Source organism: Echeneis naucrates, chromosome 21, assembly GCF_900963305.1.
Source record: "Echeneis naucrates chromosome 21, fEcheNa1.1, whole genome shotgun sequence".
NCBI classification, from domain to species: Eukaryota; Metazoa; Chordata; class Actinopteri; order Carangiformes; family Echeneidae; genus Echeneis; species Echeneis naucrates.
In genome coordinates this window covers 4,738,732-4,799,679 of record NC_042531.1, presented here as the reverse complement: position 1 = coordinate 4,799,679, position 60,948 = coordinate 4,738,732, and the positions used below count along the sequence as shown (strand labels likewise).

At 41.8% G+C, this 60,948-nt stretch overlaps 5 protein-coding genes across 8 annotated transcripts; all 5 read left to right on the top strand.

Moving 5' to 3' along the window:
• The first annotated feature begins 1,013 nt into the window (after positions 1-1,013).
• LOC115062135 (cell surface A33 antigen-like) lies at positions 1,014-4,890 on the top strand. The gene is made up of 7 exons (XM_029530754.1): positions 1,014-1,065; positions 1,424-1,590; positions 2,303-2,516; positions 2,616-2,780; positions 2,895-3,011; positions 3,168-3,291; positions 4,209-4,890. Exons 1-7 carry the CDS (start codon positions 1,014-1,016, stop codon positions 4,888-4,890), a joined length of 1,521 nt encoding a protein of 506 aa, XP_029386614.1.
• Positions 4,891-6,094: 1,204 nt separating this feature from the next.
• ildr2 (immunoglobulin-like domain containing receptor 2) lies at positions 6,095-19,364 on the top strand. 4 transcript variants are annotated; one of them, XM_029530493.1, is made up of 10 exons: positions 6,095-6,230; positions 9,362-9,694; positions 10,474-10,593; positions 12,920-12,976; positions 14,908-15,054; positions 15,161-15,322; positions 15,635-15,748; positions 16,149-16,350; positions 17,023-17,686; positions 18,804-19,364. In XM_029530493.1, the coding sequence occupies exons 1-10, from the start codon at positions 6,188-6,190 to the stop codon at positions 18,837-18,839; spliced, it is 1,878 nt and encodes a 625-aa protein (XP_029386353.1). In that variant the 5' UTR covers positions 6,095-6,187; the 3' UTR covers positions 18,840-19,364. The 4 variants fall into 4 exon arrangements, with proteins under 4 accessions (XP_029386353.1, XP_029386354.1, XP_029386355.1 ...); XM_029530494.1 differs by lacking the exon at positions 12,920-12,976; XM_029530495.1 differs by lacking the exon at positions 15,635-15,748.
• A 1,467-nt stretch (positions 19,365-20,831) lies between these two features.
• Positions 20,832-27,832, top strand: ildr1b (immunoglobulin-like domain containing receptor 1b). The gene is made up of 8 exons (XM_029530497.1): positions 20,832-21,105; positions 23,054-23,224; positions 23,559-23,708; positions 23,920-24,039; positions 24,135-24,281; positions 24,868-24,993; positions 25,745-26,640; positions 27,016-27,832. The coding sequence occupies exons 1-8, from the start codon at positions 21,057-21,059 to the stop codon at positions 27,052-27,054; spliced, it is 1,698 nt and encodes a 565-aa protein (XP_029386357.1). The 5' UTR covers positions 20,832-21,056; the 3' UTR covers positions 27,055-27,832.
• Positions 27,833-28,893: 1,061 nt separating this feature from the next.
• Positions 28,894-38,696, top strand: me3 (malic enzyme 3, NADP(+)-dependent, mitochondrial). The gene is made up of 15 exons (XM_029530092.1): positions 28,894-29,052; positions 29,431-29,656; positions 32,566-32,699; positions 32,840-32,989; positions 33,283-33,358; positions 33,448-33,609; positions 33,813-33,916; positions 33,988-34,097; positions 34,961-35,058; positions 35,221-35,334; positions 35,446-35,551; positions 36,107-36,249; positions 36,473-36,646; positions 36,813-36,911; positions 37,030-38,696. Exons 2-15 carry the CDS (start codon positions 29,432-29,434, stop codon positions 37,189-37,191), a joined length of 1,857 nt encoding a protein of 618 aa, XP_029385952.1. The 5' UTR covers positions 28,894-29,052; position 29,431; the 3' UTR covers positions 37,192-38,696.
• A 1,854-nt stretch (positions 38,697-40,550) lies between these two features.
• On the top strand, positions 40,551-58,446 carry fhip1b (FHF complex subunit HOOK interacting protein 1B). Its single transcript, XM_029530502.1, has 12 exons — positions 40,551-40,868; positions 44,936-45,402; positions 47,064-47,468; positions 47,774-48,004; positions 50,697-50,942; positions 51,227-51,394; positions 52,348-52,427; positions 52,941-53,110; positions 53,466-54,860; positions 55,822-56,000; positions 56,440-56,602; positions 57,092-58,446. The coding sequence occupies exons 2-12, from the start codon at positions 45,274-45,276 to the stop codon at positions 57,400-57,402; spliced, it is 3,477 nt and encodes a 1,158-aa protein (XP_029386362.1). The 5' UTR covers positions 40,551-40,868; positions 44,936-45,273; the 3' UTR covers positions 57,403-58,446.
• Positions 58,447-60,948: the final 2,502 nt, after the last annotated feature.

Genomic DNA, 60,948 nt, shown 5'->3' with positions numbered 1-60,948 from the left:
AAGCTATGAGAAATAAGCTTCAACAGATAACAAAGGATGGGAACTGAAATGAAAAAGTGTTGGGTACGAGAACAAGCTATGGATAAAAAAACACAAGAATCACCAAGAGAGAAAACAGCAGCTGCTGCGGGGAAGCCAACTCAAAAACCCCTTCATCATAGAGTATTGAATATCCTCATTACAACATACAATTTTGGAAATGAATGTTGTAATGAGGCCACTGTCACCTCCGTCAGACAAAAACAAAGTAATGACTGGAAAAATGCCTATTTTATAAAACAAAATAAAAAATGAGGAGGTTGCACTGAAGTAAGTAAGTAACTCATTGCTGAACAGCCAAGACCTTGGTCTATAATGACATACCTTCATGTTTTGGAATTTAACTGACTTTTTATTTTCAAAATGAAAACCTGTTTTATCCTAATTCCCAAGAATCATTCAGAGACCAAAACAAAAAGGAATGAATGAAAGTTTGGAAAAGGTTTAGCAAAATGACCAACTTCTAATGTTGTAAGCAGCCATAAAGTGCTCAGTAGTGTGCTGGAACAGTATTTTACTGTATAGTCATTTATTATCTCTTTGTGCCCATAAGTGAAGATATACTTATGTGAAGATATACTGAAATATTGATAAACACTTATGTCTGCTTAAGGCCACGGTATATCTTGTGTGTTCTAAAAGGTGTATTAATTATTCATATTCTGCTTATGAATGAATAAATCTATCTTACAAGGATCAATTAACTGCCTGTGTTTGTCTGTCTGTATATATTAAATTGAACTTTCTTTATCACATTCACCTCTAAGAAGCAGGTTTAATCTAGACAATGGCAGTTTAATGATTGGCCCTCTGGTGACATGTGACCTGTAGCTGTTGACTTATTACCTGGAGGAGTCAACCTCTCTGTCCCTGGGACTTCACCGTGGCGGTTAGGCGGCAACTCTCTCTCTTGAACTAAGAGCATCAATTTCAGATTTCTTTGAATGGCTGCATGTTTTTATCCTCTTTCAGCCATGACAGCGCAGAGGCATCTTGGATGGGGAAAGATATTTCTGATACTCACAGGTAGGTTTGATATTTTTGTTCTTTCACTTCTACATTGAGAAAGCACCACACCTTAAAGTAGTCATTACTGGTGTTAATCATTAATCCAACGGTTCGCAACTCAACCGGAAGCAAGACTGGGTTTTGTCTGTGGAGAAAAACCATCTAGAACATGTGCGTGTATTCATTTATATTTATGTACGTGGTATTTAAAACCAGAAATATTTGCAGTTGGAGTGCGTCGGATTTAATAATGTACCTCACTTTTTACCCCATTTAGACGTTACGCAAAGAGATCAACTGCCTCTTAGTTTTGAAAATAGCTAATAAAGAGGTTAGGGATGAGACGGACTATATGTTGTTGTGTTTTTTGTCTCAGTGCTGACCTGCTGCAGGAGCTTGGACGTTTCTATTCCAAAGCAACTTTATGAGGTGGCTAGAGGAGGCGAAATCACCATGAGCTGTTCCTTCATCCCAGCCCTGACAGACTTCAAGACGCTGATCCTCACATGGGAGGCTTTCCCTGACAATCCTGATGCTGCAATGGTGAGACATTAAAGTGACTGCCTGCAAAAGTAGGATTGTAACTTTTTCCTATTTTTGTGTTATTGTAGTAAACTCGCCAAAGAAGAGCTCCACTGATTTTAGATCATTTTTCTTATCTTAACCAGTGGTGTGACGTAATAAACCTGTAAAAGAGCCACAGGTGAAAACTGGGAGGGTCAAATGGAAGACCTGCCTCTGAGCTTTGCTTGAGAGAAGCAATGCAACAAAACATTATCACTTGATTCATACCTTAACAATTTATCAACCTACAAAATGACTCAGCACAGTGTTGACCGACAGAATGAAAACTATATTATCGTTGTTTCTGTCAATAGTGGATTGGGTCCAAGAGGCAGTGTCGACTTATGATTAAGTCCCCTAACTTTATGAATTAACATTAGCATTAACCTACACTGATCCGACGTGTAGATTTTTAACGTGTCATATTTTCTCATCAAGGCTGTGACATTGTCACTTCCTGAAGTGGACAAAAGACACTTCCTGAAATAGGCAATGATTCACAGCAGCGACTAATACTTTCTGTCCAATAAATGGTATTGTCTCTGCTCATGTTTTATTTAATCAACCTTTGGCATGACAATGATTATTTTGACTGCTGAATGTTGAGCTGGCATTGTCATGAAATTATTTTATTGCACTCTGCTGAGCAGGTATCGTCGTAAAATATGCAGTTTGTTTTTAATTTCTTTAGGAAAGTGTGGCTACATACATTATGAACAATCCAGTTGACATTGCACCTGACTATGAAGGCCGAACAACTTTAGAGGTTAACCTTAACAGTAAGATGAGCACACTGCGCTTGACAAAGGTGACCATGCAGGACAACCGCCGCTACCAGTGCAGCGTCATTATCCCGAATGACATTGATGGAACTACAGCTGCCACCACTTCCCTTTTGGTCCTGGGTGAGAATTACGTGTCATATTCATACTTTGTGTCTCAAAATTGTTCACTTTTCTTGCAAGGAAATGATTTCTTATATTACACTGTTTGCTTTCCTTCAGTGGCTCCCTCTGTGCCGAGCTGCAGAATTGAGGGAACAGCAGAGTACTGGCACAACATCAGTCTCATCTGTATGTCTGAGGAAGGATCCCCAAAACCCACCTACAATTGGATGACCTACAGTGTTGAAAACGTTCACAGAGAATTTCCACCTAAGACAGCTATAAGTACGGATTATAACACACATTATTCAAAGTGCATATCGGTCTTCGCTACCGCTGCAAACAGTGCAAATCATCATGAAAGCATGGTTTAGTCTAACTATTGTCATTATGTTGCAGATGATGGCGTTGTATCCCTTTACAATATTTCAAAAGAGATGTCGGGGTTCTACATTTGCACATCAACAAATCGAGTCGGTTCTGCCAGCTGCAACATGACCTTAGCTGTGATGCCTGGTAAGTCTTATTACCTTCTGTCCTTTTGTGTGTTGCCTATTCCAGCAAGGAGGCTCTGACGAACTGATATAATATGAATGGATACACGCTACCATCTATACTACCTTGGAATAAGTATTGTGAGGAAACCCCATGTCTTTATTCCCTTCTCCCCAGGTAGTATAAATACGGGGTCCATTGCAGGTATAGCTATTGGAGTCATCGCAGGTCTTCTGGTTCTGGGAATTATCATCTTCTGTTGCTGCCGGAAAAAGGGCAAAAAGGACAAGTATGCTGAGGGGTATGTACTGTATTTCCTGTACACCGATCAGCCATGACAGTGTGACCAGTGACAGTTGCTGTGGATAACATTAGGAAACAGTGTTACAGTGGCACCCGACCGTGGGTGGGATGTTTTAGGAGTGTAAGGGTAAGGAGGAGGTGGGCCACTTTGGGACAAACTGTGACGGGTATGAGACTGGGTCAGACCATCAACTCTTATGGGGTGTCTCTGATTTCCAGTACCTACCAAAAACTTGCTGAACCCTGGTCCAGTGGCGAAAGAAAGGGTCAAGGGGAAGCAAAGGCTGGCCAATGTGGTCTGATCCAACAGAAGAGCTGGTTCAGACAGAACAGTATCAGGGTACCTTTGCTGCCTCCTGTTTACCTCCAAAAGTGCCTACAATGAGCATGAGAGCATCAGAACCGGACGACAGTACAATGGAAGAAGGTGGCCTGGTCTGATGAATCCTTTCTTTCTCTACCACCTACCAAAACCTATCCTTACAGACTAAGTACAACCCTTCGTGGAAAGGGTGATCCCTAATGGCAGAATAGGACTCTCCACCAAAGTGCAACAATACTTCATGAATGTTTTGAGGAACAACAACGAGTTCAAGGTTGTTATTGGCCTCCAAATTCCCCAGATCTAAGTCCAAACCAGCTTTTTTGGGACCTGCTGGACAAACAAGTCCGATCCATAGAGGCCCCACCTTGCAACTTTTCAAGGACAGTATCTGCTACGAACGCCTTCGTCCAGATAACACAGCTCACTTCAGAGGTCTGGAGGAGTCCAGGCCTCGATTATTCAGGCCTCTTATGGCAGCAATAGAGGGATCTAAGGAGGTGGCCGTGATGTGATGGCTGAGCTGTGTAAATCACCACCAATAATTGGTTTTGTTGGCGTTTTGATTAAAAGTATCCCTGTTTGTCTCTTAGGGCTCCCAATGATGTGCAGTTTTACGACAAAGATGCTCCAGAAACCGGAGAGAACTACTTAGATGACAAGTTGGACAACGAGACAGTGCAGCACTATCAGCATGAAGATAAAGCTGCTATTCCTGAGAACTACCAAAAAGAAGGACCGCCTGGACACAAGATGGAGGACGATCAGCAAAGTTACAACAGCAGTAAGGACAGGAATTATGGTAAGGGCAGTGACATTGACTCTCACCGTGACCAAGACATCAAGTATGATCACAAGGTCCGTGATCACCTTGACGATCAGCGTTATCGCCATGGTGGAAGTCGTGAACACCTTGATGACCAACGCGGTCGCAATGGTGGAAGTCGTGAGCATCTTGACGACCAACGCGGTCGCTATGGAGGAAGCCGTGAACATCTTGATGGCCAACGCGGTCGCTATGGTGGAAGTCGTGAACATCTTGACGACCAACGCGGTCGTTATGTTGGAAGTCGTGAACATCTTGACGACCAACGTGGTCGTTATGGTGGAAGTCGTGAACATCTTGAGGACCAACGCGGTCGCTATGGTGGTAGTCGTGAACATCTTGACGACCAACGTGGTCGTTATGGTGGAAGTCGTGAACATCTTGACGACCAACGTGGTCGCTATGGTGGAAGTCGTGATCGCCTTGATGACGAACACAACCGTTACTAACATTGATAATTTTGCGTTGACAGCTCTTTAAAAGGTCTTTTGCTCCTTTTTGTGATTCAGAAATATTTCAGTGTGTTAACGGATCGGGAAGAGCCTCATCGCATCATACACGTGACGCAAAATGCCATAAATTCTAATGCTAAAGCCAATATTCAAATAACAGGCCAGGTTTATCTTCTTCCTACTCCGGTTTACTTCCCTCCATCAACACTTCCTGATGCTTTTCCACATTAAAGGCTTCCCTATGAAGGGAATCCACAGCATCTTTAACTGAGGCCTCACATAGATGTTTGGGGAAAAAGGTATTTCTCATTATAACAGGAAATATGGTTGGTGTTTTCATAAACCAAAATGAACCTGGCATACCTAAAAAACAAAAATGAATTGATTGTGTAATGCATCATTGGAGGTACTTTATGTCTGCACATCACAGTCTGGCAGCATCAGTCAAACTGGGTTGACCTGTTTCTGCATCGGAGCCGCTTTGTTGCTTCAAGTGTTGACAGCAGCTTCGTGTTTGTAATTGAAATAAATCTCATATAGGTAAAGAACAAAATGTAATTCCTGATCAGCTGTGTTGTTTTTACTGCAGTCAGACATCATCTATGTTGTTTTCTGAGCATTCTTATAATTTTGCCATCTTAACTGTGTACAATATCTTAATTATTTTTTTTATCTTCATCTTTAGTTTTAAGTGCCTGTTAAGTTCTTAGATTATAATAAAAAAATAAGGATGTGCCTCTGTGTCTTAGTGTGCAGTAAAGCTTTGATGTTTTCGATTTAGGGGACAGTTTATACTGAAATCAATTTTACTTGACTTGTGCATTTGTGCATTTTTTATTACATTTTTTTGTGTTACAGTTGATTCCATTTGAATGTAAGATTAGCATTTTTCATAAAAAAAAAGTCAAATAAAATTTCAATAAAGAAAGTGTGTTTTAAAGAATTCATTCATCATTCATCTGCAATAGAATTTCCCCAAAACTCACAACATTGTCCTAATAGATGATGAAAAATAATCATAAATAAATAATACATTAAACTTATTATCATGTAAATAATGCTTATAAATATCCATAAATACATTTAGATAAGCTAAAAAAAAAATCCTGTGTGGTGTAGTGTGTGTTGTCCGGACACAGGAAGTTGTGAGTCTGTGGGCTGTGTTGTGTGTTGCCTGAAGTGGAACGGTCCCGTTAGTCAGTCCGTCTGCAGCAGCCGCAGTCAGCGGACGGCCAGATGAGCAACATGCGGACAAGCTGCACTTTACCTTTTTAAAACGGAGAAAACGGCGCCTATGATGGACTTTTACCGGCTGGCTGTTTTCCTCGGAGCGTCGAGTAAGTGTTTCATTCGCTTCTCTAAAATATTCTCTGCGACAGCAGCGCAACAGGTCGATCCGCAGCGAAGTTACTGCTGATCCAAACGAGCCCTTCACACCACAGAGTGACATAAAAGCCCCCCAAGAAGGAGAAGAAGAGTTGAGTTTGTAAAAATGAGGAATGAGTTGATGTTTTGCCTCCTTTTTTCTTAACATGTAATTACACATTTGTGTCATCATTTCTGCTTTGTGGATCAATGCTGGTAATCCCTCTGAGGTGTGTAGTGTGTGTTGGCCATTATTGGGATGCCTGTGCTTTATAGTGGAAGGTCTGTGTTCCTCTCCTCAGATATAATAATATTTCCTTTGGAGCTTTCCTGTTGCAGGCCTGTCTGCACAGGAAACCGCTCTGCTTTACTCAATAAAAGTGTGTATTTGAGAATACAGTGGTCAATTTTGGGGCTTTACTTTTATAGATCGGCTCGTTTAGAGCAGGAATTTTCTGTCAATCAACAGGAAAGTCATTTATTTTGACAAGGTATGGATCGTTTTAGTTATTTCCTGCTCTCTGCTTCTGTGAAGATTTCATTTTGGCTCATTTCAGTTCAGGCTTTTGAATACATCATCTGTGTTTGTAGACTTAAAATTGCAGGTTAAGTGAGGATGAGATTATAATTGTGAGTTGCAGACCTGAGAAGGTGTCACTAAGCTGACACTAGTTTCTGAAAATATACATTAACAGCCACGCACCCTGACAGTAACTCCAGGTTTCACTAAGACGTTATTCACTCTTATCTGTGTTCTTGTTGAGCTAATGAGTCAATCTGCAGGAATGCACAATGCACCAAAGGCAGGAAATGTGAAAGCTTTGGAGAGGAAACTTCTGATCGCGTTCAGGAAACATGCAGCTGCGGAGCGTTGACCTGGAATACATTCGTGTCCACACACTGGTCTAAAAAGTAAACTAATCTCCAAATGAGACCTTTAGTCCGCGCACAGGTGGAGGAGCAGAGTGCGTGCTCTCCCTGCAACTTCTTGTTCATTAACCTACAGTGAGTCACGCAAACAATAGTTAACAGTGACTGAGAGGTGATGCATCCAGCAGTATCTGTGTTTGCTTCTCCTCCTCTCACCTCAGACTGAGGCATTCATGCTGTAACGGTTTGGTTTAAATCTCTTGCTGATAATTGGTCAGTTCCCGACCAGCTGGATGAGGCCAGACATTCCCATTGGCTGAGAGTGCCCAGATCCTCAAGTGGGACAGGAGGAAGGGGGCAAACAATGGACTGGTCCATAAAAAAAGAAACAAAGGGACGGACATTTGTTGGCAGGAATTTAGAGCTTGGTTACTCCTTCTTCTCTTATCCTGTCAAATCGTTTAGAAATTGCCTTAGTCAGCGTCTGAAGCCTTTTTGTCTTGTTTGTGCTTTCTAAGTGTTTGAGATAAATTAAAAGCTAATGAGGCTCATGTCACTGGGCCCAGTGTGTCAGGCTGATGCAGCCAATTCATCAGTCAATACGGAGAAATGTAATCAGCAGCTGAACTGACAATATTTCATAGACTGAGCAGTTAATCCATGAATCCAGTGAAACATCGACTGTTCTTACCATCAATAATAATGTTGATGTTTTGATGTTGAGACATTTTTATTGGGACTCACTTATCAAAAGAGGTGGCATTTTTTTCTGTCTTGATGTATTAATGTATTTTAAAACAGTCTGACACTGGAAATGAAAGTTAGCTGTTGGAAATAAAAAGACGGACTCGAAGGAAGCAAAGAAGAGACCCATTTTAGATAAACAGGTTAAAGGCACACTGTATGCTGCTCTTACTGGTCCAGAGGAGAGGTGGGCTGGAGGACTTGGTTTTGCTTTGATTTCCTGTCTTCTGGGAAATGTTTAGAGCGAGTTCCTGCCCCACCTAGAGCTAATATGAGGAGAAGTGTCTGAGCTCCATCCCTTCCTTCTGTGATGACGACCCCCTGCCTCTCCACAGGCCTCCCAGCCCCCAACACACTCTGGAATTTGACCTTCCTGACCCCGGAGGAGCCCCCACGCACCTAATCTCTGCTGCTGTCTTTTCTCCTCTGCTGATATGACACAAATGACTGCATCGCCCCTCATTATGGATGATCTCTGCAAACAAACAAGACACAGCTGTCAACATCTTCATTTCCCTTTTCTGCTCTCGAAGCTGTTGTTTGTCTGCTCAGTTGACTCACCTGAAGCTAATGCAGTCTGATACTTCGGTCCTGTAATATTTTGCCAGCAGGGGCAGATCAAGGCTGTCCAAACTCTTTTGAATGCGCACCAGATGTGAGAATACCTGGGAGACAGCTGCTTCCTGTATCAAAATCCCCTCATCAAAAGGCTCACCATCATCACAAGTCTTTCATAATAGCGTCAGTCTTGAAGGCAACAGTTTTGGCTTTGGGTGAAAATAAATTAAATTCTCAGTGACAACTGTGGCCATGAATGCAACTTAGCAGCAGAGTCTGTTGCCTGCTAATGATCCATATTTGATCTAATGTGACATCTTCAGATTGTAGATGGTCCTCCCAGTGAGAGCTGAACAGGAAAATGCTCATACCTGTGGCATTAACCAGTATCGTGTGGCCTGAGGGCCAGACTTGGAATAGGAACACAACAGCACCACAAACTGAAACCACATTTTTCAAGTCGATCTTTGCACATTTGCCGTGAAACTGCTGTTGCGCCTGCTGGCTGAGAAAAGAAACCTACCTGGTGCTTACCATCCTGACTGCGTGAATGCAGGTCGAAGTGTTACCATCCTCCGTGACACCGCAGCAGGAAAACACCTCATAGAACCTCATATTGGCTTCAGCTCAAGTCATTATGGCACAGATGACGTAAAAGCCATCACATCAGAAAGGGATCACTCATAATTGCCAGGCAGGACGGAGTATGGCAACCAAAAACTGGTGACGTGACTGCACAGTGCGTTATCATTGCATTAAACACTTGAAGTCCTGAAAGCTGGAACCTTGTCAGCTTTACAAGCGCAGGATTTATTCCTACTGGATTTGTTTTACGGAATAGTGAAATTTGAAGAGTTAGACTTGAGAAATAATGTTTTTTTCTGTTTCACTTATCACTGTTTTCTTTCCCTGTTTGCTTCGTCTGTGTCAGTGTGCGTGTGTGATGGCATCCACGTCACAGTGGGGCCAAAGAAGCAGCACTTTGCCATGCTGTTCCAGTCCGTGGTGCTCCCGTGCCAGTACCGAACAACCTCCACGCAGACCCCCGTGGTGCAGTGGTGGTACAAGTCCTACTGCCGAGACCGCACGCGGGAGTCCTTCAACCTGCCGGAGGCTCTGGGCATCAAGGCGTCCGAGCTGGGAGCCAAGTCCCACCTGGAGTGCTCTGACAGCAGCCGCACGGTGCGGGTCGTGGCCTCGGCGCAGGGAGCCTCCATGACGCTGGCTGAGCACTACAAAGGCAGAGACATCACCATCATGAACAGTAATGTGCTCCTTCTCATCTTCTCTCAGAAAAACAGAACCTTAATGAGAAACAGTTCGTGCAGCTGTTTGACCGCTGCGCCCTGAAATTCATCCCTGAGCAGGAATCAGAGCTGAGGGCGCTTTGTATTTCCTGTTCTCTAAATAAACTTCTTTTGTTTTTGTCCTACAATAGAGCAGGCATCACACACTCATGTGGTCACCACCTCCTGCTTTCACTCCCATGCATTTATGCACTGACTCCTTTTAAACCTCGAGCCTTATCAACACCAAACACCCGTCTTCTAACCAAATGCATTATTGGAACAAACCACGTTCAACAATACACTTAAAAAAATACACACGTGACAAAATAAATTAATCGTTTGTCATCACTTAGTTCTTTCATACTTTTTTTCTGGTTGTTTACATGGAAATATTCTGGATTTAGTTTCTACGGGTTATTACTAGTGCTGAAGTCACTGACTGTGGAGCTGCTTCACAGCAGATGGGTGATTGGGTTTGATTCTGAGGCCGCTTTTATTCCAGAAAAATGGTGCGCATTTCCCGGTTTCGTCTTCTTGACTGTTCTTAAAGCGGAAAGAGACTTCCAAAAGGCCACATCAAGGTCACATCACCAGAAACTCTCCACCGAGCACCATACAGGAGCCACATAGGACAGAAAAAAAATAGTGTTTCAATCTACTCCAAGAGCAACTCTCTGCCCAGGATTTCTGAATGAACAAATAGAGTGATTAAACACTCACAGTGTGTGTGACCTTGTGTCTCGTCTGTGTGCAGAAGCTGACCTGAGGATTGGCGAGCTTCAGTGGGGCGACAGCGGAGTTTACTTCTGTAAAGTCATCATTGCTGATGACCTGGAGGGGCCCAACGAAGGCCAACTGGAGCTACTCGTGCTGGGTAAGGCTGCACTTTTCCTTGTTTAGACGTTTTGTTTGTTTGCACACTCAGCTCGGCGCAGTGTCCTGCTGTCGGTCGGTCAGCTTTGTGACGACTGCATTCCAAAGTGTCCGTACAACAGCTCCCATGGAGACGGCCGAATGGTGCTTTCCTCTTCACATGGTCTTGATCCTCCATGACTGACTCCATTGTTTCGCCACTTTAAAGGACTTGGCCGCAGTGTGCTTTAGGTACATCCCAGAACAGTTGGACACTGTTGTTGTCTGGGAGAGCACATATTCAGCTGCGTAACATCGCATGTTTGGGTGTGTTATATTGGTTATATTGGTTATATGGTGAGTTTGTATCGATGAACAGCTGATGATGATTCAGGTGCTGAAGGTCAGAGATTCCCCATCTCCTCTTAGTGAAACCTGAAGGAGCAAGTCCGCTCAGTGAGGGAGAAAATGTGGAGACCATTGTTGCCAAAGCCACTCCTTAAGCCGTTACCATAGTTACCATGTTCAGGGGAGTCGGGAGGGTTGATGGTTGCCGTTGGTGACGACATGGAGAGAGAGAGAGAGAGAGAGAGAGAGAGAGAGAGAGAGAGAGAGAGCCTGAAGTCTGACAACAATGTGACTTAAATGTTATCCAAAATGTGTTTTGTCCTGTTCCAGTATCAAAGTGTCATTCATACAGCTCTGCTCCGCTAATCTGATTATAACAAGCTCACAGGAGCGAAGAGGACGGGGGGAGGGTTAAACTTGTGAGAATAACAAGACCGTTCCGTGTTTTTGGTGCCAGATTTGATTTCATTTACATTGGCGTTAGAAAGTGCGTACAGCAACTTCAAATCAGCATATCCTGAAGTTTTCACTTCAGATCTGTCAAGCGTCCGGTTAGCTTTGATCAGTTCAGCACAGACTGGAAACAGGGAGAAAGTCAGCCTGCTTACATCAGAAAGTAATGGAATAATTCCAGTAATAAAAATGTTATATATATATATATATTTTTTTTTTTTTTTTTTTTTAATCTAATTCATACTGTAATTCCACTGCACATTACTGGTCAACCTGCGTTACAAAACAGCATTCAAGAACCAACTTGTGCTGTTTCTTCTTTCAACTTCTCACTGATCTCTTATATAATTTTATTTCTTGGATTTATTTTTCACCCCCTCAATTCTATTGCTTTTTTTTTTTTTTTTTGGTTTTGTTTGTGTTTTTTGCAAAGCTTTCACCCGCACTGCTCCATTACTCATTCTCCAGCCTTGCATGATCTCCCTGGGCCTTTCCCCGTCTCCCTCCTTCCTCTCAGGTTACTTCGTGTGTCTGATGGTATGTAGCTGAGTGTGCCAGGCCAGCGTAGCAAGAATGCTTATTTTATCAGGGAAGGGCTGATTTTCTCACCACGCCACAGAAACAGCACACTCAGCACATTCTGGGGCCGGTGAGTTTCTCTCTCGCTGTAGAGTCACACAGGTCAGATAGTAACCAGTGTTTAACTTAATTACAGTCTTTTGCCACCTTGTGATAAACACACAGCAGACACATGAGCACCTGCAGCGGATGTGTCAGTCTCAAGAAATTGTTTGTTTTTTCCCTTCCAGCTATCTTAATTTTTTGTTTCCTGCATGTCGACCTCTTTATCTTTGATTTGATGCACAAAAGAGGCATTGTCTCACAACTATGCAACTTTTGTGAGCTTTTTTTGTGGAGCGTCCATGGCAAATTGTTGCCCTAGAATCTCTATGTGCCCCAGTTTTCATTCATCCTCACACGCTGGTCGCTATAGAGTTATTTGTGCGGCATTTTAATGTGGCTTGTCAGGATGCTAACAATTACAAATTTGTGCTAAACTCAAACGAGGCTGCTGAGGATTTCAATGAAGTTTCAAACAGATAAGAATTATGCCAAAGACAGAAATTGATACGTGACAGAAGTCCTGAGGGAGACATGAAAATGAGAAGCAAATTTTGAGATGTCCCATCTGCTGGTTGTTCAGAAAAAAAAAAAAAAAATCACCATTATGGCTCTGGACTTTGGAGCTCCAAAGTTTTTACGTATTCATCCATGAATGTCTGCACAAGATGGACTGGACAGCAAACAACTGTTTGGTGAGACGGTTCATTTTATTTTAAAGGAAAGACCATACATATGATGGATAGTGATGGATAGTAGACATTTAATATTCATGAATTAAACATGGATGCGTTGTGTTTGCTGATGATGTAAAAAGTTTGCCCTTTCATCGCGGCATCACCGTCAGTCGTCCCCTCTGCTGCCTTTTGACTCTTGCTTCCTGCTTCCTCTGCGGGCCTTCACCTGTGCTCTCCCTCTCTCTGCAGGCAGGACAGGTGAGCGGGACGATATCCTACCTGAGTTTGATGTGGCGTTTATGCCAGGTACGGCACCTTACCTGCACTTTCATCTCACTGCCTGGCATCTTCCGGCTTCCCTAATGCTGCCTGATGTTTAATTCTAACCGAACAATCGAAACTCTCTTTGACTAACAACTGGGCAATCAGAGACTGTTGACGCTGAACTTTAATTCAACGTTTGTGACCGTCACACTGACAAAGCGCCACCTGAATGTAAAGTAAAACTCAGAGTCTTATCCTTGTTAGCTCTGGTCATGATTTGAATTCCACAGGGAGCGTTGCCTTCACATACTGAGGGATTTTGAGTGGATTTTGCTGTTGGGCACACCCAGAGGAAGTGTGTAGTTAGAGTCGGGATGCTTATGATGTGCAGATGGATAAGAGTCACTTGGACTTCTCTGGAGATCCCCCGATGTTTCCTTTTATAGCGCTCTGAGGTTTATGATAATTGTTCAGGAAGACACAGAAATAACATGGTTTTAAAAGAAGACTGGAATTAATGATGGTGTTGTTTTTTTAAAGCTGGGTTCTAGCTGTGAGGACATAATACACAAAAAAGCCACTTTCAGTATTGGCAAATATCAGGAGTGGACAGTAACCTAAATTTAAAGTAAATTTACTGTAGTACTGTACTTAAGCACAGTTTTTGAGTATCTTTTGGGGGATACTTTTACTTTCACTTCACTACATTTTATGGACAAATATTGTACCTTTTACTTCACTACATTTCTATTGATGCCCTCGTTACTTGCTAGTTTTGAGCTAGTGTAACATTACTCGTTCATTGTTTTTATTGGTAATGTTTTTTTGTAACGGCAGCTGTAGCCGCTGTAAGCTTTACAGTCAGTGTGATGAAACTCATGGAAATACTGTGTTGTGATGTTGAAGGAAGTAAAGAGCTGAATAAAGCCGGTCCATGTGTTCAGCCTGGACTGCTAGTTACCATGGTTACCAGCGTCAATGGGCCAAGCTAAGATGAAACAGAGTTAGCTTTATAGCTAGCTACACTAGCATACGCTGAGCTAGCTACATTGTGGAGCTGCGACTCTGATTCACTAATTCTGGCCTCCATTTCTGCCGTCATCCTGAATCTATGACGAGAAGTACGATAATGAACTAGACATGGAACACACAGGAAGTCTATTTATCAATGTGAACAGCAGAGACCTCCGAATCCGGTCCTGGATTTTTCCTGATTCAAATGAGTGACTCCTGATCCGACTTCAGCATCCCTCCAGAGACCGGTTCTTGTAGGGCCTCTTTAACTGAAGGTGTTTTTGAGCAGAATCAAATCAGTGTATTGTATAATGAAAATAAAGCTACTTTCCTTTCCTGTATGTCCTGAGGTATTTTTTTTAATATACTTAAGTAATTTTTTAAGCAAATACTTTTGTACTTTTACTTAAGTAATATTTTGACAAAGCTACTTTTACTTGTATTGGAGTAATACAAGGAGAATCTGTACTTTGACTCAGGTAGTGAAATTGTCTGCTCTGTCCACCTCTGGCAAATATTCAGCTTAAAAAAAAGTTCAACACCTGGAGAGAACAAAATCTTCAGGGTCTGCTAAGTAAACCTTCAGTGTCAGTTATTAATAAACACATTTAACTGGTATATGTTTGTGGGAGCCAAGTTTACATTTTCAGAAATATTTTAAATATATGTTGTTTTTTTTCATATCTTATTCTGACGTTTGTTGAAGCCTTGTGTTTTGACACTATGACATTTATAGTGATGTCACCTTGTTTCTCTCGTCAGAGGGAACAACACTGTGTCATTTTTGAATTATCCCTTAAAGGTCTGTTTTGGCTTTTCACTGACCTCCAGTGGTTTAGCTTGTCAGTACACCGTGATACGATTTAAATTGAGTTTAAAGCTCCTGTTTGGCTTTGGATTTTGTTGTATAGTTTCTTTTTTATTTCACGTGTGAATATTTTGGTGTGTGTCTTATCTAGAGTGGGCGTTTGTGGGCTCTGTCGTCCTGGGCAGCGTCATTTTCCTGCTGTTGTTGGGGATCTGTTGGTGTCAGTGCTGTCCTCACTCCTGCTGCTGCTACGTCCGCTGCTGCTGCTGCCCCGACACCTGCTGCTGCCCCCGACACTGTGAGTGACAGAAACAAAACGCCACTCTTCACTTCATTTGCATTCAAAATCGCCTTTCCCTGCGATGTGTATGTGAGCTTCACTCTTTTGGTGGTCTCCCGTACAGTGTATGAGGCAGGGAAGATGGCAAAGAGCGGACAAGCTGCCCAGGTTCCTGTTTATCCCTACTACATCCCTGCTGTCCCTACTGTGGTCCCTCTCGCCCCCTCTAGCCTTGTGGACCCTAAAATTTCCTCTTTACCCTCCTTGGAGAATAACTTGGCTGGAGGTGAGTGTCAGAAGGTCAGAAGGTACAAAGATGTTCGCCTATTTAACTTGACTAATTCATTTCATCTGTCACCCCTCATCCTCAAGTCTGCCTCCCATCTAACAGAACAGAAAACATTTGTTTGTTGTTTAAACATATTTGAGTTTGGGTATTACACTATACATATATATATATATACATATATATATACGTTGATATATGTATACATATATATGTGTATATATATATATATATGTATATATGCATGTGTTGCATGATTACTGTATGTCGCTATCTGTGTCTGGGTGTGTGTTTGTGTGTGTGCATCCGCAGTGCACAGTGGTTATCGACTGAAAGCCAGTCCAGACAAGGACTCAATGAAAGTCCTGTACTACATAGAGAAGGAGCTGGCTCAGCTTCCCTCTGCCAAGATGGCTGCTCTCAAACGTAAGCCTGGACAGATTAGGGCAGTTTTTGTCGTTCGTGTGTCAGTGTGTGCGCACGTGTCGTGTGGGTTTCTGTTCTTGCATATGTGTGTGTGTCTAATAGTTTTTCTTTTTTTTTTTTGGCATGATTTGTCTGGTTTCCATTTAATCCTGACATTTGCTCATAATCACCTTCATCACCATTTGACACACATGAAACATGTCTGTCCTCAGTCAGTTGTGGTCACCTGTAATCAGTTCCTGATTAGATAATACTGCCAAGTTTTTACCCAAGACGCCTACACACTTGACCTTTGACCCAAACACATCTTTTTCTGAAATGTGTCACTTTAACATTTCGTAAAATGCTGCATTTCAGTGAAAAAATATAAAACATTTGATTGCTGTATGTGTCATCACAGCCAGTAGCCTTTCAGAGCTGAGCTCGCTGCACGACGGAGGGACGACCGACTTCAGACACACGTACCAGACGGTCCAGATGAAGGCTCTCCCGCCAATCGCAGATCTCGATGACCAATCGGTGGTGAGAGCAGCTCCGCCTGCACAGAGCCGGAGGCCCAGACGGGACAGAGGACACCTCTCAGACGATGAACTAGACAGACGGTAAATACTTTATGTCTGTTTGACATGAACATCTGGAAAAGGTTCAGCTGTTTAATGGACCATAAGATCAGCAGTCAGGATGCACAAAGTGGCAGTTTGTGGCAGCGGATCCCATTTCAGTCGCTTGAACATGTGACTTTCCAATTAGATGGATTTATGTTCAAAATTTTCCCCATCAGCTTCTATGTCAGTGATGCACGGTGCTACATGTCCAATAAATCTATTGCTACGGCATCTCACTGAAACTAAATCATGGGTACAAGACAAATTTCTGAAACTGATCTGGACTAATGTCATCACTGGTCCCAAATCCCTGACGCTCCAAATACACGCAAACTGGCGTTTTCCTCTTCTGGTCCAAATACCACACAGTATCAAATCAACAGTGAAACTGCCAACACACTGCTCACCATCTCTGCTGCTGATGAGATACTCCCCAAATATTTTTGTGTGTGCTCATCACACACTCCCAGCAGCTCCCTGTTACACAATCATCCCCTTCTGTTCATTCAGACACCCGTCAATAACTGAGCCCCTTCATTTTCCTTAAATGGGGCATCTCTGTGTTCACGTGACTAAAAATGTTTTCATTGTTCTTTTGAGTCTCATTTTTAACTGTCACATTTGTCATTTGATTGTAAATCAGATTTTGTGTTCATTTCCCTTCTGTAGGTGGAACCCCCGGTCGGAGCACCTGAAGAGGAAGACGTTGAGCAGAAGGGGACGCACTGGCTCCCTGGATGAGCTGGAGGAATTTGCCCGCTCTTATGACTCCCGTGGCCGACGAGCTGAGCCTCCAGACCACTTCTACGACCGGGATTACAGCCCCCCCAGGCGTTTCTATAGAGACAACGATGACGACTGGGAGCGCCGCAGCCCCTCACCTTTACTGCAAAAGAGAAGGGACACGTGGGACAGCGATCGCCCCTCTCGGCCGCCGCAAAGCCGAGGATACGACGACGCCTTCCTCAACAGCGTGCTGGAGAGCAAGGCGAGGGGGCAGGGCAGGGACAGGGGTGCTGAGAGGATGGACGTGGACAGTGACACCCCCTCCAAAAGCAGCTCAAGAGGAAAGGGTAGCAATAGCTACTACAGCCGGTCGCCAAGCAACCGTCCAGAGGAGGATGACCCTTTGCCCCCCTACTCTGAGCTGGAGGCGGAGCGGCACCGCAGGGCCGAACTGACCACCGACCGGTACCGCACCGCAGAACCACACAGGTCTGATCGATACAGGACCACTGAACCAGCCGCGAGGCCTTTCTCTTACACCCGCCCACACGGAGTGTCCCATACACTACAGGGGGGCCGAGAGGACAGGGACAGGAACCGAAACCTGGTGAGTTACTTGTAGGAGGAACAAAGTCCTCCTTCCTCCTCGGTCCTTCAGGACAGGATTCTCTAAATCCTGTAAAAATTGTCAGGATAAGGCTGCTGGTATTCTAGACTTCTCATGTCGTCAACAAATCCCAGGAACTGACCCAAACCAAGAATAACGTATTCAAAGGCTGACTTTACTTTATTTGCTCCATATTTATTCACGGCATGAATAATATAATCTAATGTAATATAGACACTCAAACATATTTTGAACATTGACGGCTAAAAAAAAAGGGTGTCAAAAGGAATAGCTCACAAAATGTAATATTTTTATTCAGTTTTACTGCAAATTCTTCACCAACTGGTAGGCTGATGATCCACAGCCCACAAGTTAAAGTAAACCGCTCTAATCCACCGAATATGTATTAATCCAAGGCTAAGACAGTCTCCAACAAAAGCACAAACTTTTGGTTTGAACTCCTTTGGTGTTTAAAAAAAAAAGTGACCCTTTAAGGATAAAAGGAGTAAGCTTGTTGAAAAGATGGAAATATGAGACGTTGTGTTATCCAAGAAAGTTGAACTGAGGGCAACTGGACTTGGTCGGAAATATTTCACCTCTTGTTGTGAGGTTTAAGCGTTTACAACTGATTGTGCGACTGCAACGTTCAGCTGAAGTGAATCGTTGTTGCTGAGAAGACAGAATGGGATTTGTTGACGGTAAGAATACAGCAGAACAGCGACAGCCTTATACTTTAGTGTTGTTACATGTTTTACAGTATTATGTACATAATCTGATTGTCTCTTGTGCAATTTCCATACAAGGTCTTAACACTGAATCATTCTAACTTTTCTTCATGATTTTATACAAGTAGCTGTAACATGTTTTATATAAATCTGCAATGAATGAAAGAGAGTGATTGAAACTATTGAATCGAATCTGCCCATGCTTGCTTGGCTTATTAAATATCCCAAAAAAGCACATGTGCAATCAGCATTTCAGTCGATATTAACACATTTGAAGCTGCATGATTTCTGTTGATTTAGCTTTGTAACCCGAGACATCCGGCTGGACTAACCCTGCATGTGCACCAATACTAAAGTCTCTAACGTGTGGCTCTCGGTGTTTCCCTCGACAGAGCACCGCACTGAGCAGGGACTCTCTCATAGTGTGACAAAGTTTCCCGCCTCCACCTGCACGGCACTGCTAGCCCGTACAGTTTAAGCCGTCCCGTGACTGCGCAGGAGGGGGGGAGGGGGGGGGTAAGTGGTCTGCCATCGGCCACGTGAAGTCTTACTCATCTCACTGAAATAACTGCATGTTAGTGGATGGAAAAGGAAGCAGCACGTTCAGGCCTTTGTGTATTTCTGCTCCATGAACTACACCTGTGTGGCCTACAAATGGCTCATGAGTCTGTTGACTGGACTTACTTTACACCAGTGCCAAGATGTGTGTGTTTTTTTTATTATTATTATTATTTGCCAATTTCAGAAATAGTTTTTTGTATATTAAGCAGATCACCCCAGTTTTTCTCTTCCTACAGTCTTCATACTCAGTACACTGCAACTCTCAGGTTCACTTTGTATTTGTGTTTTTGTCTGGTGTTGATGTTGTACTGTATGCAAGTGCTGTAGCTTGAATTTGTTCTGCAGATTTTTTCATTGCACTGCTTCGATACTTTTTGAATAAAGAAAACTGCGCTGAAGTCTTGTCTGTCTGACGTGAATACATTTCAATGACACATGCGGCTGAAATGACTCATCATTAGCAGATAAGTCGCTGCATTTCATTCTCTGTCATGTGAATCAGCTATCAGGAGGAGGTTTATTGAAAACAGCCAAATATTTAGTTGGTGAAAAACAACCCTCGATGGTTTTAATATTTATTTGAAGTGTAGAATTGAATTTTGATATTTCCTGATGGTTTTATATTTATTTCTCTCCATTGTGAAGAACAAAACTAATGTAAGTATGTGAACATGATTACAGTTCAATTAATTTGATAAGATTGTCTTTGATATAAAAATATAGTTGTCCATCACAGAGTTCGATCTTCAGGTGGCTGTTGTGTGATAAAGTGTACGATAATACGTGTGTATCTTGGACAAAGTCTTAGTTATTTTTATCGTTGCTTATCAAATATACACAGTTGAATAAACACTAAGGCTTTTGTGAAACTTCCACATCGACACAATCAGCACGTTACCACTGTGTGCTGTGCAAGTTTGTGTTGTCCTGCAGATGTTTATGGAGGGGTAGTAGTTTACAAAGTATTATAAGTATAACTGGATGAAAATGAGCCAAATGGTGCAACATCTCTGGAAGTTGGAAACAGAAAAAGAAAGGTGAGGGAAAGTTCTCCACTCTTTCTGGAGACTCACAACTCAAACTTTAAAAAGTGACACAGATGCTTTTCGTCCATGCAGCATTTTTGTTTTTGTTTTTTTTTACAGCACTTCAGGCAGCTGAGATCAGCACTTGAGTTCAGCTCAGGCGGGCTTGTTTTGTGTCAACAATGAGGCTCGGTGGGGTCTGAGTCCTGGACAGGGTCCAGACCGGGGATGTAAACGCGCTCTCACAAAGAGCTCCAACTCTGAGATTGGACTTTACACTCGGGCTGTTTGTCACAGACGAGACGCACTTCAACTGCACTCCATTTCCATTCACATTGATAAGTTTCACCCCCCCTGTAATGTCAGCGCTTTACTGAGGCCCAGACCAACCTGAAGGTTAATCCTGTGGGCGGTACATTCACATGAAACGTGTATACATCTGCCATGAAAACAGCATTTGAGTGAACTCACCGCAACAGCAAGGAGGTGGATGAAATATTTACTAATTAATAATGTTTTTATTTTGATTCATTTCTCTTAAACTATCACTGCACAGAGCTGTGAGGTAGAGGAAAAAATAAAACAAACTGTGCTTTATCAAACTAAATCTATGGATGAAACTTTAACATGCAGCATTTCACTGTCTGTAAGTCTTTTTCATATGAAACTTATTCTCCAGCGAAGTAAAAACACTTTTCTTATAATTAAATTCATGCCACACCTTCACGTTTGTAGACAAAGTTGCTGAGATTGTTTCTGGTCAGGTGAAAATGACGGATTTGGAGAAAAGACATCCCGCTCTCTGCTCCCTCCTCCATGTTGTACCTGTCCGAGGGGGCGGAGTCAGTGATGTCACCTGGAGCCGGAGGGGCTCCGACACGGACGGGAACCGGCTGCTGGTTTTTGGTCTGTCCCGGTCGGTACCGATCCACATGCGGCTTTAGGAGAACAGCCGGCTTCGTCGGCCTTTTCGGGGTTGTGGGCGGATTGTGAGTCGGCCATAAAACAAAAAAAAAAAAAAAAGCGGGACGCTTCCGCGGAAGGAAAAAGATCGACGCGATGGGAAATGTGATACTGACGGTGCTGCTGCTGGTTCACCTGCCGACAGGTGAGTCTGAACACAAAGTACGATCTCCGCTTCATGGCCGTTTTCTTTTTATTTAACATATCTGCCGCTTTGTGTTTGCTGGAAATGTCCGAAGAAGCCTCCAAAGCAAACAGTCGAAACTCGTTTTTTTTTTTTTTTTTTGTGTCAAAGTTAATTATCGACACGGAACAAACAGCTCGAGGCCGAGTCACGTGACCACACGGCATTAGTCCTGTTCACGTTTATTTTGGATCACCTGGATCATTCCCTTAAATAGTTCAATAGGATTTTCTTTTTCATGCCAAAGCTGATAACTAACTAACTAACTAAATAAATAAATAAAGATAAAAGCGTAGGCCTGTTGAGTATTTGTAGATATCTGGACCAGCACCGGACCCACAAAGGTCTGACAAAAGTTCATTCCTCTAAACGGTGTGGAAAACTTTCCTTCTTAAATTTTATTAGTGGGATAATATTTGTGTAATAGCTCACATGTGTGTTAAATAACGTTTGAGTTACATAATTAACTGAAGTCTGACAATATTTCAAAACAACCATTAAGAGGCCCCGCTGAAATGAAAATCATTAATCAGATTAACCAGATAATTAATTTGTTGACTCAGTTTTTGTTGTTATTTTTTAAACCAAACCCCCCAAAAAACGCCCAAAAAGAGAAAAGCAGTTTAAGAGTTTGACACAAGTAAATTCACACTTTTCTTGAGTTTTTAATAAATGATCAAATTGGAGAATTGCCTGTTGATTTAACTGATTAAATAACTGATTATTCCACAGCGCAATGCTCAACGTAATTCATATTCAAGGCACTTTGGTTGAGATTTAAAATGGCCTAATTATAATTTTTCATAATTTAATACACCATGCATGTTGAATGATCTGCTCATGAACACGGATGTTAACCAGCTCCATTGATTCCTTTAAGTTTAATAATCTCCATTACACACAGTTCTCTGTGACCCGATGAACATCTAAACTCTTGGAGAGCTCTCTTGGACTTAAGTCTGAGATTTTAATTTTTGTTGTGGCAGGGATCACATTAGCGGATGCTTGTTTTGACACCAGACTGGATTTCAGATTTCAATTAGCTTTAGTTGATGCCAGTAGGTGAAGAGTTCACGTACTTTTTTCTTCCTACACAGTGTGAATGTTTGAATGGTGAAAAACAATTCAATGATTTGTGCTTTTAGTTTAAATGATTGTTAGTTAATAGATGTAATATAGATAATGACATGGCCTGACATTTTAGGTCCTATTCGCACTTAATTCAACAAGTTTAAAACTTCCTGTTGCAGCTGTATATTCATTCTGTTCATGGCTGCTTTATCATTTCAATTCTCCCTTGAGATTAAAATTTCTCATAGTTACTGATCAAGTATTGTATTATACTGTCAGAAGTTAACTAGTTCTTTTCAGTAAGTCAGAATATCATGTTGAGAACCAGCGATCTCAGGTTTTGGACCTGGCTGTAGATAATTCATAATAATTATTATTTGAGCACATTCTTATGATAGATCCAGCTTCTCAAACATCCTCTAAATGATTAAACTGAGCTCCTTTAGGATTGGAACTTTTGGACAGGCAGAGTAAAGCAATTTGTACATATCAACTCAAGCGTTGGCAAATTGTCGTTTTTGCCTCACTTCCAATGAATGAATTGGCCTTAAATACTTGAACAGTTGATCAATTGAGACCTTAGAAAACACTTTTCTCAGTTGCCTGTCATCAGCTTGTTTTCTCTCTCTCTCTAATTATGACTGACGGGCGTTTTCTAATGAAATAGTACACCTGTTGTGCACAGGGGAAGAGTAAACTTTTAACCTGTCTGGTCAGATTCTTTTCCGAAGAGCCGACCTTTAACAAAAACACGCAGCAGTGTTTTTGTTTGTAAAGTTACACTGAGAGTCGTGTGTCGTGTAGAGTGTTATTTCACGTTTTCTCCTCTTTGGATCAGAGCTTCTGTCCATCCAGGTGATCGTTCCCGAGACAGAAAGGCGAACCACTCTGTTTGCCTCAGTGATTCTGCGCTGTGATTATACAACCTCAGCACCTGCTCAGGATGTCCTGCTCACCTGGAGATACAAGTCCTTCTGTAAAGACCCAGTGCTGGAGTACTACTCCACAGGTGAGACTGCAGGGGTGCTTTAATGGGCCATAATGTAGCAAACTTTAAACCATTTATTTTAATGAAATGAAATGAAAATGTCTGGTTACATTAGTGATTGCTGTGTAAAAATGGTCCAGATTCAGCAGTGTAATCATAGAAGTTTTTAGACTCTATTTTATATAAAAATATGCCACCATAAAGAAAATATCCTAAAGCGTCAGCAAGAAACATTTGTATGTGCTGTTATTATTAACTAACATATATATATAGCCGTCTTGAGTCAAACTGACTCTGATATGAAAGAAAAGCTACAATGAATTGAACCCTTTTTGCTCTTTTCCTGTTTCTGAAGGATTTCAAGCTGCTCTGCAGCTGGGTCAGGACCCCTCCAATGACTGCCCCGACCGCCAGCGCACAGTCCGCACAGTGATCCAGAAGAGAGGCCTCAATGAGCCCATACTGGGTGCAGATTACAGAGAACGCAAAATTACCATTCAAAACAGTGAGTTTGATCCTTAATCCATAATAACAGCGCTGGTATTCCTGATTTCTTCAGCAGAACTGGAGAAGCTTCAGAGCCGGCAGATACAGATACCCAAAATACAAGATACACGTCTATCTATGAAGAGTTTTTCTTTCACGTTGCATTTTGTATGAAAAACCGTGCGTGTCGCTGTTTTGTTTGACTTCCACCTCACACTGTCGGTCAACAGAGGCTGACCTGGTCATCAATGAGGTGATGTGGTGGGATAATGGTGTGTATTTCTGCGCCGTCGATGCTGCCGGCGACACGACAGGAGACTCCGATCGTGAAGTCAAGCTCATTGTGTATCGTACGTCTCTCCAGCCGATAAGATGATTTGGTTTAAAAAGCAGACGTTTGGAGTGCAACAGTCAAAGTCAGTGACCGTGTTTCTCTTTGTTCCAGATTGGCTGACAGTCCTGCTTATCATCCTCGGTGCCCTGCTGCTTATCATGCTTTTGTGCATATGTTGCTGTCAGTGCTGCCCGCAGAAGTGCTGCTGCTACGTCCGCTGTCCGTGTTGTCCGCAGACATGCTGCTGCCCAGAAGAAGGTAGAGAGGCAAATTTACCCGAGCCAGTCAGGAGCCACACGTCTAAATACAGTGGAGGAAGAATTATTGTTTTATTTTTTTTTTATTAAAGTAACTTCGAGATGTCGCTTGAGTAGAAGTATGGATGTGTTACAGACTGTGTGTGCTGAAACTTTGCTGTTCAGTAGAATACGTACCAGTATAGTTATCGTTATCGTCTAAGCCTAACCCTAATGTTAGAGCAGTTCTGATGTTAACTTCTTTATATGCAAATGAGTCAAGTAATCTAAACAACACATCATGTTTTATGAGCAAATGAAAGGTTTTGCATTTTTGTTGTTGAAATGGACAGGTATCAGTGATTTGAATTTTAAATTAGCTATAAACCAGAAGTGCTCAAACAAACTATTTATATATGAAAGTAATTCTAGTTCTAAGTATCTTACTTGAGTAAAAGCTCTAGGTCGTTCATATCATTTTTCATTGATCCTAATGTTGTTGTGGTTTTTATTAGTCCTGCTAAAATCCTACAACTCACAAGTTCAAGCCCAAAAAGCAACATTTAGCCAGTCAACCACCGCTCTTGTCTTCTCTGCTGTGATTTCAGTTGTGATGCAGCACAGGAGGCTGCGGGAGGCTCAGAAGGCTATGGCTCCCTGGATGAATGGCCAACCCATCTACGCTCCCATCAGCTCCAATGCCTCCTCCAAGGGCGTCCCCATACTGTACTCAGGTGAGGGAGACAAAAGCACAATAACAACTCTTGTGATCCTTTGTTGCATGCTTGCTCATATTCAAGGGTGTGTTGTTTGAGTTGGTTTCATGAGCGGGTGGAAAGGTGCTGTCTTTGATGTTTAGCTCTCATAGTTATGTCACCTAAAGGGTAAAACTCTGGGCTAAAAAAAAGAGCCAAACCTTATCTTTAGATCTTTTTTATTTACTAGTCATCTGGATTCATTTCATGTAAAAGACATTTTTGTCATTAATCAAAAATATAGAAGAATATTAGAGATTAATCCCCTTTTCTAGATTTAAGCACCACAAAACAGCAGATACACAAACGCGTGACTGACAAACATGATTTACACTTTTAGAAGTGTAAATACTGGGAACAGGTAGCCACAAACACAATGCCAAATGAGAGCTAATGTTTCTCATCATCTGTCAAGAATCAATTCAATTCACAGAATCTTCTTTTGGTGACAAGGTGATATGTTTGACTTCCATTGATCCAACGTGCAGCTTTCTTGAGAGAATTGTCAATAAACTAGTTTCATAAATAAAACTGCAAAACCAATCAAATGAGCTTTTGACAGGAAAACAATAAATAGATGGACAGCTGAGGCTCCTCCAGTTACAGTTAGATAGAATTAGTTATAATCCTTGTTTTTCCTGTCCCCTGGTGGCCATTAAACGTGGGGTTAAAGGTCATCTCTCCAGCTTATTTCATAAACTCTGAACATTTTCTTTACTTTTTTTTCCAGGTTCCTTGTCAGAATATCCCACCAAAGAAAACTTTGCCATGGCTCCCATGCAGCTGTCTCCTATGGTCCTGCAGCAGCAGCCCCCTCCTCCTCCACACCATATGAACGGCAGCGTGCATGGCAACACTCAAGGCCATAACCAGATGCTGGACTACCTGGAGAACCAGGTTCGGGGGTTGGATGTGGCACCCCAAATGGCGCCACCTGCAGTCCAGAATATACATCCGTTACAACTGCAGCCTCAAATTCAGCCCCAACTGGCTCCTCCAGCAGTTCCCTACACACCCGGACCCCCAAGTATGCTTTCCGCTTTGGATGAAATGGGGGTGAGAGGCGTGGAGAGAAGGGTGATCACTCTGCCTCCGATCATCCAACGTGTGGCCAGCTTTTCCTCTCGGAGGGGGCCTGGAGGTGGAGGTGCAGCCCGGAGTGCCCCCAGAATCTCTAGTCAGTCCAGTGGGAGTACAAATCGCTCTGGAGGAGGTGCCTCCCAGGACAGTCGTAGGTACAGAGACAGAGCTGTCCCACCTTCCCGGCGGGAAGTCATGTTTGATTACAGCGATGACTCCAACTCAGACAACAGGCGAGGAAGAGCGCCATACAGCGGCTCGAGAAATGAGGGAGGAGGCTCCGGAGGGAGGCGATCGGGTGGATCCAGACCTCAAAACCGAAGTCGCAATGGTCTGATGGAGGAGCTCCGCAGCAAAGCGTCTCGGAGGGAGAGAAGCTATTCCCCTCCTGAGCGTCACAACGGATCCTGGAGCTCAGACGAAGAGTACAGCAGGAGACCTACTGGAGGGAAGGGGAACGGCTGGCCAGAGAAGCCCCCCAGCTACTTCTCCATTGACATCGGGGCTGGAAACAGCAACGGCCGGAGGAACCAGAACCGCCTTTCTGTAAGAAACCACATACACAGACAGTGACAAACAGAACCTAAAACTCTGAACTGGACATCTGCTCCAAGCGATTCTATGTGTGTCGCTGCTGAGACTTCTGTCCTTCATCACTTTTTAACCATATTAGTAGCATTTAAACAATAAGGTTGACATTTGTGGGTTTCCTGAAATGTCTTAAAAGCTATTAGATGATTTGCCCTGAAATGTGGTGAAGACCATCATGGTCCCCTCAGGGGAAACTTTAATAACGTTAGACATTTCTTAACCTTTCTTGTAGCACCATCATCAGGTCAATAATTGATGTTGTCCAATACTTTGGGTTGTGATCACTTTTATCTCCCTCTTTAATTTAACTTTGTCACTTTTCTCTTGCAGGATAGAAGCTCCCGTAGTGGACCCAGTGTAGTCATCTAAAGCATTTCCATTTTTCAAAGTTTAATTTAATTTTTTATTTTATTTTTTTTACATTTTCCTAAATGTTTCCAGAATGGTGAAAATGAAGATAAATTGCAGGTAACTTCTGTTGCCTGTTCCATCAACATGGAAGGACATTTTTTTTGCTGTACTCTAAACCTTTTGTATGGAAAAATATTTCATTTGAAGGAGTTCTTCGTAAGGCAACAATTTTTATGTATAAATGAAAACTGCTCAGTTGTGGCTGTACGCTTCAAATGAGGTGCAGCTATATTAAGTCTGGTTTTCTCGTTATCAAGGTGATTAATATGACTTTTATTCTAGTTGCATTAATTGTAATTTGTATTTCTTTTCATCTGGTGATGGATAAAATTATCCTTTTTAGTGCTTGTGCAGTAAACGTCAAACAGTTTGAAGTACGTTTTTATCTTTATTTATCTCTCTCAGTCAGAACATGCCATGTGTGCTTTTGTAGACAGATGCAGTGTATTTGCTTTTTTATATAGAATTTCCTATTTTTGCTGAATTTCTTGTACTACTTAAAGTAATTTTTTTCTTAATCCATAAGATATTAGACTAACAGCTTTGGAAAGTACACTGCAAGTACAAATGTAGAACAATGGACAGAGTCAGGGGAGACTTGTGAAGGTTTGCTGTATGCTTTGAATGAAGACCAAAATATTGGCATATAAATACAATTATGATTTTCTGGAATGTCCATTAAGCATGAATAGACATGCCATGACATGTTTTTAATAAACCTTTTTAGATACAGCTACCAACGGAGTGGGTCATTTTCTTATGTTTTATTTTAAAGATATTAAAATGTACATATGTGGGCCTTGTGGTTTTACTCATTAATATTTTATACATGTCAAATAATATTAACATCAGGAGCTTTGAGCATGTCTCTCTCCACCTTGTTACATGTAGTGGTAATAAATAACCACTTATATTTACTCAAGGGTTCAATGTAAGTAGTTTTGGGGTACTTCTTCTCTGCCGAAGTATAATGTACTTTTACCCCCATATCTGTTGAACAATTGTAGTTACTTGTTACTTTAAAGTCCAAGATTTTACCCCACAAAAAATGTTTGTCATAAAATATGCTGCATTGTGATATGACTACTACTACTACTCAACAATATCGAAACATTAAATCAGCTCCACCTCAACCAAACACTACATTAAAGCAGAACTTGTGAAAAAAAAAACAGGACAGTAATGATGATACAGTAATATGACTAACAGGCTGCGTAAAGAATACTTTCATGAACTTCAGGTGTTTTTCTGACGACACAGTGTACTTTTACTTGACACTACTTTAACTTAAATTTTAAAGAATGAATGAATGAATTTCTCTTGGCAGGTTTTATAGTTATAGACCTGTTACTCCAAATAAATGATGCACTGTTAACTATCATAAGAGGCCTGTCTGATCTTTAGTTTTAGGCTTTTATTGTCCTATTCCAGTGACTCTGACTGGGAGAAGCTGGTCAATCCAGCAGAGGGAGCTACAAACTGTAATGCATTTATGGACAGAGGTCCAGAGATCTTCTGTGCATGACTAAGATTTAAACTATGTTTTTTTTTCTCTAAGCTGGATGTTATGGAACAATGTTAATCCATGGAAATCTCACCATAGCAACAATGGCACACAGTGCATGATGATTTAAGAGAAGTGTTGTTGTGTTAGTGAAGGTTTGTGTTTACGTTGTAGGAACCGGAAGTGGGCCGGGTGTGGGGGGGGGGGGGGGGCGTGGTCTCCAGATGCTGCTCTGTGATTGGCTGCCCCGTCGCTCTGAAGGGCTGGGGCTGGCCGGCGGAAGTGAAGACGCCGAAGTGAAGGGCTGCCGGACCAGCTGTTTCCCAACGATCCTCCGCAACATCCACACAGCTACAGCCGAGCAGCACCTCAGGGAGCATCTCCTGTGAAGGTCCAAGTCCGGTTCGGCAGCTTCACCTCACGTCCTGGGTTTTTTTTTTTATTTATCTCAGGTAAAACGGCACCGACGTCTCTTTAGCGTCTAAGCTAGCTAGCGTTAGCCGCGACCGTTGCTGCATAAAGAAAACAGTGAATTGTGATAAAAACCCGCCGGCTGAGAATTACACTTATCTGCTGTCGTGATGCCTCACACGGCAGCAAATAAGTGTGAGGACGCTGAACACATCGGCTGGAGATTTAAAGTCCACAATCCTACTGTGTCTGCGTTGTTGTAGTGTTTTCATCAGTGTAATGAATGGCTGCAGGTTGTTTACCGGAGGACAGACCTGCTGACTGAGCGGTATGCTCGGCACGTCTCCGGGTCGAGCTAGGACTTAAAAACAGCCCTGCCACCTAAACCCCAAAATATCGTGTTGGTTGTGTTTTTGCAGCATGAACTCCCTCTCGGGAAGAGCCGCCCTGGGTCTGTGCAGGCGGACGGTAGCTGGCGGGGTGAGGGTCTTCACCGGGCCCGCCGGGCCCCCAGCGGGGATCCCGGCGGCAGACAGGGCCTCTCTCCGGGCTGTGCGGCTCTGCCACTCCGGGACGAACCGCAAGGTCAGCGTCAGCACCAAGAAGCGGGGCTATGACATCACCAGAAACCCGCACCTCAACAAGGTGAGCCCTGCCGTTTCCTCACAGCCACCAAAACAAATGATTTTTCTTAAAACTCAAAATATCAAGGCCATTAAGGACATGAGGTGCCGTCAGTTTGTCACATATGAATATAATGCAGTAGACATAAGGCCTGTCCGTTTTTCTATCAAGGCTGTATCTCTATAATGATTATCCACATTTCTGCTTTATCTACCGACTGCTTCCTTGATTGAATAATTATCTTCTGCTCTATAAAATGTTATGACAGTTCACAAGGTGTGTTATCTTTTGTCTAACAGACAGCAACACCCAAAAATATGCACTTAATCATCATAATGGACTGAGATTCACATTTCACCACTGCAGTTATTCACATTTTGTCAGGTTTACTTAATTTTTGTGCACAATCCTGCATCAAAATACGTATGAAAAGTATTAATAATAACCACTAGGAAAAAAATAATTACACAGTCATACTAACTGTATATGTATGTATAGAAAGTGGGCTAATTCATGCCTTCTTTAACAAATATGCTCACCTGAACCTGCACCGCATTCACATGACTGTGTCTACATACAACACAACGCCCACATCCTATAGTGGTGGAACATATATAAACATGGAATACCATACAAGTGCCATATTTACACATTAGGAGTGCTATGTGGATGTCACAGCTCCTATCTGCATTGAGATAGTCTCCCTTTGGATTCCTCCAGCATTATTGGACCACTCTGCCTCCTCTCAGTCTCAAGAAAGCACAAGAAATATCATCACGTAGCCTGAAGGGGAATTGGTGGCCTACTATGATTATCCTGCTTTTATAGTTCATATTCTTTGAGACATCCTGATGTCATTGAATGACAAATAGTACTGCAACACCACGGAATGTCCTGCTTTCAAAGTCACCGCATGGAAATAATAGTATTTTTGAAGTTAGACAGACAACATGTTTCTCCTCAAGATCAGGCTGCAGCCTTGACGGCGCTAGAGCTGATCTAAAAATGAACATCCACCATGTGACTCACCAGGGGTTTTACAGAAGGGTTCCAAAGTCTGCTTAAACAGGGAATTCTTTTTTTCCCTGCATGGCTGTTCTGCGAGGATAGATAGTGAAGCTTCAGCTGGTTTTACTGCTTTGATTTAGGCTGATAGAAGGTCAGCCACAGTTCCTTCCCTGATGTATAGTCAGCAGTTACATGCTGTCTCACAGGTCAGTTTTGTGCATGCAATCAGAAAACAGAGCCATAGTCTTTAGCAAAAGTTAAACATAATTGTTTTGTTTTGTGTATTCTTCGTTTTATGAAATTCACTGCTGTTAAACAACTCTTAGCTGTGGTCTCATGTGGCTTTTATAACGTTTGTGTGATAGTACCCCCTCTGTTTTCATTATATTTTGCTCTGTATATTATATAATGCATCCCGGTACCTATATTTGCACAACCAGAACACAAGCTGTCATTCTCTCCCAAATTACACACTGATTGCAATAACTTGTGTACAGACTATAAAAGAGCTCATAATTAAATAATTAATTTTGTCATAACACAGTAAATCAGGATAAGGTTTGACCTGGGCTCATTTGGAAAGTTTATCTCATACTTTGACTCCATTCCTTGTGTATTGAAGTAGCTTGTAGTCCATAAATCCTGGTTAGTGGCACTTAAATTTGATGCTTCTTTACCTGCTCACTCTAATAGGTTTAGGTTAATCCTGTTAACTCAGTAATGTTAGTGTTAGTAGATCTACTGTGCACAGGCTCAGGGGTGCCTGAAGACCATAGCCTCTGTGTCAGTTGACTCTTAGTCTTGTAAGAAAGTTACACAACTGACACACAATTATAAAATACAAACACAAAAGAACTACAAAAGGAAAAGACAATGATAAAAAAAAAAACTATAATTGTTTGAAGGCGACCCAACACAACTAATGCAAAAATGACACAAATGGCTAGAAAGAGATTTGAAATGGGACAAGGCCTTTTACATGTGAGTGCTCCGGGGCCTGTTGCTTTAAAATCCACCTGTTGTATGTGTGAACAGTTTTCCATCCACATTGATGGCTTTTACTTGATCTTTTTTTAAATGTCCTCCACGTTGACTTTGTCTTGTGTCTGGTATTTTAGGCATGTGTGTATCGACATATCTCCTCTGAATGGCTTCTGTGAAACAGACCATGTGCTCTACAGGGTATTGTTGTTTGCAGCTACAGTAAGAGTTGCTATAAAGTATGCAACTTAAAGCTGTGCAGTGTCGTTCAGCTGTTCATCAGAACTCTTGAATGGGAGGCGTCACAGGCGAATGTGATGATATTCTGAGTGTACGCTGTGGTTGCTGTTGGTAACCAAACAATAAATGGAGTATCACATTTCACACCCGACTCCACTGGTATGAATAATTTACCTGGAGAATGGGTGTGTTCACAAAAACACAGCAACACACTGAAACCAACATACTCCCATTTAGGTCAGTGTTTCCGCTGACATGCAACAATCAAGGAAACAGAGAGAGTGATAAAGCAGAGAGGAAGAAAGAAGCTGAGCTGACTGGGGAGTGAGGTCAGGCTCCCACACTATTGGGCAGAATAAATAGATTAAACCTCCCCTCTAATCACTGCCAATGACAAGACAAGAGCAGAGATGTTATCCATAGTCAGACAGCATGCCTGAGTAAAAGTATATCTTATTCACTGCCCTCACTTATGTTCACACTGTAAGACTTTTCAGAGTGGCCTTTCACCACCACTGTTTCCATTTGGATTAGAGACATGCATAATTTTGAGGGAAAGACCAAGCAGACCACTCCATTTTGTTGTAGTTGTGAGTCACACCGTGATGACTAACACATGAGTCACTGTGGTTTGGGTTGTATGACTTCTTATTTGGTTTGTAGACTTCATGTTGCGTAACCTCATTCCTTCCACCATGCAGGGAATGGCATTCACCCTGGAAGAGCGCTTACAACTGGGCATCCATGGCCTGCTGCCCCCCTGTTTCCTCTCACAGGATGTGCAAGTCCTGCGTGTCATGAAGAGCTATGAAACACGCACCAATACCCTCGACAAGTAAGAGCGCAGGCTGAAGAAAGTACGCTGATGTCTTGTTCGATACATTCACACTGCAGCAGCAGATTAAGTTAAATGAGCACTTAAACAGTCCCCGTGGAAAAATGTTTGTTTGAGCGACTTCTCTCTGCCTGTCTCAGGTACATCCTGTTGATGGCGCTACAGGACAGGAACGAGAAGCTGTTCTACCATTTGTTGACATCCGACATTGAGGAGTTCATGCCCATCGTGTACACCCCCACCGTTGGCTTGGCTTGCCAACAGTACGGACTCGCCTTCAGGAGACCACGGTGAGAATTTACAGAGGACCTTTTGTTGAGCCGTTACCTAATTCACACCTGTTCAAATGTCCTTTTCACAAGCAAAGGATGACACTTTTCATATTTTGAGCCATTAAAAAACATTTTTTTTATCAGAAAAAATATTTCAACAATGTATTTTTAAAAAAGTATAAAAAGTGCTCTCAATAAAACTCTGCAGGTTTGTCAGAAATTTTGTTTCATCAAAGGAATCAAATCTTTAATCACAGCTCTGCAGTGCTGCCACTATTAACATTTCATTAATACAAATGACTTGATTACAGAGGACTCTTCATTACTATTCATGATAGAGGCCACGTCGCCACCATGCTCAACTCCTGGCCGGAAGAAAACATAAAGGTGTGTGTACAGACACATGCTGCAGTTTGTCCCAGTGTCCCAGACAAGTTGATAGTGCATCATTACAATGGTGATGTGTGTCTGTGTAGGCTATTGTGGTGACAGATGGGGAGCGTATCCTCGGCCTGGGTGACCTGGGCAGCTATGGGATGGGGATACCTGTTGGGAAACTGGCTCTCTACACGGCCTGCGGAGGTGTTCAGCCACAGCAGTGTCTCCCAGTGCTGCTGGATGTTGGCACAGACAACCAGGTGATCTTCAGACGGGGTGTTATCAGTGTTTATGAGCTGTAGCAGCACTTTGTTATCTGTCTCTCTTCAGCCGTCCTCGAGTCCGTATCTGATAAGTTTAGAAAACTACAGATTACTTGTGTGGTCACTGGAGATTCACAGACATGATCAGAGCTTAACGGCTCCCATTCTTTTACTGATTAAGTGTAATATTTTTGGTCCAGACGCTGCTCGATGATCCCCTGTACATTGGACTCAAGCACAAGAGAATCAGAGGGAAGGAGTATGATGACCTGATTGACGAGTTTATGCAGGCTGTGACGGACAAGTGAGTGGAAACATGAATGAACAGAAAATGTGAACGTGATTGGTGTCTGACTGTTCACTGTCACATCGAAGGTACGGGATGAACTGTCTGATTCAGTTTGAGGATTTCGCCAACAGCAACGCCTTTCGCATCCTTAACAAATACAGGAATCGATACTGTACCTTCAACGACGACATCCAAGGTACAACACCACTTTCAGGACCTTTTTACTCTAATGTCTTTAGCCATCAAGCAACCAGTGTATGTATATAGTAATTGGTCATCTGTTTCCCAGAATTTCCACCAATCACAGGAGGAAGATTTAAAAATAGGCCACATTCAAATGGGATAGTTGGTTGATAAAGTTGTTTCCAGATTTAACCACTCTAACACCAAGTATAAACCATATGTGACTCCCAAGTCATATTTTTTTTTTTTTTTTATTAAAAGCTGCATCTTGCTGGTATGGAGTTGATGATTAAACTTTAATAGTACAGGTCAGTACAGTACAGTCAAGTTTGCTGCTATTTTTATTCTTTTATCTATTTATTTTTTTGGGGGTGGAAAGATAGCTGAAACTGATGGGGGCAGCATTGTGGTTAGAGCGGTTAGAGAGGCCTTTCTATGTGGAGTTTGCATGTTCTCCCCGTGCCTGCATGGGTTTCCTCCAGGTAGTCCGGCTTCTTCTCAAAGACATGCGTTTCGGTTCACTATTGCAGCTCTAAGTTGGAGTTACTCTAAATAAGATGCAGTATATGTATGTATGAATGAATAAATAAATGAATGAATGAATGATGAACTGAAACTTAAAAATTCACTTAAATGCAGAATTATGAAACCTGCACTTTCTGTCAGATTTTGTGATGTAAATCAGTGTCTGCCTGACCACAAGGGGTCACTAGATAGATTTTGAACGTAGTAATGGAGGGAAAAATCTGAGTGGATTTCTGGCCTCCGCTAAAAGAATTTGCCACTTTAGATGGTCCTAAACTAATTCTGCGTCATTCTAAATGACAGTCCTATCATATATATCCTGCTATTTAATTGAATTTCTTTTTCTTTCAGGCACTGCCTCAGTAGCTGTTGCTGGAGTCTTAGCAGCTTTGAAGATCACCAAGAATAAGCTGTCTGACCACACTTTTGTGTTCCAGGGAGCAGGCGAGGTGAGAAGATCTAATAATCAGGATTTTGCTGTGTTTCAAAATGAAATTAAATGGACTTAATCGCAGAGAGAGTGTATTTTAGATTCAAAGCTAGCTGAGGTAGGAAACTCTTTGACTTTTTTTTTTTATTATTATTATTTTTTTTTTTCTTTTCCCTCCCAGGCTGCTCTGGGTATTGCTCATCTCCTTATAATGGCCATGGCCAAAGAGGGGTTAACTAAAGAAGAGGCAGCCAAAAGGATCTGGATGGTGGACTCGAAGGGTCTCATTGTGAAGGTAATGTGGACCTCTCGCTTCTTAGTCCTCTCAGATAATTCCTTGTTTGTGAATCACCAAACTGCTCCATGTGTAGTTTAAATAAAAGGTAGTTTTTTTTTTTTTTTTTAGGGACGGAGCCACCTGAACCACGAGAAGGAAGAGTTTGCTCATGAGCACCCACACCTGAAAACTCTGGAGGAGGTTGTGCACACCCTCAAACCCACGGCTATTATAGGTGAGCTTACCTGAATGTGAGGTGTGTACGAGAAGTGGGCCATAGCACTAAATATCCTGAGGTATCCCTCAACAGACGTTTTCACTGTCATATCTAAAACCCTTTTGTAACCTGCATTGTTTCTCTCACCCGTTTATGGTATTACCTGGCCAAGTTGAGGAAAAACAGAGAAACCTGTTAAAGGTGAATTTCTTTCCATCCAACTCAACAAAATAACAACTCGGTAATCTGCTATAAATCAACTAATTCCCCCGGTTTATTTAATTTAATTGAATATCTCCAAGTTTACAGCGCTTGTTAGAACTGTTATTTTCAGATTCAAAATCATAACATGTGGTTCAATTTAACATCATCTGTGTTTTGAGACTGAAGAAGAAATCATGAGAAAGTTATTAATGTTCAGGTTAGATATTATAATTTTAAATCGATCTTGATAATAATTATCCCACGTGATCTGAATCCCACAAATGTCGCCATTGTTCACATCATCTCATCAGCGCTTGTTAAAGTTAACACATTTCTTTTGGATCAATTCTCTTTCTGTTCTGTGTGAAGGAGTGGCTGCTATTGGAGGAGCATTTACTGAGAAGATTATCAAAGACATGGCGTCCTTCAACGAAAGGCCGATCATCTTTGCCCTGAGTAATCCTACCAGCAAGGCAGAGTGCACAGCAGAGCAGTGCTACAAACTCACTGAGGTAATGTGCTGATTACAGATATATGTTTCTCGTTGGTTTAAAATTCAGTAGAGATACTGAATAATTATGTAGTTGACGGACATGGCCAGAATTGGTTTAGTTGGATCAAATACCAGCTTCGCATAACTGAACACCACTGTCAGGTCAGTTAAGTTAGATTTAACTGACCTGACACTTTAAGTCACCATGATCTCGCTCTCTTCCTCATCTCATCTGTGATCAGGGTCGTGGTATTTTTGCCAGCGGAAGCCCGTTTGACAAGGTGACGCTGGCTGATGGACGCACCTTCTACCCCGGGCAGGGAAACAACGCCTACGTCTTCCCTGGGGTGGCGTTGGGTGTGATAGCCTGCAGGGTGCGGCACATATCTGACGACATCTTCCTCACCACAGCAGAGGTACAGTAGTTCAGTCACTTACTTACTTACTTACTTATTTATTTATTGATTGATTGATTGATTGATTGATTGATTGCAACAGCATTGTAATGAACTTCCTGATCACATCTATTATGAGAAACAGTTTCTGCTTCAAATCAAAGAAATTTTATGCTGTCACTCTCAGGCGATAGCTGACATGGTGACAGAAGAGCACTTGGCTGAGGGAAGACTTTATCCTCCTCTGAGCACCATAAGAGAGGTGTCCTTCAAGATCGCAGTGAAGGTAGGTGTACGTTCAACCACAGTGCCAGTCTCACATTCAAAGTATAATGATATAATGTGCATTATCACTCCTGACGTACAGTATACACTCTTCCTTACCACCTCTGCTTCTCTGCCAGGTTGTCAACTATGCATATAAACACAACATTGCTTCACTGTACCCAGAGCCTAAAGACAAGGAGGCATTTGTGCTGTCCCATGTCTACAGTCCTGAATATGACTCCTTCATTCTGGACACATACAACTGGCCACAGGAGGCTATGAATGTCCAAGATGTGTGATCCTGACTTCCTTATTAATGTGTAAACTTAAAGGGGATCTATTATGCTTTTCCTAAATTTCCGTCATTTATATGAAGTTGAATGTCATATTAAACATGGCCAAAGCTCAACTAATGAGGTAAAAGTCATCAGACAAAAGCTCAGAGATACTCTGAACACTGATTTTCTGACATCAGTTCATCGTGGATGTCTTTGTACAGCCACAGCTCGTCCTCCCAGAACAGCACACTTGAAGTGAGACACTAAGGAGATGATGACTAACATTTCCTTGAGAGATGTCCTGCTGCAGATGTCTGATGTTGTTCACTGTACAGACAGATGCTACTTTCATTATTTTTAGTGAGTTAGTGGCACAGTTTGCTTCAGTAAGCTTGGGGAGATGCTAAGAAGCACTGGGTGTGCTGCCCCTCAGATGTTCAGCCAATTAGAGGAAAGTGTGAAGACGTCAAGTCATTCAAAGTTACTCCAGAGTAATCCCAGAATAAAACTAGAGCCAGAAATAATCATAGTAGGTCCCCTTTAATCTGCTGCCTCAACATCGCATCTAAGTTCTGCACAGAGAGTCTGCCAATAAGTCTCGCATTTCTATTTTTTTTTTCTTAAAAAACAATTCTTCAAATTTCAGTATGTCCCAGGTTTGTTCAGTTCAACACATACTACTCATTATGAGTTAGTTGATATTAAACCAACCACATAGTGTATACAATACTGTATATTGTTAGGGTTCTATGTCAGCCTTTCATGTATATGTTTGTTTTTATTTTCAAGTGCTGTATGCTTAAATTATTTTAATCTTTTCTGCTTTAAGCTCTGACCAAGGGAAATATTTTACGTCTGTACAACAGCATATCGAAAATCATAAGCATGTTCTCTGTGACTCCTCACTAGATTTCCCAGCTAAAATGTAGTGCGTGTGCAGTGGCTCAGTCTGTTTCTGAGAGGAATCTGATGTGGTGCATGAAAACAGTGGCGGCTCACAATTATGCACACTGCTCTATGTTGTCCTCTCAAAAATCACCAGAGGACTCATTATGAAGTATAGTCTAAAAAATGAAGTGAAACTCTTAGTGCCTCTTCCTGTGTGAACTCAGGACATCACTGCTCCAGAATATGAATTTGTCCGTTGGTTATTCTCACAGCTGCTGCTTCACATTTTGTACTCCTGTCAATGTATGCACAAATTTAAAACCTGCAGAAAGTACTCAAAACACTCCAGGATCTGTATTTCTGTTTTAACATCTTTAGACAGTCATGATAAGAAAAAAAAAAAAAGGTTTTGCTGTTGTGTTATGCGTTGTTTGGCATTGAACGTGAGTATCAGGATGGTTTTCTTGTTGCTTTAGTTGTGTACAGAGTTCTGTATGTTGTGTTTTTTCCAAAGTTACTGACAAACTGTATCTTTTATTTGTGGAGAACATAATTCTCAGCAAGCTTTTGTACTGAGGGGCACTTAAAGATTTCAAATGAAGAATGAAACTTTTTAAATAAAATTATTAGAAAAATGAGTTATTTGTTACATTTAATCAGTTTTCAAAGAGCAATTTCATTTAGTAGCTACAATTCGAGCACTTCAGTGATTTATGCACACTTAATTTGAATTTTATTACATTTTTTTTTCTTGAAGTTGACACATTGAACCTGAGATGTGTTACTGTCTTTGCTTGGGCTACACTGCTCCCTGCAAGTGGAAGAGGAGAGTGAGTGACAGGAAACAGAGCAATGCAAGGAAGAAACTACATCAGCTAATATTTTAAGAATTTTAAGAATACCAAGTGCTGGTGAAGAGTGTATGATTGTATAAATATCTTGTGGCCAGAAAACAATCACGATTTTGATGTACACTAACATTTCTTGTCTTTTTGGTGAGATGTAATATTATTCAGCGGTTTAAGATACTGTGCACAGTTACTGCTTGTATGATACACACAAAAGTGAATTGTGCAGGCCAGCACTATAGTGTGCTTCTTTCACACAAAGCAGATGAAATTCAGTCACTGAGCCTTTGCATAATGTTTCCTTTAATACCGATCATTTCATGGGGCTTTGAAGTTCTCCGCATTTCCAACATAATACTGATGAATACATGGGCGGAGAAGGACATTTTCCATTTGAATGAACAAAAAACAAACAACAAAGAGAGTGTTCCCTTCGATTTGGACAGAAAGACATCCAAAAATACTGTCAGGACATTTTACAGTTGACTTGTGAGCTCCCTCTGCTGGAAAAAGCATGTGATTGTGATCTTGGAACAGATTTTCAGGCTTCGATCGACATGACTTCAACTGACAGTGAACATCTTACATAACATAATGTGTAAATTTTACATTAAAACTTGTATTAACCCTTGTAAGTATTAATTTCCTTTGAAAGTCATCACTGAATCTGATAAGTTTTTTTTTGTTTTTTTTTATAACAAAGATTTGTAAAGTGCTGTTCTTCATACTCAGAATGTACTCAGAGTGAAAGCTAAAGAGGTATTTTAGGTACAGTGTTAAAATGAACAGATGACTAGAAGAGAAAAACTAATAATAACACCACAGTGAAAAAAGTTACAGAACAGAGAACAACTGCAACAAAAAAATCACAACCAAGAGTAAAGAAGATAAAGAAAAAATAAATATGAGTAAATAAACAAAATAATCACATAGGAGCAGCACTGACATCACTTATTGTGTACTTCATGCACTTCTGACAGAGTCTTTGTCTCTCTGCCCGTTTGGTGCCCACTTAGTGTATCCAGTGTCCAATATAATGTTCAGATCTCCTCACTGTTTGGGCCCCAGGACCTCATTTTTCACTTTCAACGCAGAGGATGAGCATCTGGTTGTATTGTGGACCAAAGAAACGAAACCTCTCTCTGTCAACAGAGGTGCAAATACTGCTGCCTTTCTTCTGCAGTATGGACTTCACTTCAAACTTGAGTTTACTCGAATGTGTGACTTCTTGGCTCAATCTTTTTGAAATCGTCGGATGTTTTCCAAACAGCAACAAACTGTGTTGCATGCAGTGACAATAATCAGTGGGATCTTTTTAATTTCAGCTGAATTGTGCATTATGGGGGAAAGTGTATAAGAGCCACTGTGGGGAAACCCTTTGTTTGTTTGTTTTTGTGAGTCATATGGATGGAAATCAAAACATCCATCCTGCTGACAGCAAAGAAAACTGAAGAAGACGCTTGATACAGCTGCAACGTGAGAAAAAGTTGGCTGTGACTATTTACCACCATCAGTATCTTGGCACCTTGAAAACAGTGTTAGAATAAACAGTTTATAAAGTCTCCATCCGGCCCTGTGCACCAGTGGAGGTGTGAGTCAGAGGAGCCGTGTAGGAGGAGTCAAAGCAAGATGGCTGCGGGAGAAGGGAAGAGTGTCTGAGAGAGCGTCAGATGGGATGTTTATCCGTCGCTAACAGGATGCACGGCGGCTCCGGCGAAGGAGTGGTCAGTTCGTCAGCTCCCCGGGCTCGGTGTGCTCAGACACGGCGGCCCTCTTCGGGTCCATCTTCGTCCGCTGGCCGCGCTGACATTGTGGCTTTTTCGTTAGCGGCTAGCCGTTAGCAACCGAGCGGCGCTAACTCACTTAGCAACCAGCTAGGTAGCTAGCTAGCTAGGATCCCCGAGGACGGCAGGTCGGAGCAACTGTTGAGACAAAAAAACCCAAAAAACATTAAAATCCAAGGTAAGAAACCTCACCATTAGGTGGCATTAAAGAGCTCCACCGTCTCCACTGGACTGGTTAGAAAACATACGCTGGTGACACTTATTTTATTTAATTTTTCTGCGGGGAGCTAGCTTGTTATCTTTGCACTATCAACTAGCCTGCTACATCATCTCTCCCCATTGAAATGCACTGATTTCCCACCTAAGCCGCTTCGGCCGGCTCATGTGAGATCTGGAGCAGGTGTACGCCCCCCCCCCCCAAAAAAAAAAAAAATGGGACAGTAATAATAATAACAACAACAACAAAAACAATAATAATAATTATGGGATAACGACAACAAGTCGAGCAGTGTTGAGGGCAAGGTCGTGCTATTTGATGGCTGCAATGAAAGCTAAACTAGCTGGGCTAACAGCCAGCCAGTCAACCCAAAACACTGCACAATGATGGATAAACTGATTCATTGTTTGCTTTTTTTTTTAGTAGAGGATGTTTTCCACTTCTTGTAATGTGTCAGAATGAGTCAACTCCTCATTAGTCTCTAATCTAAAGGCACTTAAAGGATTGAGTGGATCGGATCTCTTGATCGAAACCAAACGCCTGACTTTGTAGGCGAGTGAAGTGCACAATACATCAGGATCATGATGGGAATATAAATCCAGAGAATAAAAATACAGTTTGAACATTCACTTTTCGGGGGGGCAGAAAGCATAAAAACCTTGAAGTATCAACAAGTCTTATGTCAGACTCAAGTAATCTTTAATCTCGCATTTCTTTATCAACCTGAGGTCCATTTTCAGTAGTATCACTTCACTGGTCATTACATTTTGGTCCCTACATTTGATAAAATAACTGAAATTAGTCAGTCAGTCCATGGACCAAGTTATTTTTCACTAACAAAGCTGCAAGAGGTTGTACTGACTACGGCCCAGCTTGTCAGATTGTTTTTGTTTCTTAGTCTCTGTGATATTAGTAATTCTTCTTAAACTGATTGTGAAAATAAGCTGCTGTCTGTCTATTAGGACAAAATATAAACCTTCGAGCGCTTTGAAAGTTTGATGTACCAGTGAATACAAGGAAGATGTTTGTGACTAAGAACATGCAAAAAGTTTTCGTATTAGATCTGAGACTCGCATGTAGAATATGACAATGTTTTTTTGTGTGTTACTTCCTGTTTCGCAATTGCAGCGCACTTTGATGCAGTTGTACATCTACAACTAACTTTTGAAGGTGCGTTGAGAAGCAGGTTGTCATGGTGAGAGATGCAGGTTATATACCAGAAGTGCTGGTTGGTACAGGAGGTCAGCACAGCTTTACCACAGTGTTTCTGAAACGTATGATGGCGGTGTCTGTATCAGCACACGACGCTTAGACCTGTTGTTCTCAACAGATTTCTGATGCAGTCGCCCTGTCACTGCCTGTGTCACTGCAAGCGTTAATGTGTTTAGTGTGTTTCAGTGCTTAAAGACATAATGACAGATGTAGAAATGTGAGGAATGTGGAAGAGACAATTATGAGTGACCAGGAAGGCTACGTCTGTTTTCACACATGTACACACCTGTACATTTTCTACAGAAAGCAGGTGTGATTTTTTTTTTTTTTTTGCTTTGTCTGTTGGGGAATCACAGAAACTTCGGAAAGGAGCTTTTATCAACATGAAGTCTGTGTAACATCTGAGGGAGTGTAGACTTTGCACTCTGAGATTATAACAGTCAAGAAGAACTCTGCTATAGTGTGTTTGATCGCTAATCTTTGACAAACTCACAGGCAGCCTCCCCTTAGTGCAATCTGCTGCTGAACTTTGAACTAATTTTATGGGTGGGTTTTTTTATAATGCTCTAGTGTTTGACTTGAGAGTAAAACAAATTCTCGGTTTAGGAATTTAGTTTAGCTCATTAGCTTGAAATGCTGAGGCAGACTGGTTGACAGACATTTAAGGTAATTGCATTTGTGATGATTTATAGGCAGCCTGTGTTTTCAGTGGGATTATGTTATGGGGTTCTCTTGCTGTAGATTTCTTCCCGCTTTCTTGTCTGGCTATAGATTTGTTTAGTGTTTGTAAGAAAAAGGCAGAATTTTCTCACAATAAAATGAGTATCATTAGCTTTGACTCACCTACTGATGTTTGTGAAGTGCTAAAAGATAGTATGGATGTTATGTTTCACCAGGCTTTGTCTGTGCTGTTGTATAGATCATATAGCTGCTGTATGAGAAATTTAAAAAAGGAAAAGCGTAGTTCCTTATTGATTCAGGTAAGTTAAATCCAGAGTAATCTAATTTTGTTACTTCCGCCTGAGCCAATGTGACTTAGGTCCACTTTATATAGCCACAAATAATAACAAGCGCATTTGTCAGCTACTTAAATATTGACTTAATCTGCACGCCCATTTTCACACCCTGACTGTGAACTCTAAACCTACTGAACCTTGCTGGATTCACCAGAGGGGTCCTATGGATGATGTTTTATTCAAACGCTTGTGAGATGAAAGTAAACTGTTTCACACACAAAGATGATATAAACCGGGTTGTGTTTTTGGTATTCATTTCAAACTAAATACATTTGGGTGAAATTAGGTTTATCCTGCTTCTCATAAAGGAATAAACTATTGAAAATGAATATTTTGAGTATGAAATAGGCTTGGATCAGACTGCCACCACTGCAAAATAACCCCTGTTGATCCATCTGTTTACCCGTTTCTGAACAGTCCCATATTAAATTACGATGCACGCAACTTGTGGCAGATATTTTTGGAGATGAAGGTCTGATATTTCAAAATGGAGGTAGTGTATTTAGTAACTGTATGTCATGGAAAACCTAAATGTTTGTAAAGCTTACTGGAGGTTTGATACATGCTGGCATCTTTAATAGATAAAGACTTTCTTAACATGTCACTTCACTCTGACAAAGTTTAGGAAAGTAAATTGTTGTCAATGTTCAAATATTCTCTGCATTTGATTTTAATATTTTGTTAATTATTGAAATGCTTTTCGGGGGTAAAGTTACAGTTCCAATATTTACAACAAGTTTGTAAAATCACAAGCTGATGCAATTTTATTGAAGCAAGTAAGCCTCAAAACATCGCAAGTTTTGACACAAATTTTCGAAATCAGGCAATTTGGGCTGCAACAATTATAAAAAAAAAAAAAAGCCAGCAAAATCCTTCAGGGACTGGTTGAATATCAACTAAGACTTAAATCCTAACATAATTGACTCGTTATATTCAAGATCTAATTCACTCAGTTAACTTCCCATAGTTGTGGGACAAAAAACTCATGTCAGATGTCTAAGTAAAGATAAGTTGACGCTGCTCATCACACAGTTCATGGTTAATGTCATTATCTTGGCTGGTGCATAAAGAAACAGAAGTGGTTGAAGTATGCTTTTCTAATGGAGGATGACTTCCTCGCTGAGTAGACGGGGGACTGGGTGTAGGTGGACTAACATACTGTGGGGGGAGAAAATGGAGATGCTTTTGTATAACGGGGTGTTTAGGTGTGATCTGACATATTTAGCCCTACACTTGACTCTAAGGAAGCAATCACTTTAATATCTCTGCCTGTATGATACCAGTTAGTGCTCTTTGTGCTTTCTGTAAATAATAGATAGAAACGTTTTTCCCATAAAATGTGTCCTGTGAAGTGTAATTCATTAATAATACAGAGCTTTATCGACCTTATAGGCCTGAGACCTGTATAATTGCAGTGAAAATTGCTACAGTAGACCAGACTCAGACTAGTCCAGACTCTGATGAGGTTTAGGTTTGAAGTGCCTCGTGTTACTGCCGCTGTAAATGAATTCCACTGTGCATTTATTCAAAGTGCTCCAATCCTATTTCCTTTCCTTTGGCCAAGCCACTGCAAACAATTAGAGTTCAGCATCTTGCTGAGTCACATCCACCCTTCACATGTTAAGTGTATGTGAAACCGCTGCAGACGTTCCATACGCAGCCCAGTTACAGTAGCTGATCAGTTACATTTTCAGCGCAGACAAAAGGAAATGCATAACTTAAAATGTCAATACATTATTAATTGTGTTTTGGAGTTTGCAAGTTGACGTGCTTGTTTTGTGTTGTTGTTTGTTTACACAGCACAGAGAGCCTGTCCTGACTGGCTATGGAGTGGTGTTGGCTTCAGACTGGATGACAGGGTCTAGAGGGAGGACAGGGTCACTCAGCCTCTGAAGCAGCAGTGGGCTTCTCCTGGATGTACACTGAGTGGCTGTGACAGCCCGTTCGCCGCCTCCTCTCTGTTTTGACTCACTTTCCCTTCCCTCTCTCTCTCCTCCCCTTCTCATCCTCCTCCCACATCACCTTTAAAGTTTCCTCTTCTTTTCCCTTCTTCTATTTTTCATCTTTTCTCCTGGAACCCCCGTCTCCCTCACCTTTTGAGTTTTTGCCTTTTTGACCTGCCTCACACTGGGTCCAGTATGAGCTGGCTGAGCAGGTTGAACCCACGGGGTCCTGGGAGTCGGTCCGCCCGCAGTGCTGCCCCCTCCAGTCCCTGCACTGCTGACCCGGAGACTTGCCTCATGGTGTTTGAGAACCACTGGAGACAGGTGAGCTGGAAATATACATCTTCTCTTGAATACTTTTGCTTAATAAGTAACACTTAACACTTTAACTGGTAATTGAATTGTTTTTTGACGAATCAAAAAAGCTTGAGCAGCAGCACACAAATAGAGACCAGTTGGTTTAGTTTAGTTTATGCTAAAAACATTTCAACTTAACAATTAAACACTGTACATGTTCATTTGCATACAGAGCACAGAAGTGAGATCTAATCGCAAGTCGCATGTGGAGAAATATGTGCCAAGTCAGGTGTGAAGTGATGTGCTTAGAGCTGTGAAATTTAATTGGATCACCTGAAATGCATAATAACGGGGGGCCTGAATAGGGCTTAATGAATGACACCACAACACCAAGTGTGAAAGTGCATTCATTCAGTGGACTGTGCCAGTTCTGCTGACAGAAATCACTCCGTCTACTCTAACTGTGTGACTGGCTCATGTCCCAGTTACCGTCAGAAAGTTTATAAATTACACAGCCCTGTCACTGTCTGGCTGGTGAATATACTCCGATGTAGAAAGAGTCCAGAGATGAGACGAGAGTGTCTTCTGTTGTCTCAGACGACACTTGAGTGTCATCTGTGAACTCTTTCTACACCAGATACTCTGCAAAGAAACTTGCTTACAGTTCAGTGGAAGGTTATGCTGTAGGACCAGCAAATGGAAGTCACAATATGGTTCAGTTCTGTTGCAACATATCCACACCGCAATAACCTACTCATGCATGCAGGTTAAGTCCTAGTACTGTACAAAACATGGGTGTCTCTTATGGAGGTAAACAACACACACTAATTTTTTTTTTTTTTTTTTTTTTTTAATTCATTGTGTTTAATACAAGGATACCTTGATTACATAGTAACATGCAGATGCACATGAGAAAATATAACAAACATTCACCAAATGCAGATGAACCTCAGTTATCTGCAGCTCTGTGCAGAACTGCAAACCATATGATAAAGGTTATGACACCATGGCCCACCAATCGGCCTTTTTTTTTTTTTTTTTTTAAACACAGAAATTGTCAACACTGAATTTCCCCTCTGTGGAATAAATAAAGGCTAATCTTATCAAATATACCAGTAACAAGTTCTTATGTAATGTGCAATTATGCTTTTGCATTTGATATTTTATATAAATATGTGACAATAGACCTTTTTAAAGTCAAACTGTTTGATTTGTCATAGCAGGAAAAGCACAGCGTCAGTGATATTACCAGAGGCCATGTTCTATAAGTGTCAGTGTATTCCATGCTGGCCATGTCCCAAATTCCCTGTTCACTCATTCTCTGCTCCCCATATCGATTTGTGCACACAGCTGCTGTGGCAGTGAGCCATGCACATTACCAGGAGCTTCACCAAAGAAGCTGAATGACAATCGTCCATTTGTTTTTATTTACACCTGGGGTTTTCCTAGTCATCAGGATGTCTACTGTGTATTAAAAAAAAAGAAAAAGAAAAAAGAATTAAGTCATTAAAAGGTAGAATGATGACATTATGATTTTAAAGATCCCACTAATTTCAAAATGTTTTCATAATAAAATCCATTTCAAAAGCCATTATTCAGGTTTTTGGTTTTTTTCCCCCATTCTTTTTTTAGACTCCTCATCAATGTCAGAGTTGAATGTTATGCTGAAACTGTGTCCCTTTATTTAGGTCTCTTGGGTTCTTGAGCAGCATGAGCCTTCATCCTCCAGTGACGACCTGACAGCGGTGAGGAATCACACAGACCAGATGTTATGTCTCCTGGCAGAGGAGAGGCCCGCTGACAGCTCAGAGGGCGGCGCCAACGTGCCACCAATGGGCCCCATACTGGAGCTGGTGGTCACTGAGAATATTCTGGAGTGCCTGGTGCAGTGGCACCTCCGCCGGGGCCTGGACCCGGACAGCCAGGGGGCATTGCTCAAGCTGTTCGAAATGCTAATCGGTCAGTCCCAGCAGCCTCTGCTGCAGCACACAGCCATTCTCCACCCCCTGCTGAGGCTGCTAGGAGCCTGTGCTGACCCAGAACTTGGTTGTCCTTCAGCGCTGGAGAACAGCCTTGTGCTGCTTCTAAATCAGGTATACTCATCATGTATTCGTACTTCTCTGGTGGCTGTACACGTTGAATAGGAATGCATTTATTGTTGACTTTCCACACAACAATTTCAACTAATATTGTGCACATTGTCTAGTCTCAACAGCCAGAAAGGGACAATAAATGGAAAAGGTGGGATAGCTTTTGTTTTTTAGTTTATAGTAGTCACAGTTTTAATGTTACTTTTAATAGCCTAGTTGGGAATCATACCTGGCAAGCCTGCCCTCACTGTTTGATCAATATTTGGGCCATAGTTGTTTTTAATTGAGACTCTTTAAATCCCCAACAGATCTGCGTAACCATGGCCCGGCAGCCGGTTGTTTTAGAGATGTTGTTCAGGGCAGCACCAGCTCATCAGGGCTCTACCAATCTTCTCATCTTCTCCCTCCTTGTGCCATTCATCCACCGGGATGGAGCCATTGGACAACAGGCCCGAGACGCACTGCTGCTGGTCATGGCGGCCTCGGCCAGCCACGAGGCTGTGGCTCGCTACATCTCTGAGAACTCCTACTTCTGCCCGGTGAGTCATTCTGTCCGGTAGATGAATATCCTTGTTATTTTACAGGATGATGACCTAAATACTGAATATAAATATTTCTAACACTCATCATTATTGTGGGGATTTTCATTATCAGAGATAGAATTACTGTCCATTCTGAACGCCGTTTAAGTGAGAGCTTTGTCACTTTCGTAAAAAGTCTTTTTTTTTTTGTAAAAAGAAAGTAAAATCATTACTCCTTACAAAGCTGGTGATTAAGAAGGTTGCATATTCAACACATCAATTTTCTTGTTCCATTGCAATTTAACTCCAAAGAAAAATCCAATCATCTTTGTTTAACGGTTTAATGTTGTCATTAACCACCCCCAGAAGTTGGAAAAATCCAAACACCTTTTCTTTAGTGCTGTGAAAGTTTACCGTTCACAGGTTAGCTGACTTCACTGTAATCCACTTTACTGTGCATATCCAACTTCAATCTATTATTTATTGTCAATTTGGGTACTTATAGTAAGTGGGCCATCGGAGATAAGCATGACTCCTGCCTTCTCTTCAATGATGTGATAGTTCAGGACATTTTATAAGGTGAGACCCTGGCCTGTTTCTGCTTTCAAGAAAATGTGTGTGCATATATGGATATATGTGTGATTTGTCTCATTCTGATGCATCAGTGATGCTGTGTCATAATGGAAGGGGAAGGAGATGACAGTCCATTCATCCTTATCTACATCCTATCATCTGTTTCACTACTTGGAGGGCTTCCTGTTAACAGAACCACCAAGAAATAACTACCTCAGCTGACATCCCTTGACATCCCCGTTTACAGTGTTTAAGAGAAATACCTTGAAATGTATGTCTGTATGATACAAACTTCATACTTCTGCTTTGCTACACAAGGACTTCCAGGACGCCTCACCAACTAATTTAACTGAGGCTTAATGACATTATTTTACATGGCAGTTCAGAGCCAGGCGCTTCAAAAAACCAATCCAGATGAAAACAAAAATGTTTTGTCTTGGAGCTTGAATTTTGATCAATTTAAAAGATTAACTTAAGGCTGAACTTGGATTTTATTGGTTTACCTTGTGTGGGAACAGGCTGAGGTATAGGCCCCTTCCTCAGGAAACTCTTGTTAGAACTATTGTGGATCTTCCGTAAACTGCTCTAATGACGTGCTAGAAACTGTTTGTGCCATATAATTTTAACATCGTGATGGCCTTTCGAAAAAGTCCAGCACTTAGCTGGCTGATCGATCGTGCAATTTAATGGAGTAGCTGCTCACACTCTCATTGACATTTACAAATGTTGGCCTGTAGCTGGTCCAGCCAAAAGTTAAGTTGTGTTTACAAAGAGCAAAGCTGGTGGACTGCATCTGCCTGTGTCTGTGTAGTTTGTCATAGCTGCCACTAGATGTAATTAAAGAGCCATATTCGCTTATTACCTTTATGGATACCTATATTTAGGAAATACCAACCCACTTGATTTCACTCTGATTATGACTCGGTGCGAGCCTACATTTGAACTTCAGTATCAGGGTTGTCTGCCTAAATCTGGTCATAAATAAACAAGTCAGTGACATCTTAGTTTTTAGCTGTACTATGAGAGTGAACAGTGCTGCATGATGTTTACGTCTTATTCCTGTGAGTTAATGCTGCGGTTAGGGTTCACTGCACTGCTAAAGCGCTAGCTCGGCTATTTTCTGCTTGTCCTACTTCCAGCAGTGTCAGTGTGACCCACTTACTGGTTATGAGGAACAGTGGAGGTGTCGTCAAAGACCAAATGTTCCTTTCTGCCGGAGTCTCAATATTTGCAGCTCATTCTCTAAGCCTTGCCTGGCATTTTTTCATGTAGCAGTTTATAGAAAACTGCAACAACTCTCTTACCTGTTAGCGGTGTTCGCAAACTCTTCCCATCCCAACAGTTTTTGTGTAGTGTACATGGGGCGAGCAGTTCCAGGTTTCTCCAGGGGCACTCATTTTTATTGGTCAAGGAAGCAAAATTGACAACATACAGTCTCACAAACATCAAGACATGATAGAAAAATAAAACTTTTCCATGGGAAACCATTTTTTAATATTACAGCACTTTAATTAGTTATTTTACATATATGAAGAGTCAAGCAGATTAATTCTCGTAATGACAAAAAATAAATTGTTTTGGTCTCATTTACTTTTAGCTGACACAAGTCTCACAGTGGTATTGGCAGTATGGGGGATATGGGGGGCAATGAGCTGCCTCAATGTGGCACCATGTTAGCTCATATTGTGCGATCATTAAATTAGGTGATGCAATAAGGTGGCCTCCTGCCTATTCCACTTTCAGGGAACATGTTAAACACTACTTTAAATCAAACCAGACCGTTTTTTTTTTCTTCCTCACCCTTGTATTGTATATTGGTATGTTGTGTATTGTAGTAGCATTCATGCTACAGTCCCAGCAAGTTTATATCTGGTATTTATGCTGATCTCCATTTATGTGCCCCAAACTATCAAATAACATAAAAGTAAGAGTTAATGAAGAGACGCTGTGTGTAAAATAACTTAAATTGTGTGTTTATTATAAAAATAGATGCTGCTTTATTTTGTGCTAATTTAGTAATTGATTAATCAGATTATAGTTTCGACCATACGCTTTCCCAGAGAGCTGCCAAGCTCCCCAGTCACTTACCAGCCCACTGGAGCTCAGGCTTATGTGAAGCCTCTCTGTCCCTCCTCAGGTGCTGGCGACGGGCCTCAGCGCTCTCTATTCCTCTCTGCCCAGGAAGATTGAGGTCAGAGGAGACGACTGGCACGCCCTGCGGCGAGAGGACTGGATGGGGGTGTCGTCACTTGTGTTGTTCATGAACTCACTGGAGTTCTGCAATGCTGTAGTGCAAGTTGCTCATCCTCTGGTCCGCTACCAGCTTCTGGACTACCTCCACAACGGTTTCCTCGTACCTGTCATGGGCCCAGCTCTGCATAAGGTAGAAAAGGGATGGATGACAGAAACATCTTGGGATAAATGCAAAACTCCCTCTGTATTTTCTTTGATTTGGGTAAATTGACCCTTTTTAAATAAAGCAGCCACCCAAGAGTTACTGGAAGACATTTAGCAAGAGAAGTGTGCTTATGGATTTGCTTGCTCAACTTCCCTCAACAGATGAGTCAGTCAAAGAAAAATAATTTCATTACCTGCTCTTAATCACAATCAGTTGTAACATTGGTTTCATTTACAGTTTGTGATACAAATTTCTCTGTGTGTCGGTAGTCATCGGTGGATGAGATGATTGCCAGCACCGCCTACCTGGACCTATTCCTGCGCAGTGTGACTGAGACTTCCCTCCTCAAAACCTTCCTGCGTTTCATCCTGCTGCATTGCCACGACAATGACACCATCCTGGATACACTACTCACACGCATCAGCAGCAATTCAAGGGTCAGTACAATTAAATATTTGTCTGTGTGTGTGTGTGTGTGTGTGTGTGTGTGTGACCTTGCGGCCCTCATACGATACCAATGGCGTGGGTAGCGAGTGGGCTGTCATCAAAAATTGACTGAGAATGCCTCCAGCAGAAAACAGAATAATTTGTGTTTCCAGAACCAATTTGCAGAGTAAACGTCATGAAGTGTGCTTCATGTCCTGGCTGTTGAACTTTGTTGGAAGTTGGTAAAGCAAAGAGTGAGCTGTGCTTTTATAATTTTCAGCTTCATACATTCTGATCCCTCAAACTAAAACACTTTCTATTTTCTGGGACACGATTACTGTGAGTAAAAGGAACAAGAACTCCATTGTATCATGTTGAGGAGTTTAAAAACCGCAGCCTTTCACAAATGCGGACGTTTGTTGGGAATTATTGCTGAAGATGAGAAGAATAAAAACAAAACTTTTGGCCTTCTTTCATAGTATCAGCCATCATTTGCATGATTTTCTTCACAATTTGGCAACACCTCTGGACACAAGCAGCCTGCGGCCCCTGGAAAACTGACTTTCACAACAAGAACACACCAATTAAGGGAAAAAAATGTGTCCCATTTTTATTCATGTGTCTACATTATCCTGACTGTGAGACCACTACAGGAAATACAATTTTAGTGTTTAACTGAGAACAACTTCTCTGCAGGAGTCCTGCCTCTGTTTATCCTGTAAAATGCTCTCAACAAACTTGCATGTTAGCTGTTGCGCGCACACTTTACAGAGATAAAATACTTCATCGGAAGTATCGCTGCATTTAAACAGAAATAAAATGGAATAGCAATGTATTTGTCCATTGTTATTTGAACATGGCATTGTTAAACAGTAAACCGAGACCCAAGTTTTTTTAAACAAACAACAAAGTGTGTGACTTCCCAGTGATTGAGTGTCTCTTCATAAAGATATTTGTGTTGCAGCTCTGTATGGTTTCGTTGAGCCTCTTCAGAACTCTCCTTTCCCTGCACTGTGAAGACATCATGCTGCAGCTCGTTCTCAGGTGTGTCGGCAGATTTCAGCCCAGCTCTTATATCTTCCATATGCAAAGCACAGATGTAGCGTTAGGCATTTTCTCCAAACCCAGTTTATTTATGCCACATACAATCACTGTGACCAGTGATCTTAGGAGGATAAAGCACATAATTTTTTTTCTTGTCCTCACCTGTTATTCAAATTAGCATTTTTGTTAATCTCATAATACATTTACATGTTGGCAAAGTTTTTCAAAGACTCCGAGAACATCCAAAGCCAATTTTGCCCCGGTCTGTCTTCAGGCTAAAATAGCACATCCAGCTGCCTGTGCCTATGAATCTCTTGATACTAGACGAGTAGCATCATTTGAAGCTTTACTCCAAAAACCAATTGGAGTATCTAAGTAGCTAATCACAGATGACATACACATCACTGCCAAAGACATGTAGTTGTTTAACAAAAGCATCAGTCTTAAGATTTTATGGCCTGAACTGGCATTAACTGTGTAAATGCAAGTTAAGTGGTGTGTGTTCCTTCCCAGGTATTTACTGCCCTGTACCCATGTAATGCTGAGTCAGCGTCGTGCTATCAGGGAGACAGACATTTATGGAAAGTCAGCAGACAAGTTCCTGTCTCTGATCCCAGAGTGCTGCCGGCTGACAGCAGCACCCTCTGCTGAGCGGGACGAGGACAATGCATTCTGGGGAAAAGGTGAACAACAAAAATCGCTAGAAAAGGACCACACAGCCAGTAAGCCAGTTTGAATGAGCTGCTTCTAATTTTGCAGCTCGGTGAGATGAGACTGCTGCCTATTAAACAAGAATGTGTTATTTTTGACAGCTCTTTAACATATGTAATTACTAAAGTTGGGCCCTGTTAATTCACGCACACAAATGAAGCATTTCAAGAATTTCACAAATCAGAAATTCAAGTGTTTTGTCTTGACAACTGTTGGGTTCTGTGATTGAAATAAAAAATAAAAAAAATGGAAAAAGACCACTCTTTGAGTGTGAGAACTTACTAATGTTGTTACAAAGTCAACATCTGTGTTTTTGTTTTTCTACAGTGTTGAACAGTCCAAGCACAGAGTCTCCAGCCCCCCCCAGACCCAGCACCCCATCCCGTTTAGCTTTCTTCATCCGCCAACAGAGCAGTGGAGGAGGAACAGGAGGAGGGGGCCCCTCTACCCCCACCAGCATGGAGTCACTGCAGTCGGGGCCGACCACCTCTCACCAGTCGTCCCCTGACAGCCCGATGCATCAGCAGCAGAATTTCACTGAGTGTCTGGAGTGGGACTCGGGTTACCTGGAGTACCTAAAGGATGCTCGGCGGGGCATTGAGTTCTGCTCCTGGGCCTGCCGTGATTGGTCGGCACCCTATGATGGAGAAAACCCATCCCCAAACACAGCCCCGCCTCCTCCACCTCCCCCTAGCTCCAATCCCTCCATGACCTTGTTTCCAGAGCACTTCTCTTTGCACCAGGGAGGAAGCAGCAAAACTCCGCCCAGCCAGCAGAGGGCAGCCATTGTGGCTGCTGCACGGTCTGAATGGAGCAGCTCAGAGCGGGACAGCGGAGAGTGGGATGTTACGATTGGCAAAAACAGCTGCATCAGCCTCACGCCACGCTCCAAGAAGCGCAGCCTGCAGAGAGAAGAGCTCTTGCCCAAACCTGTGCCTCCTCTCGTCCCGTCCTCCTCATCTTCAGCCACCCCTCTAGCAACGTCCCACGGCACCTTGTCCACAGCGCCTCACATTCCCACCTCTGCCATCACAGTGAGCTACCAGGCCATGTATAACGGAACAATGGGACAGGGGGAGGGCTGCTCTGACAATCGGGACAGAGGGCTGGAAGTGAAGAAAGTGAAGAGAGACTTGGGGGAGCAACAGTATTTGGATGAAAATGCAAATCAAAATGGATCCATTGTCACACGTCCCTCACAAAGCTGCACCACTCTACCACAGTCCATTTTTACCAACAATGACATCAGTGATGCAAAATCTCTTTGCCCTAACCAGATTCCCTCACAGAGCTCCATTCCCCTACCAACGTCTGACACCAAACTGCTAACCAGCGACACCTCAAACCAACACAATGCATCCTCAGAGCTTCCAGAGGCCAACCAGACTCAACAGTCTGTAGAGAGTCTCATTGAGGAGCTGCTGGAGCAGGCACCAGGAGACCAACTCTCCGGGGACTCCAACGGTCAGGGCATCAGCATCGAGGCCTTTACGCAGGAACTGAGGGAGCTGGAGGACCGCGTGAAGGAGCGCTGCAGAGCAGTCTGCCTGCAGGAGGAAACGACCAGAGACTCCCTGACCGCTGAGCGGCAGGAGGAGGAGCAACAACTGTCCGCAGCCCTGGAGATGAAGCCGACAGGTGACACAAAAGGAGAGGGGCCTGTAGTGGGCCTCTGCAGTCCAGCCAGACCACTAAACCAGCCTGCCCCTCAGCCATACACAGGTGAGGCTCACTTTGTTGATACTGTGTGACTTAAATGCACAAATATTTTAACCATATTTGCCTCTAATTCAAGCATAAAAGAATACAATTATCAGTGTTGTAGTATTTTCACTACATCAAACACTGAATCAGAAATTGCACAGTAATTGATGTCTTCTCCATCTCTCCAAACTGAGGCAATGACACATTGGAAAATGTTTTTGCTACAAGCAGGTGGCAAGCAGTCCACACAAAGTTGAAGCAGGTGTGTTGGGGGAACACAGTGAGGCAGCAATTTCTGTATAATTAATTTTATGTAGATTTTGGGTTTTTCGAATATCAGTTTTTCCGACTCACACTGTTTTGATATTTAAATTTTCCATATTTAATAGTTAAATATCAATATAATTATATAAAATCTACTACACTAATCAATCTTTTAAAATCCTGCCATAACAGAAATTGCTTTGTGACTAATTCTAACCTCACACAAACCTAATTGAAGTACTATTTTCCAGTTTCCATTTGCGAAATTACTTAAACCATCAGTTAAAATTGGCCTTTTCAATTGATTAAGTTTCATCATGTCAAATCTCTGAAGTAGTGAGCAGCACAAAATTTTCCAGTCATCAATGTCACGCCAAGAAGACCAAGCCATTCTTCTTTGTAATGGCAGGCACAATTGTCTATTAATTCCAACATTCATCTGAGATATATCACATTTTTCTTTCATTTTTTTTTTTTACTCAGTGTGGCATCAGTGCAAAAGACTGACGGCAGATCAAATTGTCCTCATCTAACCTCTACAAACTGTAAAAACACCTCGCTGCCTATTATCATCCTCTGACAGCTTCCTCCTTTGTTATTTAAAAAGCTGTCAGAGACACGTCTGATTTCATTGTGACGACGTTCACATACAGTTCAGCTCAAGCTGCGTGCAGCGTATTTCCATCCTATGCTCCATTAATCTTTCTCTCAACAGGTCCGTTCATGGTGGTTCTGTTTGGCAAGCTGGAGAACATGCTGCAAAACTCGTTGTACGTCAACATCCTGCTCACGGGTATTGTGGCCCAGCTGGCCTGCTATCCTCAGCCCCTCCTACGTTCCTTCCTGCTTAACACCAACATGGTCTTCCAGCCAAGTGTCAAGTCACTGATCCAGGTACACTGCGTTCTGTAACACCTGGGATGTTAATGGACTAGGCGATTCTTATATGTTTTTTTGAACTTGAAGCACCTGTACATTTCACAACCAGTCACTCAGCACAGAGTGTGGAAGGTGGTTTTTACATTTTGCTCTTGAAGTGATGACAGTTTTTAGCTTACTGCTTTCAGGCATCAGTGTCAATTTCCAGCCCACCTCACTTCTGTCCTCGCTCCTGTTCCAAAAGCATCAGACCCACGTTGATGTTTGCATAGACAATTTCTTCCCATATTCTATTTCTGTCCACACTTTAAGATACTGCGAATTACGCGCATTGTATGAATGCAGTCAGAAGGAAGTAAAACCTTCAGTTTAACCAACCACAATGATTGAACCTCCATAATTATATTATTGAGCATCAGTGTGAAGCGTAAAGCTTTGTTCCTGTTCTCCTCAGGTTCTAGGTTCTGTGAAGAACCGCATCGAGGCATTTGCTGCCTCCCACGAGGACTTCCCTGCCATGCTGAGGAAAGCCCAGCAATACCTCGTGGCGCGGGGCAAAGTGGATTGGAGTGACTCGCCTGCAGCTGTTCCCCCCCTGCGGCGCTCTGATTCACTGGGTGAGTGTTTGGGGAAAAAAACCAAAAGCAAGTCCCTTTGCATATGTGTGATGTAGTTAGTTATTGAAGCCCATCAAGGAGTTTGTTTGTATGTTTAAAAAAACTATGTAACAGCTTTTTCATTAATTACAGTCAAATCTTTACCTTGAACACATATTATTTAATTTGAAATACACTTGGGACTTGGCTCCAGAGCCAGACTTCACACAGCAAATGTTGTACTATCTGAAAGCTCGCAGCCTCAGGCAGGGGTCACAGTCATGTGATTGTTCCTTTTATGATGCCTTTTTCATCACTAAACAACCATCAGGAATTTCTTAGATTTGTCACTTGTGAAATACAGATGGACTTAATTTGTCTTCGTTGATGCTGATATTCATGTCACAAAAAAGAGGAAGCAGTAATTATTTAACTGCATTACTTTGGAACATAAAATTGTAGAGCAAAAGAGTTAAAATGATTCATCAATGTAACGTTTTGTTCTTCCAGTGAAGAGTCGTAAACCATCTCTGGGAGACCTGATCCTTCGTCACACCAACAGCCCAACCCGAGCTCGCCAGGCCGCTCAGCTCGCTCTCGCACACGTACGAGACGGCGGCCAGTCGCTGCACAGCGCTCTGTTCAGGGGTGGCGGAGGGGGAGGGGCGTCTGGCCTGGAAAAGCAAGCTGAAGCACTGCGAGTGAAGAACGCCGTCTACTGTGCTGTCATCTTCTGTGAGTTCCTCAAGGAGCTGGCTGCCCTGGCCCAAGAGCACGCCGTCACTCTGCCCTTTCCTCACAGCCAAGAGGCGGAGGAGTAAACGGGAAAGACAGTCCTCAAATCTAGCTCTTAGCCTCCATCTCTCTCTGTTTAGGCCGTAAGAAGAGTTCTGTAGGATTCTCCCATCACCTGAGGACAGACTGGAGCACTGACGCCTTTCTGTCACTGAAGTACGTCGTCTGTGATGACACAGACAAAAGCACGAGGCAAACAGTGGCGTTTTTGTACCAAACTCATTATAGGATACCTATAGGACTGGGAGACTTTCCCTCATCTGTAAATTTATATGATGTTGTGCATATCATGTATTATATTTACATTCTATACACAGAGAATCTCAGTTAACGCTTGAGATTTGGGAGCTTGTACATACACATACCATGCCATGGTATAATGTGACACAGTAAAGTCACAGATATAAGAAATAAATGCACATGTTGGTGCTAGATGATTCACCTTTATGTTGAAAGGGTGCTTTCAGACGGCACAGAGGTAAAGAAGGTTTTACCCTCAACAAAATTAAGACAAACACTAAAAACCTTTGGGCGGGAAAACATTGAATGAGCAGTCTCGTCAGATAAACACAAAGGGATCCAGTCAGATTTGGCCGTCTCTGTACGACAACCTCATCTCAGCTCTGCTTTGTCCTCTGGCCGATAGAAAAACAGCTCCCGGTAACATTTGACCACCTGAATTGTACATTTAGTTTTCAAAAGGCTCCGCTGCTGCAAATACAAGGCACCAACAAATGAGATAACTGGAATAGTGTGAGATTAGAGTGCTGCGTTCTATGAATCAATCCGACTGCCGCAGTTGTACTGGAAACGTTTGAGTAAATCATGCTTCTTCTCTTTTTTTTTTTTTTTTTTTTTGGAGGGGTTGTTGGTTTTTCTCTTTTTGTTGCATTTGCACCACTTTCCAGACATATCAGCAACGCATGGGAGCAGGTGTGTCTGTGGTTGTGTATGTGAGTTTTGTTTTTTTAAATGACTCCTTTCTAAAAGGTGACGTTGGTAAGCCTTTGTCCTGTTGCCATAAAAGAGGCTGTGGGATTGAAAAGGCAGCACTGCTTTACAATTTTGTTTTTTTTTTTTTTAAGACCAGAGTCTGCAATGAGGAAAGGAGGAAATAATTTTTTTTTTTTTCTACAGATCTTTGCATGAGCTACAAATGAAGTGATTTCCCTTTTAGTTTGTAGATTTTTTTTTTTTTATTATTATTATTTTTAATTAAGCTTCAAAACTTGGTGTCTTTTGGGTGGGACAGGCCAAACTGAACACACAACCGTTCATCTTGGAACTTAACATGCTGCTATTTTTTAACACCCGCCTCTATTAGTGTAACAGCTACTATCTCTTCATTTCATCGTTAGGTACCAAGTATTACATGTTGTGGAGGAGACAGTGCCAGTGTTGTCATCGGCATTTAATTTATTTTTTTGTTTGAGGTTGAATGAAATTGCCGTCAAAGTGTTAAGAGTTTGCCAAGACAAAATATTCACTTTAAACATCAGATGACCTTGTGAGGCCAGAAATTCTTGTGTGTTGGTAGATTTTTCTATGATGGTCATTCTTCATTTCACAGGACTGCAAGTCCTTAAATAAACTCAGAGAAAATGATGAGGAGCAGCAGCTGTGAAATGAAGCGTTACCTGTATGAGTGCAGTGTGAAATCCATCTGTGGCCCAGTTTTTTGCACATACTAGCCATTTTCAATCAACTGCCATCCTGCAAAGTCTTATTCGCTGATATTGAAAAGCATATCTCTTTTTTTTTTTGGGGGGGGAGGGGGGCAACGCTCATCTTTCTTAACAAGTTGGAGCCTCCTCAACTTGTCAAAGCCATAGTCACGGTCATCCTGTTTGTAAATGTAATTCATCACTGCTGTAACTCACTTTTCTACAGTTTCTAAAAAGGTTTTGTACAAATTCCCACCTTTTTTTTTTTTTTTTTTTTTTTTTTTTGTTTGTTTGCTTTTTAGGGTACCATTAGTACAACTCTGCATGCCCGTTGGGATCAGGTTTATTATGAAATAGTGCAGTTTTGTTTGTGCAATAGTGCTGAACTTCAGTTAGCTTCCATGCAGTAGGTTTTAGTGATTTCAACAAGTCATCCGTGCACCTGCAGAGATCAGCAGTCACATGTTTCACACTGAATTTTTGCTTTCGACTAATTAAATTGGTAGAGAAGTCACTTCTGTAATTTACCCATTGCCTTCCATCCATCCATCTGTTCACCAAGTCTGTTTTTCACTCAGAAAAAGATTAATGTTTCTTCTGTGGAGAAACAAAGGCCAAAGGGTCTCTCTGCACTCCTCCACCTTCACACACTCAAGATTGTGTGAATTTGTTGTTACCTAACCTGTGATTAAGATTGGATGGACTTGAGCTTGATGGTAAATGTTCAGCTCCTCTGCAGTGTCACTGACTTGTGGCCAGATATACAGCAGATGTTTCTATTCTATACATTTGTTGGACACCAAAGACAATCTCTCCAAAACTAAAATGTTACACAGTCTGAACACTTTATGTAGCACTTATTAAGGATTAAAAGTGCTTTTAAATAACTCCCCAAAAAGTACTCACATTAATAATCTGTTGTGTTGTACAGTCACTGTTAAATGGACAAATGAATTACTCACCAAGTTCTCTGGTGCTACAACATTGTCTGATAAATCTCATGAAGCTCTGAAAAGACTTTTTCTAAGTGAAGCTGGAACACTCCACATTTAGGACAAAAAAGGGAAATGCTTCGTGAACCTGAGTTACAGAACTCGCAAAGTGCATTGATCACTTTAAATGAAAATTTGACCCCATGCTCACATCTTAACATCCCACAGTCATTTTTCACCGCCTACAGTTTTGATTCAGTACAGTATTCAATACAGTTTTTCATTCTGAAGAATACAAAAGACATAATTGTTTGTAATGGGCTGGTTATTTTATTATTATTTTTATTTTATTTTTTTTAAATAAGAGATTATTTCTAACACGGGACTTTGTCTGACATCATCTGGCAACTCCAGAAAGAAGTCTGGTTGAAAGCAGAGCTTGATGTAGAGCAACGCTGATGGGGGATGGGGGGGGGGTGTACAATGAAAGAGGGAGATTGATAAAGAAGGCTTCATTGTTACTGTGATAAGTTACCTCACATTATGGAAATAGTTTTTCATATTCTTCAAGAAGACACGACTGTAAATGGCTTCCTCTGTTGGTAGAGAAGCAAGTTCTGCTGTTCAGGCACCAAAATGGATGTAAAAACAAACACCAACACTTGTTTTAATTTGCATTTGGAAAAAGGATTTACATTTTTTTGACAACTACCAGCATTGCAGGAAGCTGAAGCCAATACAGAAATTTCTAACCACAGAAACTGTCACCAAACAAACGTTACTGTGATGAAGTGCCCAAACCAAATTAAGAAACCAAATTCGTTGCAGTGGTTACATGTTGAATTTACACATCATAACACTCAAAATCTATAGTCTTATGTTTATGAATGTGTCGGCTTGATAAACAGGCACTTCAGCCACAGTGTTTGGGCTTTTGTTTGTTTGCTTGTTTGTTTATTTTGGACTGTAAACTGAC

Excerpts from the sequence above, each read along its gene's own strand:
- ildr2 (XM_029530493.1), top strand. The coding sequence starts at position 6,188 with ATGATGGACTTTTACCGGCTGGCTGTTTTCCTCGGAGCGTCGA. Across the intron at positions 10,594-12,919 it reads ACTGGAGCTACTCGTGCTGG|GCAGGACAGGTGAGCGGGAC; the intron begins GTAAGGCTGCAC and ends CTCTCTCTGCAG. Across the intron at positions 12,977-14,907 it reads TGATGTGGCGTTTATGCCAG|AGTGGGCGTTTGTGGGCTCT; the intron begins GTACGGCACCTT and ends TGTCTTATCTAG.
- fhip1b (XM_029530502.1), top strand. The coding sequence starts at position 45,274 with ATGAGCTGGCTGAGCAGGTTGAACCCACGGGGTCCTGGGAGTCGGTCC. Across the intron at positions 48,005-50,696 it reads AGAACTCCTACTTCTGCCCG|GTGCTGGCGACGGGCCTCAG; the intron begins GTGAGTCATTCT and ends GTCCCTCCTCAG. Across the intron at positions 52,428-52,940 it reads ATGCTGCAGCTCGTTCTCAG|GTATTTACTGCCCTGTACCC; the intron begins GTGTGTCGGCAG and ends GTTCCTTCCCAG.
- ildr1b (XM_029530497.1), top strand. The coding sequence starts at position 21,057 with ATGGGAAATGTGATACTGACGGTGCTGCTGCTGGTTCACCTGCCGACA. Across the intron at positions 21,106-23,053 it reads GCTGGTTCACCTGCCGACAG|AGCTTCTGTCCATCCAGGTG; the intron begins GTGAGTCTGAAC and ends TCTTTGGATCAG. Across the intron at positions 24,282-24,867 it reads ATGCTGCTGCCCAGAAGAAG|TTGTGATGCAGCACAGGAGG; the intron begins GTAGAGAGGCAA and ends CTGTGATTTCAG.
- LOC115062135 (XM_029530754.1), top strand. The coding sequence starts at position 1,014 with ATGACAGCGCAGAGGCATCTTGGATGGGGAAAGATATTTCTGATACTC. Across the intron at positions 2,517-2,615 it reads CACTTCCCTTTTGGTCCTGG|TGGCTCCCTCTGTGCCGAGC; the intron begins GTGAGAATTACG and ends GCTTTCCTTCAG. Across the intron at positions 2,781-2,894 it reads TCCACCTAAGACAGCTATAA|ATGATGGCGTTGTATCCCTT; the intron begins GTACGGATTATA and ends ATTATGTTGCAG.
- me3 (XM_029530092.1), top strand. The coding sequence starts at position 29,432 with ATGAACTCCCTCTCGGGAAGAGCCGCCCTGGGTCTGTGCAGGCGGACG. Across the intron at positions 36,647-36,812 it reads TCTTCCTCACCACAGCAGAG|GCGATAGCTGACATGGTGAC; the intron begins GTACAGTAGTTC and ends TGTCACTCTCAG. Across the intron at positions 36,912-37,029 it reads CCTTCAAGATCGCAGTGAAG|GTTGTCAACTATGCATATAA; the intron begins GTAGGTGTACGT and ends CTTCTCTGCCAG.